General features: G+C 37.5%; 2 protein-coding genes across 3 annotated transcripts; both read left to right on the top strand.

The window, feature by feature from the left end:
* The first annotated feature begins 39,737 nt into the window (after positions 1-39,737).
* Positions 39,738-47,111, top strand: LOC141634001 (AMSH-like ubiquitin thioesterase 3). Of its 2 annotated transcripts, XM_074446338.1 has the most exons (15): positions 39,807-39,857; positions 39,912-40,087; positions 41,763-41,827; positions 41,934-42,009; positions 42,112-42,300; positions 43,058-43,161; positions 43,686-43,791; positions 43,873-43,919; positions 44,083-44,362; positions 44,484-44,573; positions 44,674-44,736; positions 45,436-45,510; positions 45,669-45,731; positions 46,253-46,305; positions 46,476-47,111. In XM_074446338.1, the coding sequence occupies exons 2-15, from the start codon at positions 39,962-39,964 to the stop codon at positions 46,648-46,650; spliced, it is 1,512 nt and encodes a 503-aa protein (XP_074302439.1). In that variant the 5' UTR covers positions 39,807-39,857; positions 39,912-39,961; the 3' UTR covers positions 46,651-47,111. The 2 variants fall into 2 exon arrangements, with proteins under 2 accessions (XP_074302438.1, XP_074302439.1); XM_074446337.1 differs by having other exon boundaries at positions 39,738-40,087.
* A 13,299-nt stretch (positions 47,112-60,410) lies between these two features.
* On the top strand, positions 60,411-63,652 carry LOC141634021 (uncharacterized). The gene is made up of 3 exons (XM_074446349.1): positions 60,411-60,700; positions 60,790-61,064; positions 63,070-63,652. The coding sequence occupies exons 1-3, from the start codon at positions 60,536-60,538 to the stop codon at positions 63,455-63,457; spliced, it is 828 nt and encodes a 275-aa protein (XP_074302450.1). The 5' UTR covers positions 60,411-60,535; the 3' UTR covers positions 63,458-63,652.
* The last annotated feature ends 8,437 nt before the right edge of the window (positions 63,653-72,089 follow it).

Here is a 72,089-nt window from a genome sequence, read left to right as displayed (position 1 = left end):
TTCTTTTCAGCGTAGCAGTTAACCAAAAAATGGAAAGTTCCAAGGTAAGGACTAGAGCATACCTCGAGAATCAATTTCTTCAGTCGTTCCTCTAATGGCAGGGGGAGCAGAGATAAGGGAACAACTCACTATGAAAACTAGTGGAATGATTTAATTATTTTATAACCAATTAGCTCAAATGGCAGAGCGTTGTGCAATGAACAAGGTGTGGGTTCGACTCCCATGTTGGTTATTGACTGTTACTGTTACTTCAAAGCCTAATTGGTATTTCTTTAGTGGACTTTTGGGTTTTGGCCTTTTCTGTTATGTCCAATTGCACCTAATTTATATAATTTCTAACATTGACTTTACAAAGGACTCAAAATTGTAATCCTTTGCTCCTTTAGTGGCTCTGCACGACGTTTTGGCTTATGCACGCCGTTTGTGCACATCTAAGTTTGAGCTTCTTCTACTCATCCTCAATTTTGCACATCTGAGTACGGATTTGGCTAACTCATCCTCAATGTTATTGTATTTAAGTTTAATACACTAGATTCTTAAATTAACTAGGCTATATGAGATTCGAACTCATACCTTTGTGCAAGATTTGCACATTGCTCTCCCATTTGAGCTAATAGCTGTTAAGATATACGAGTACATAACAAAGATTAAATAAGGGACACCTTAAGCTAATAGCCTTTAGATATGCAACAATGAAAAGTCTTTGCCAAGCTTAACATCCTGATTTAAGGAGTTTCTTACAAGAATGATGAAAACACCGCCACTTTTATAGTATGCAAGAAGTTAAGTGTCCATGATAGCAAAACATTTCTGGTAGAGACAGTATGTAATCTGGTAAATGACAGAAAGTGTCCAATTTTGCAGAGCTGGTAATAAAATGGCTTCTAAGACTTGACCGTATACACAGTGGAGTAGAGATAGTATGTATTCTAAACCAGTTTGGTAGGAAGAAGCTGAAAATGGTGAAATGACAATAATTGGAGAGTAGTAGCTAAAAATGAGACACGTATAAAAGTATAAAAGACTCAAGTTGAGTGGATTTCACTTATTCGCTACAAGTATCCATTAAAACTAAGATGATATCATGACTTGCAAATCAAGCAAATGCTTCTGAAAATCACCAGGAACCACAAAATCATAAAACTAACTAAAGAATGCAATGACTGAGACGTGAACTCAAGGACAATCCTCTTTTCTTATTTTGTGAATCTGATATATTGTTTTGTGAATCTTAGAGCTTGTTTTGTGAAACTAGAACGTAATATTGTGAAACTTGGTCATAAGTGGTTGTAATCACCTATATTCCCTTTTTCTTATTTTGTGAATCTTAGACCTTGTTTTGTGAATCTTAGAGCTTATATTGTGAAACTAAAAGGTAATATTGTGAAACGTGGTCATAAACTAGGTAGCACCAAAACGGACACGGACACGGGACACGGACACGACACGGACACGTGACACGACATCCCATGAAATTTAGGACACGGGACACGTTATTTAAATTTAATAAAATATATATAGTTTAGTTATAAGCGTTTAATTTTATTTTTGTAAAAGTATTTGATATTAAATTTAAATATATAAAGGTAAAATTTGGCCTTGATTATAACTCATTTTCACTTTCAACCAAACCCATAATCTAATCAATCTCTTTTGACATCTTATATTTCGTCTAAAGAACATCATTCACCCCAAATAATGTCAAAAAACCAAGGACACGCGTTGGACACGTGCCCAAATACCATGGACACGCATCGGACACGTGCCCAAATAAAAGTAGGAAGTTAGACACGGCTTTATAGGTGTCCGACACGTTTAGGCGTGTGTCCGAGGAGTGTCGGTGTCCGACACGGTGTCCGACACGGGACGGCTGATTAAGTGAAGTGTCCGTGCAACCTAGGTCATAAATGGTTGAAATTATCTATTTTGCTCTTGTTCTTATTTTGTAAAGCCTAGACCTTGTTTTGTGAATCTTAGAGCTTATATTGTGAAACTAAAAGACAATATTGTGAAACGTGGTCATAAATGGTTGAAATTATCTATTTTGCTCTTGTTCTTATTTTGTGAAGCCTAAACCTTGTTTTGTGAATATTACGGTTTGTTTTGTGAAATTAGAAGGTAATATTGTGAAACTTGGTCATAATTGGTTGAAATCACCTATTTTGCTCTTGTTCTTATTTTGTGAATCCTAGAGCATGTTTTGTGAAATCTTACAATGAGGAAAGACAATGCCATATTTGTTACGCCTTCATTAGTCCAAACTTGTGGAAACTTCTGAAATTCTACTTGTCTACTTACTTTAGGTTTGGGCTAACGAACTTGTGAATACTTTAAATCAATCATATGCTGTGCCTATCAGGCTATCAGCTAAAAGAAAGTCAACCAAGTAAAAGGCTGAATAAAATAGGATAGGCATACCATCAGTAGTAGTCCCAACATTCTTCTCGCCAACCGCAGTTGATGTCGGCTCTTTATTTTTGAGTTGGACCTGTCTCTCCTTATGTTAACCTGGTAGGCTGGTACCATAGAGAAATATTAGTAGGTAACATAAGCGAACATATAAGCATGGTGAAGACATACCAAAAAGGCTATGTTTCAAAGAAGATACCTTCGGCATTATGGGGCACACATTTGGGCATGTTCTACAAAAAAATCTGGCAAGGATACGCATTTCATATTGCAGCAAATTCCCACATGTTGGGCAAATTTCCATTGTTTAAACAACACCTAACTTTCACAATGAAAACACCTGCATAATCATACAGAAATAAATTCAGCAAGCCAAATTGCATTTAGCACTAGGACTGTTCATCAATCGCACCAGAACAGGTTTGGACCTGAACCGGAATGGTGATTTTTTATGAACCGACGACCGATCCTGAATCTAGAAACTCATGACTCCGGACCTGAAAAATACTTTATTTTTCCCATTAAAGTTGAAGTAAATCTAACAAGCTGCAAATACTTGCTCAAACCAATTAATATTGTATTAAACTCGATTGCTTCCTGTAAGCGTGGAAACTACATGATGATATGATACTGATGAATCTGTTTTATGCATAAGCTTCCAGTCAAGTGCTTCAAGTAACTGTATAGATCAATTAATAATGGAAGGTCAATCCTAATAATCATTTAAGTTATATAGCTTAGAAAGTTCATAGTCAATCAATAACACCTTATTCTGCAATGCTGAAATCTGTTCGTTCATTTCTTCTCTTTCATCGTCTTCATAGAAAGATTTTAATCTGCAAATGTAGAGAAATATACAAATAAACATCAAATGTAGAGCTTTTGAAATACTTTCTAAATAATGTAGTTATTCCCTCCAATTCTTTGAAATTGCTCCATATTTTCAGGATACCTTTCACAAATTTCTATGAATTAGCGGGAGTAGTACTCTGTAATAGGTAGGGGTGAGCAAAACCAGATATCCAATCCGGATTTCAAAACCGGATCGGATATCCGAATTTAAAATTATCTTTTTTCGTGATCCAGATCCGATCCAAATAATTCGGATATCCGAAAATCTGGAATCCGAAAATTCGGAAATCCAGATTTCGGAAACCGGTTTCTATCCTAATTCAAAAGTATAGAAAAAGTTCCACCAAGTCTGGTATCCCTGTATCAGTGATATTGGGCATCACTTGATGTCATCTGCATAAAATGAAGAAAGAAAGAAAAAGAAATTTAGACGACTTACAAAATAAATTAGCTCGAAACTTATAGACAACATACGATAAAATGTATGTATATAACTTTATAAAAAAATAATGACCCGAATCAAACCCAATCTAATGTGTCCATCTCGATTCTGAGATTACCTAACATGAACTTGACTCATTTGAAAGGATAATTTTTGACTTGCTGAAATGGGTATTACACCTGACTCATTGTAAATTTGTAACCCAATCCAAAATAATAGATTTGTGTAATCCAAGCACGACATGTATGAATGAATCATAGAGATGATCATTAATTCATTGACCACTATTCCTTATCTGGGATTGATCTCAATTATTAAATACAATTGAGATTGATTACTGTTTCCGTCTGATATTGAAGACGATATTGAATAGAAAATCAAATATCTAATCATGATGATTATTTATCAAAACCGTCTGATTTCAATTAAGTAATTAATAGAATAGGGTACATAAATTTCAGATTAAACACAATAGAAAAACAAGAGGATATAGATGGTAGATGGAGGTCTTACTTTGGTTTTTAGGGTTTGTACTTTTGTAGAAATGTGATTGACTGAGTGTATGAGTGATTGTTTTTACTCTTTTCATTTTTTACGTTTTTCCTTTTTTTTATTAAAAAAAAATCCGGATCGGATCCGGATATCCAGTTTTAAGAAAATCACAATCCACATCCGATCCATTTTATTCGGAAAAAACCGGATCGGATATCCACTTTAAACGGTATCCATATATTCGGATTTTTTTTCCGGATTTCGGATCGGATTCGTAAAAAAAACCGGATCGGATACTTTTTGCTCAGCCCTAGTAATAGGTCTTATAGGGCAAGGTACACCTAGTGTCTTGACTACACAAGCTGTGTTATAACAGGAACACACACACATCATATTTTTGTTAGTATCTTTGACCTTGAGTTATGACTTGTGAATAACAAAATAGCCCTCAGCATTGATATCACAACTTCACAAGAAAAATAGCTCCATGAAATCAAGCATTTAAGATCATACGAGAAACATAGACTGCCAACATACCGTCTAAGTTCTTCTGTCAAACGCAGGTTTTCCATGGCAAATCTTGTCACTTCCTGATTCCTATCGACTTGAGCACGCAAAACTTCTATTTCTTTCAAGTGCTCCTCTTTCTCCTTCAGTAAGTGTGCCTCAGCAGATATTTTTCCAGGAGCAACAGCTTCTAACCTCTTAATTCCTGCTTCCCTAAACCTGAGCCTCATTTTCAAACCTTGAATTTCGTCTTCCCTTTGTTTCGCCTGCATTAGCAACAGTATGCCAAGTTGTCAATAAGCCATTAAATGGGGAGTTCACTAGCTTAAAATTGTTAGACTAAGTCAGACATTGCTTCTTCTAGATGCAACTGCTAAACACCACAGACATTAATTTTTCCCTTTGAAAGGAACTTTGAAAGAAATAAAACTAACGAATTAGAGTTGAATAAACTTCAAATTCTAATACGACAGCAGTTTATGGAAACACACCATTCATAGTCATCTTATTTTCAAATTTATTAGTATGGGAGTGCAGGAATCAGTGTAGGGCTGAGGGTTTAGTTAAAAGACCTGAAAATGTGATTAAGATTCTGCAAAGGGTTATTGTAGCTCGTGTTAGGGGGCTGCTGGGGCATAAAGTCAGTACTAGAGAGATGGATTGGGTCAATAGGACTGTTTTGTGCCACTAATCTGGTTGGATGTATCTTTCATTAGAATTATTGTATGTATGGTGATCGAATAAGATGTATAATGTTCTTTGAAGATTATAAACTAATTTGTTAACAAGCAAATAAAGACAAGACCAACATATTTGAAAAGCACTAAGAGCTGACACTCATTCACCAATAACCGAGTTCACCAATTACTTCCTGTAAAACTTCTTCAAAAAAACATTTATCAATAAAACAGGCAGAAAAGAGGGCTTGTCAATTCAAATACCGACTCACATGCTAAGCAAAGAGGATAAAGCCTGGAACGGGTCAGGCAGTTGTACATTAAGGCGGCTGTCATTCAGCTTTCTGTAAAGCATAACTTTCTAATGGTTCAACAACGAACCAAGACAAAGTGGCAGTGTGGCACTTTAAAGAGAAAACATACACCAAACGACAGAAGATGAAAGCTTACAATGTGAGATTGATGCTATCAAGGATATTTCCAGTTAAAATGTCATCTAAAAGCAAACTGATTATAAACACTCAATGACTTAAAACTTTGGACATCCCGGAAAACAGATGTTTCTACAATTCTACTCACATTATGCAATATTTATGTGTAACTTACAAGATGTTCAATGAAACTTGTAAATTTGATAGAAGGCTCCCACTGATATGGGCTTAAATCACTTTATAAAAATGGTTAATACAATATGGCCAACTCATGTAAGGGCACATTCTCGTTCGGAGTACACAAACTATCTTAAAAAGACATTGGCATTAAGGCACAATGTATATGACAAAGCTAACACATTTAGGCTTCAGAAATTTATGTGAATTCTACTTTTGCAGCTAAAGCATGTTAAACAGTCACAAACTTGGTAGTTAGAAGCGAAGGGAGGTCAAAGTAAGATCTATTATATCAAACATGAAGTACAAAAAAAACATCCTTGCAACTCATGCTCGAATTAAATTCGGTAAAATCATTCAAATCCTTAACATGCTTTAGAAGTACAGTGATAATGGCGAGAACGAGACATCTCAGAGATAAAGACGGAATGAAAGTACAGATGAATTGAAATGATAACTATTGAATCAACTGAAATCGGTCATAACTAACAGTGAACAATAAGAATGAAACTTCAACTGCGAGCATAATCGAGCAGAAAAGGAACGCATAGAAATCAATCGAAATCGAGTGATTAAACTAATTAGGTAAGTTTATAACTAAAAATTTAACTAAATAAGCAACAAAATCAAAATCTATAAAGAAACGGAGAGGAACATACGAAGAAGAGGAGAAATCGACTTCAATAGATTGTATGCGTTGCTACTAAGCTCGATTATGCTCAGACAACGATCAAAAACTGCAGAAGAACAACAATATTTTAACGGATTAAATAAGTCGATTGAAAATTAGGGTGAAAAATAAGGAATGAAAGTAAGATGAATCGAAATTTAAATTAGTATTCGAGAATACCTAATTTGCGTATGATAATGGAAGTAGACAACTCACTGATAATGGCGGTCGAAAGCTCAATGAAAATGGCGGTCGAAAAGCTCGGTAATAATGGCGAAGACGTAGTGGTTCAAGATGGTGAGAGTAAGAACAAGTTGAAGATAGAGAAACAGGACGAGTAAATGAAGAGTTATTGAGGGGAAATGTTGAGGTGGTTGGGGTTATATAAGGGGACACGTGGCCTCATCCGGTGAGTCTACAATTTATAGATCGACGGTTTAAAATGAGTCTAGCCGCCTCACCCTAAGAAGGGTGCCTCACATGATTCAATTTATATATATATATATATATATATATATATATATATATATATATATATATATATATATATATATATATATATATATATATATATATATATATATAGGGGCGAGTTCGAGTACGAATCGCCTTAACGTATTTAAACCGTTTAACTAGCTTAATTAGGCGCTTTTTTTTTTTTTTTTTTTTTTTTTTCATTTTCGGATACACTTTATCTACTTACCATATACACCTCTCATTCAGATACATCTTATAACATATCCAGATACACTTTTTCTACACTACAATTCTAGATGCACTTTTACACTTTTTTTAACACTATTTTTTTTTGGAAGGTTTAAGAAGAACTCCTAGATACATTTTGTACTATTTCTGGATACATTTTATATTATTAGCGGATACACTTTGTGTAAATTGTTACAAGTTTTAACACTAACTCTCGGATACGTTTTATATTTTTTGCGGATACACATGACATTAATGCCTGATACGCATCTTATTAACCCCAGATACGCATGTCATTAAAGTCAGGTACGCATGTCGTTAAAGTTAGATACGCATCTTATTAACCCCAGATACGCATGTCATAAAATTCAGATACGCATTTCCAGATACATTAGCTAGTACCTCCGGATACACATGGTATTAATACGGGATACACATGTATCCCGTATCAATACCATGTGTATCTGGGGTGGTATTTTGTGTATCCACTTCCACCACCGTCATCACCGCCCCCACCACCGCTGCCCCACCCACCGCCGCCACCACCACTTGCCCCCCACCACTGCCACAACCACGCTAACCCGACTAACACCACACCACTACCACCACTATCAGACAAACAACATCGGCTGCATCACCCCACCAATTCATTCCTCAAAATTACAATCACCATAAACCGTCTACAACTAACATAACAACCTCACCAACAACCTACACTTTCATCATCTTCAACAAAACCCAACAATGGTGAAATCCAAACCAAGAATCCCTGACAGAGCAGCAAGAAAACGACATCGTTTCCTCAACAAACTACGTGCCCACCATCGCCATCTTCTCAAGCTTGCTTCTTTCTCCTCCTCCTCACCTTCATCCTCCATTGAACAACCACCTCTCCCAATTTCCACAAACACAACTACTTCTTCAACAACAACACAGAAATCTCCTGCAACTCCATCATTACTGTCAATAAGGAGCAGGATTCGTAACTTCATGAAAAGATCGAAACCGAGAACAAGATCAACATCAATATCACCATCTTCACCTTTCTACTCACCATTATCACACTCACAATCTCAGTCGCCTTCACTTTCTCCATCACTCTCTTGTTCCTCGTCTTCGCCTCCCAAGATTTCACTATCTCCATTAGAACCCAGAACTAACTCTATCAAATCCGACCACCACGCCACCATGGCTCAGTCAAGCGCCTGCACGACCACCTCAAACCTCATTTTAAATCGCCTTTTTTTCAAAAACTAAGTGATTCAAATCATAGATCTAGGAAAAAAGAAGATGAATTTCAGAAAATTAACCAAACCACTGCCACCACCACGCCCCACCATAACTAACCAAACCACTATGAATCCGCTGACTAACACTACACCTACTTCCACCGCCACCTCCAGGCACCCCTGACCACCGCCACACACCATCACCACCACCATAACCACAAATAAACCAATTCTTCAATCAAAACTACCTGTTCCTTCCATCGGCCACCTCATCCCCTGCCGCATCTGCCTCCGCGTCCACCTCCGCCACTTCTACTTTCTCCTTCTCCGATCCTCCTCCTCCTCTTCTTTTACTTTCACTTCCACCTCGCTTACCTCCTTCGCCAAAACCGTCTCCTCCACCATCTTTCCTCCATTAATTTCTCTCCTTCATAAATGAAGTAATATAATTTGCTGAGTTTTGTTTTATAAATGAAGTAATTGAAGTAATTGAACAAGTGATTGAACAAGTGAATTTAAAACTTGTTTTATAAATGAAGTGGTATAATTTGCTGGGTTTTGTTTGGATGATGGGAAAGTATGGAAAGAAGAACAAGTATCTTAAGAAGTGGTGGTATTGAATTGATGAACCACAACTAAAGTTTTAAAAATACCAACTGGTTGCTCGGTGACGCTCCAACATAACCACCATAAATCTCATTTTTTTGAAAAATGGTGTGATTTAATTCATAGATCTATAAAAAATGAAGAAGAATTACAAAAATCTGACCAAACTATTGACATTGTTGCAGGATTTCGAGTTAAATACAACTTATTTGAGCTAAAAATCACATTAATGGCGGATTTAAGGTGATCGACGGCCAGATCAGAAGAATGAAGATGGGAATTGAGAAGTTTGGTTTATTAGGTTAGGTGAGATTTGAGTGTGGTAGGTAGGAGTAATGTTTTGGGTTGAGTTTTGTGAGAGGCAAAGGATGTCACGTGGGTAGTTGAGTTCTTTAATTTGAGAGTTTTTATTCAGTTCGCACGGTTCGCACCGTAATTTTAGTTAAATGCAGACAGGATCACGATTACTATATATATATATATATATATATATATATATATATATATATATATATATATATATATATATAATTAGGATCCATTGAGTCTACCTACTTAGGGTGAGTCCGTCCTATCAATCTGAGCCGTTAGATGAAGGAGATCCAACGGCTACAGTAGCGCGCGTGGCAATAAGGGTAAGATTGTCAAATTGCCCGTCAATACATAAACTTATCCAACGGACAACATCTCATATTTTAGTCATTAATTTTCTCTCTCTACCCTCTCAGAACTCCTCAACTCTCCGTATTAACAAAAATTCGCAATTAAACAAACACCAAAAACTATAAACCTTAATTCCGATCCCTCTATCTATGGTGAAGTTCTTCAGTAATGGAGATTCGAGGAGACTTCAAGCTAGAAATGGTGATCATCGTGTCACGATCTTGCGGATTTCTGAATGAAGGACATAATGCACATATTATGTTTTCCCTAATCTACCGCATCTTCGGCGACAAATAAATCGACGGCAGTGCGTAATCGGCTACATTGCTATCAGGTTTAAGATATTTTTCTCATTCTAATCTGTCTTATTTCTATTAATTAGCTTATAGTTGTTTTTAAACATGCTACATGTAATTTTGTCATATATTGATTGATATCGTTTTATTGATTTGTTGCTGAAGTGACAAAACTATATTTAGATCGTTCTGTTTCTTAATTTGTGATCTCAATTGATTTGCTTTGATATAGAGTATTTGAAACGAACTGAGCAACTTTCATATTGTTTGATTGTTGCTGAGGATATTGATGGCTGCTAATTTGAATAACGTGATGGACCTTGATCTATGCTTCCCGGTTGCGGATTACACTGACTATTATTACTCTAATAAATACTTCAATAGCTACTATCAATTTCTTCTTTTAGTATCATTGAGAATGTTAATTTAATTTATTTGACTTTTTATGCTCATTGGAATGCTCATTGATTCAATGTATGATCTGATTGCTTTATTGTGGATGTAGGTGTTCAAGTTTTGGTGTTATTGAATCAATGATTTTAATCGTAGTGAAAGGATGAACAGTGTTTGCTGGAACTCAGCTAAGTTTTTGTGTTAAACCATATTTTAACCGGTTATGATAATGGTTTAACTCTGTTACAATAATGCTTTCGTTGTGTTACGGTAATGATTTTTACGTGTAAAGTAAATGCTAATAATGTATGCAACTATTGTTACAATAATGGTTGATTATGTTACTATGATTGTCCAAGTGTGTTACAATGACGATGTTATTCTGTTACAACAATGGATATCAGTTTAAGATTAATCTGTTGCGATAACTGGTATGGGTGATAACTGGTAACGGTTTAGTCATGTTACAATAACGGTTTACTTTGTTACAATGACGGTTTAGTCATGTTACAATAACGGTTATACTTTGTTACAATAATGCTTTACTCGTGTTACAATAACGGTTATACTTTGTTACAATAATGGTTTACTCGTGTTACAATAATGGTTTTACTCGTGTTACAATAACGGTTATACTTTATTACAATAACAGTTTAGTCATGTTACAATAACGGTTACACTTTGTTACAATAATGGTTTACTCGTGTTACAATAACGGTTATACTTTATTACAATAATGGTTTACTCGTGTTACATTAACGGTTGAACTGTGTTACGGTTATAATTTAACTATGTTACTATAATCATTTAATTGGATTACATATTCTATCATTGTCTTAACATTAACTCATAATTTCCCTCTTTCTTACTCTCCCTTGACTGATACAGTGATACCCACCAAATGAAACTTGTGTGAGAGTGGAGTAATGTTTACTTATCCGTGATAAGTAAAAGACGGTGAGTGATGAGGAGTCTGATGAGAAGACTGAGGAATTTGGGAATACAAATGATGTTGCTGTGATTTCTTTTGTTTGATTGCTTAGGCTTATGTCATTCTTCCGTATGTCATTTGGTCTAATTTGAGGATTAGATCCTATCACTTGTTTCTTCCTATTTATAGTATCAACCCCGTAATAGCTACTGGAATATATTTTGTGATATATATATATGTATGTGCTACTCATAATTTTGCCTAGCTATTTTCCTAAAGTTGCTTGTCGTGACAAATCCTGTGTCAAATTTATGGCCTATATTTAGATAATTGAACTTCATCAAGTTCCAGTGTCATCGATCGATTTTCGTAAATTTATCATCGATCTTAAATTTTAGCCTGAGAGTTTTTCCTAGAGAAATGAATATTTTCTATTATGCTTGTGATTAGTTATGGTGAGTCAGTCATTTCATATTTTTTGGCATTTACTCTGTAGCTTCAAGTCTACCTCATTTCATCTTTTTTTGGCATATTTGAAAGGCTATTAGCTCAAAATGGGAGAGCAATGTGCAAATTTTGCACAAAGATATGGGTTCGGCTCCCATATAGCCTAATTTCTTTAAGAATCAAGTGACAATAACTTGTCATGACATGAGCATTAAGGATTAACAAGTCATAATAATCATATTCATGCCTGCATAATTAAGGAGGGGAAGGTCATGATAAGAGCAACAATGACGTTCATGAGCTATAGTATCATAGAACTACAGCAATCCAAGGTTTAGTGGCAGGCATAACATCAAACTCGAGACTTAATTATATGAACAAAGCACAACTAGACACAACACAAATGACCATTTATCTTTTAGAAACACCAGTTTATTCTTAGAGTAACAATTATATTTAATAACCAACATGGGAGTCGAACCCACATCTTGTGCATTGCACAATGCTCTATCTTTTGAGCTAATTGGCTTTTAAAACGGTTAACAATGCAAATACTTTACATGTAAAAGTATTATACAAGTTTCGCTCAAATACTTTTCATCCTCATCCTGGAAGTGAACTACATAAAATGAATATGCCAACTAGGCATAAAGACAGAGAGTGAGCATGATCAGTAAATTCGGAGACATAAAAGTGATAAAACATACTAGGATGAATATGCCTCTCAAACAAAGAAGCAATTCTAATCTGCTTTAACATTAACAAAGCGTCAATTCAAGTACCACACAACTCTCTTCAGAATGACTGTGGCTAATTCAGCTTATCGCAAAAACATAACAGGGTATCTTGTTCATCTCAACATTCAAGCAGTAAACCATGGTTTAGAACAGGCTCCCTTCAGCGTCGACAATTCAATAACGTGTTACAATAATTATAATTATGCATTTCTAAAAATTAACTCATATTCGTATGTCTTAAGATGACATATTGACAACCTTTGAATCCTATTACTCCTTTAAATTATGTGAGATAAAGATAATGATAAATATGTTATAATAACCACAAATATATGTTACAATAATAAGAAATGTGTGTTACACAAACAAATATATGTTACAATATGTTGGATTTGATGCCTTGAGAAAAGGCAATTCCACTTTTTACTTTGTTTTGTATCCCACATCGGTGGTGAACAACAAAGTTGTGGGATTTATATATCCCTTTGTCCTTTGTATGGATAAGAGAATGGACCAAGGTGGGTTTTGTTGTGTTTGTTGGGCCTGTGGGTTTGGGTCCAACACACACGCGCGCGCCGGCCCGGCCCGAGCTCGGGCTCGGGTAGAGCCCCTGCGGGGCGGGCCATAGGCCCTCTTTTACCTTTTTGGTCCTGTGTGTGTGTCTTTGTCCAGGTTCATCTGGACTTGTGTAATATCCCACCGTAGTGGGAGAGAGTCTTACTCCCACTATTCCGGTTGAAGGCCGTGTGTTTTAGGAGATCGTTTTCCTCCTAAAACCGTCTCGTATTTTCCTATAAATACAAAGACTACCCCCCTATGAGATAAACACACAATTACACACACTTCCTCTTTTCTTTCTCTTTCTCTCTTCAAAATTTAAGTACATTCGATCGATTCCAGTCCGTCGGTTTCGAGTGGGCGATTCAAGGGCGCAGAGTGTAATCCTTGGGAACTACCGGTCATTGCCGATCGCCACCACGGTCGTACCGGAATAATAGTTTTCAAGGCAGTGGTTCCGCACCGCGTCACTACCTTTCATATTCGGTATTTCTGGTCCTTCTCTAGTTACTGCTTCTATTTTTCCAACAATTTGAAAACTATTATTGTTGCAGTAGCTATGTCTGTTATCTCGAAAATTGTTCCTGAATTAGCGAAACTAGAGTCGTTGGATGGTCACAACTATAAGCGTTGGTCCCAGAAATTATTGATGTATTTTGAGCAGTTAGAAATTGATTATGTGTTATTTGCTGACCCGCCTAAACCTATCACCCCTACTGATGTTGAGACGACCCCTCCTGCTGCTAAGGATGTTAAGTCTAATGAAGAGGACATTGCAAAATTTGTTAAAGACAACAAAACTGCTAGGTGGCACATACTGAATAATATGACAAACACCTTGTTCGACTTATTTGCTGTGAATAAGTCTGCTAAGTTTATTTGGGAGTCTTTAGAAACTAAATATGGGGCTGATGATGCGGGGAAAAAGAAGTATGTTGTGGGAAAATGGTTGGGATTTCAAATGGCTGACGGGAAACCTATCATGGATCAAGTCCATGTTTATGAAAACTTATGTGCTGATGTCGTTAATGAGGGCATGAAACTTGATGATATTTTCGTAGCTAATGTTCTGCTAGAGAAATTCCCTCCCTCCCCGGTCCGATTACAAAACCAACTTAAGCATAAAAAGAAAGACCTATCCCTTAAAGAACTTATAGGACATATGAGGACCGAGGAGGCTAATCGCCTTAAATACCTTCCTGCTAGTCAATCTGTGACTATTCCTGCTGTTGCTGCTGTTAAAGCTAATTTGGTTGAGTCTGGTGGTCCGTCTAATGCTGAGAAATATAAGGGTAAGGGTAAGGCCAAGGTTGGTCAGGGTAAGAACCAGGGTCCTGCTAAGAAGAATGGTCCAGGGAAGCATACCAAACCGGTTCCTAAGATTCAGAAAGCTGCTAAGGGCCCTATTGTCCTATGCTATGTGTGCGGAAAAGTCGGTCACAAAGCCTACCAATGTTCTCGAGAAGAAATCTGCTTTGAGGCCAATGTTGATGTTCTTTGTGATGATGATGTTATTGCAAATTTGGGTTGTGGAAGCTAATCTGGTGGGTAATGTTCTTGAATGGGTCTTGAATCTGGAGCTTCGAGACACCTATGTCTTTGATAGGGTTTATTTGCTTTGAGTTCGAGGAAGTTCTTTGATGGGGAATGCGTCTGCATGGGTAATTCTTCATCCGCAAAGATCACGAGCAAAGGCAAGATCTTTCTCAAACTCACCTCGGGAAAACACTTGCTCTCGCAATGTTTTATTTGTACCCTCATTGCGTCGAAACCTTGTGTGCCCGTGCCTTGCTAAACAAAGCTGGTTTGAAACTTGTTTTTGAGGCCGACAAGGTGGTAATGTCGCGTAATGGGGAATTTGTGGGCAAGGGTTATCTTTCCGGGGTCTTTTTGTATTGAACTCGATTCTCGCTATTAATAATATTGCATCTTCTTCTGCTTATATCGCTGAGTCAATTGATGTTTGGCATGGTAGATTAGGTCATGTGAATGTGGATTACATTAAAAAACTTAGAACTATGAGCCTAATTCCGAGTTTGACGAGTCAAGAATTCTCTAAATGTGCTAGTTGTGTTGAGGCTAAGTTTACAAAGAAGCCTAGTAAACCTGTGACTACTAGGAACACGAGTCTTCTTGAGTTAATTCACACCGACCTAGCCGACTTCAAAAATGTTGCAAGTAGAGGTGGCAAGAATTATTATGTCACGTTTATAGATGATTGTTCTAGATACACCCGTGTCTATTTGCTTAAGACTAAAGATGAAGTTGAACACTCTTTTATAAACTTTAAGAATGAAGTTGAGAACCAACTTGACAGAAAAATTAAAAGGGTAAGGTCTGATAGAGGTGGTGAGTATTAATCCAGTTATCTAGCCGACTTTTGTACCGCAAACGGTTTAATACATGAGACTAGTCCACCTTACTTACCCCAATCCAATGGTGTAGCTGAACGTAAAAATAGAACCTTAAAAGAAATGATGAATGCTATGCTTTTAAGTTCTGGCCTATCTGACGATATGTGGGGGGAAGCAATTCTTTCAGCTTGTCACATTCTTAACCGTGTACCTCATAAGAAAATTGACAAGACACCCTACGAGATTTGGAAGGGCTATCCTCCTAACCTGAGCTTCCTTAGGGTATGGGGGTGTTTAGCTAAAGTGGGCTTACCTGATTTTAGGAGACCTACCGTTGGACCTAAGACCTATGATTGTGTGTTTATAGGTTATGCTCAAAATAGCTCTGCTTATAGATTCATGTCTTTGAGTGACCGTTCTATATCTGAGGCTAGAGATGCCGAATTCTTTGAGCATGTTTTTCCTTTTCGTAAAAACTTTTGTACCATCTCCTAGTTTATCTGTTGCATCTCCTGATTTGTCTTCACATGCTAGTGGTAGTAGCGCTTCTATTGATGTTCCTGTTGAACCTAGAAGAAGTAAAAGACCTAGATGCCCAAAGAACTTTGGTGATGATTATGATACAACTATGTTGTCTCGAACTAGGATACACTTTATCTGTGCTAGTGATGAGTTTGTTTCAACCTTTTTAATAGAAGATGACCCAAAAACCTATAGTGAGGCAATGAAATCCATTGATGCTAATTTTTGGAAAGATGCTATTAAAAGTGAACTTGACTCTATTGTGTCAAATCAGACTTGGGAGTTGACTGATTTACCTAAAGGTAGTAAACCCATTACAAGTAAATGGATCTTTAAAAAGAAAATGAGACCTGACGGTACAATAGAGAGGTTCAAAGCTAGACTTGTAGTTAGAGGCTTTACACAAAAGAAGGGTATTGATTACTTTGATACTTACTCTCCTGTGACCAAAATTTCGACTATTAGGACTCTTGTCGCCTTAGCTGCTATTCATAACCTTGTTATACATCAGATGGATGTTAAAACTGCCTTTTTGAATGGTGAACTAAGGGAAGAGATCTACATGTCTCAACCTGAAGGTTTTGTGATTGAGGGTCAAGAGAGTAAAGTGTGTAAACTGAACAAGTCACTCTATGAACTGAAACAAGCACCTAAATAGTGGTATGAGAAAATTAACAACACTTTGATAAGTAATGGCTATGTGGTTAACAATTCTGATTCATGTGTTTATTCAAAAGTAATAGAATCTGATTGTGTGCTTATATGCCTTTATGTTGATGACATGTTAATACTTGGTAATAATTTAGAGGTGATAATTAGAACCAAAGAATTTCATCATCACATTTTGAGATGAAGGACTTAGGAGAAGTTGATGTTATCCTAGGAGTTAAGGTCATCCGAAACCCCAATGGAATCTGTCTAAGTCAATCTCATTATGTTGAAAAAGTGTTGAAAAAGTTTAACTTGCTTTGATGATGTGCCTGCTAGAACACCCTATGATCCTAGTGTAGCATTATGTAAAAACTTGGGCAAGAGTGTTTCCCAAGAAGAGTATGCTAAAATCCTAGGTAGTGTGATGTTTTTAATGAACTCAGTACTCGACCGATATTGCTTATGCGAGTTAGTAGATCGAGTCGTTATACACATAACCCTAGCAATGAACACTGGAATGCTCTTCGTCGTTTACTAAAATACCTAAAAGGAACAAATGACTTATGTTTGCATTATAGTAAATTTCTGCTTTGTGTTAGAGGGATATTGTGATGCGAATCAAGGGTTGCGGATAACGATGAGATCTGTTCTACTAGTGGTTATGTCTTTACCATGGGTGGAGGTGCTATATCGTGGAAGTCTTCAAAACAGACTTGTATTGCACGCTCTACCATGGAATCGAGTTCATAGCTCTTGAGTTGGCGGGACAAGAGGCCAATGGTTGAAAAACCTTTTAGCCGATATACCGGTGTGGGGCGGACGGCTAACACCGGTCTCCCGCACTGTGACTCGCAGGCTGCTATTGGTGTTGCAAAGAATAGTGTCTATAATGCGAAAAAGAGACACATGCGAATAAGGCACGCTGCAGTTAAACAACTCCTTGAGAACGGAGTGATTACTGTGGACTATGTGAAGTCCGAAAGTAATCTTGCCGATCCCTTTACTAAGGGGCTGACTAAGAGATTAGTCGTTGACACGTCGAGGGGAATGGGGCTTAGGTCCTTAAGTCAAGATTGATATCTGACTAGGTCCAAAGTTTCTATTCCTATGGCGTAGTATGATTCATAGCCTTTATGGTGGTGCTTTTGAGACGCACTTGATGAATTATACACCAGGTTGGACTTATATCCTTAATGGCTCGTGTGAGAAGTGCTGCTCTTGGGAAGCACTTGAGCCACCTACGTAGTTGTGATGATCCCAAGACCATGAGAAGTCTTGTGAACACATCTATTAGTACCAAGGTAACGCATAAGCTCTAAAGAGCGCGTTGCACTCTGAAATCGCGGAACGATCAAATTTGAAGGTATGATATGTGTTGTGGGGGTATCGATCAAGCTCGATTAGGAATTCAAATCGCAAGATATTCTCTCGCTGTAAGTAAGTCGTTTCCTCACTTCACTAAAGTGTCAATTCAAATAGAAAGATATTGATACCTAAGTATCCAATCCTTCCTTTACTCAGAAATTTCTTTCCTTTTCTCTTAGCCATCTGTGGGGGATTGTTGGATTTGATGCCTTGAGAAAAGGCAATTCCACTTTTTACTTTGTTTTGTATCCCACATCGGTGGTGAACAACAAAGTTGTGGGATTTATATATCCCTTTGTCCTTTGTATGGATAAGAGAATGGACCAAGGTGGGTTTTGTTGTGTTTGTTGGGCCTGTGGGTTTGGGTCCAACACACACGCGCGCGCGCGCCGGCCCGGCCCGGCTCGGGCTCGGGCTCGGGTTTGGATAGAGCCCCTGCGGGGTGGGCCAAAGGCCCTCTTTTACCTTTTTGGTCCTGTGTGTGTGTCTTTGTCCAGGTTCATCGGACTTGTGTAAGATCCGATCAACAACCATCCGGTAGTGGGAGAGAGTCTTACTCCCACTATTCCGGTTGAAGGTCATGTTTTTAGGAGATCGTTTTCCTCCTAAAACCGTCTCGTATTTTCCTATAAATACAAAGACACCGGTCCCTAGAATAAACACACAATTACACACACTTCCTCTTTTCTTTCTCTTTCTCTCTTCAAAATTTCTGGTACATTCGATCGGTTCCAGTCCGCGCCGAGTGGGCGATTCGAAGGGCGCAGAGAGTGTAATCCTTGGGGAACTACCGGTCATTGCTGATCGCCACCACGGTCGTACCGGAATAATAGTTTTCAAGGCAGTGGTTCCGCACCGCGTCACTACCTTTCATATTCGGTATTTCTGGTCCTTCTCTAGTTACTGCTTCTATTTTTCCAACACAATAAGCTTTGAATTGTGTTACTGTAACGATGAACATGTATTACAATAACATGTATTACAAAAGAAATCTCAATATTAATTACTTCATAATAATCATACATACTATACCTTTAAGCTACACGAGTTTTATGATCAGCTCATTTAAATCTCCCAAAATTAAACCCAAATTAGTCAAAAGTTATTCCAATTACATACAATCTATTCGATTAGAGTTGCCTATCACCCCAACTAATATTTAAGAAACCATTTATCGATGGATAAATTACCAATTTTCACCTCAACAAATTACAAAACATTATCTATAAGCTTTTAATTTCAATTGAATTTAACTAATAGTAAGAACATGAAGTAATAGAAAGAAATATCTTACCTTGATGCCGTCGTTGTGGCTATATAAATTGAGATTTCATGTTCAATTGAAATTTTTTTATTTAGCATTTGCAATTTTTTTGTAATTTATGCAGATTTTGAGGGTAGTGTGTTTTTACTAGAAAATGAAATAGAGATAAACAGGGCTGAAGAGAGAGATTGTAATTTTGTAAATGTGAGCGAGAATCAGAAAACAAACTTCAGCGCTTTTTTTTTTTTCGATTTTAGATCAATCGTGGCCCTTGATTTCGCCAGATCGTACGGTCCTAATTAGTAGGACAGACTCATTTAAAACCCTGGACTCACCGGATCTTATATATATAGGTGAGTCCACCTATATATTTGAGTCCATGAGTCCATAACACAATATCACGCACTATACAAAACAATATCACGAATTTTTTTTTCCGAAATTTTTTTTTTCAAATTTTTTTTTTCAATTTTTTTTTTCAAACTTTTTTCCGTAAATTTTTTTTTCAATTTTTTTTTTCGATTTTTTTTTTCAATTTTTTTTTTCGAATTTTTTTTTTCGAAATTTTTTTTTTCAATTTTTTTTTTTTTTTTTTAAGCTGTGATATTGTTTAGTATAACGTGTGATATTGTATTTCAAAATAATATCGCGATTTTTTTTTTCAAATTTTTTTTTTTTTCGAAAAAGTGTTTTTTTTTTTTAAAAAAAAAAAAAATTAATGTATGCTGTGATATTGTTTAGTATAACGTGTGATATTGTATTACAAAACAATATCACGATTTTTTTTTTTGTATTTTTTTTTCAAAAACTTTTTTTTTTCATTGTGATATTGTTTAGTATAACGTGTGAAACCGTAAGTTTGTGATATTGTGTAGTATAACGTGTGATATTGTATCATGGACTCACGGACTCAAAAAGATAGGGTGGACTCATGTGATAATAATTCTATATATATATATATATATATATATATATATATATATATATATATATATATATATATATATATATATATATATATATATATAGAGAGAGAGAGAGAGAGAGAGAGAGAGAGAGAGAGAGAGAGAGAGAGAGAGAGAGAGAGAGAGAGAGAGAGAGAGAGAGAGAGAGAGAGAGAGATGAGTTCTAATGAGTCCTCCTTCCCAATTGAGTCCATAAGTCCTTCTAATGGCCATTGGATGGACTCATTGGATGGTTGAGATGAATTTGATTAAGGGCTATTAAAAAGAAAAGGAAAAAAATGTGGATGGTTGGCTTGATATGGGTGGTTGAGATTGAAAATTACCAAAAAAAAATTACCACTAATCAAATTTCTATACTCTAATTAATTTTTCTTTCTCTCTCTAGCCCCTAATTAATCAGTTTTGAGTTTCAGATTTCAGAAGTGTAAATGTAATGTTGTATGAGTTTTACAAGTGTAAATGTGATGTTCTACGAGTGTAAATGTAACATTTTAAGAGTGTAAATTTGATTTTTTGTGACGGAAATTTTGAATTTACATAATTTTAACATTTTACAAGTGTAAATGTGATGTTTTACGAGTGTAAATGTAACATTTTAAGAGTGTAAATTTGATTTTTTGTGACGGAAATTTTGAATTTATATAATTTTAACATTTTACAAGTGTAAATGTGATATTTTGCGACTGTAAATGTAACATTTTAAGAGTGTAAATTTGATTTTTTTGTGACGAAAATTTTGAATTTATATAATTTTAACATTTTACAAGTGTAAATGTGATGTTTTACGAGTGTAAATGTAACATTTTAAGAGTGTAAATTTGATTTTTTGTGACGGAAATTTTGAATTTACATAATTTTAACATTTTACAAGTGTAAATGTGATGTTTTACGAGTGTAAATGTAACATTTTAAGAGTGTAAATTTGATTTTTTTGTGACGAAAATTTTGAATTTATATAATTTTAACATTTTACAAGTGTAAATGTGGTGTTTTACGAGTGTAAATGTAACATTTTAAGAGTGTAAATTTGATTTTTTGTGACGGAAATTTTGAATTTACATAATTTTAACATTTTACAAGTGCAAATGTGATGTTTTACGAGTGTAAATGTAACATTTTAAGAGTGTAAATTTGATTTTTTGTGACGCAAATTTTGAATTTATATAATTTTAACATTTTACAAGTGTAAATGTGATGTTTTACGAGTAAAACTTTAGTCCTTTACGAGTGTAACTTTAGTCCTTTATAAGTGTAACTTTGTCCTTTATGAGTAAAACTTTAGTCCGACTACCAAAAAAACACCACCACCGTCATCCTCCGCCACCAACTCATATCCACACAAAATATGAGTGCAAATCTATATAATTTTAACGAGTGTAAATGTACAGATATACAAGTGTAAATGTAAGGAAATATGAGTGTAAGTGTACAAAATATGAGTGTAAATGTAAAGAAATACGAGTGTAACTGTAAGAAGTACAAGTGTAAATCTGAAAAATGCGTGTAAATGTAAAGAAATATGAGTGTAAATGTAACAAAATATGAGTGTAAATGTAAAAAAGTACGATTGTAAATGTAAAAAAATATGAGTAAAATAAATATATTTATTAGATCTACGAATAAGATCAACAATTTATTATACTTCATAAGAGTGTAAATGTAAAGAAATGCGAATGTAAATGTGAGGAAATACAAGTGTAAATTTAAAGAAAAACGAGTGTAACTTTAAAATAACACAAAAAAATAAATAGATCTGAAATCACCCGAGTGTAACTTTATAGATCTAAAAAAGAAAAACAAAAAAAGACGAGATACGCAAGTAAAAATTAACCACTCACAATAACAAATGAAAATAATAATTAAAAAAATTACGTAACAACAACAACATCAAGACTAAGCTATTTTCGAAAAAAAAAATATCTGAAATAGAAAAGATAAAAAAAAAAAAAAAGAAGTGAAAACACAGTATTTAAAAAACCCAATAAAGATAAAAGAAAAAGACCAAAGATTTCTTAGTTTTCGTACACTACACATACACCTCAAGTTTTATTTTTTCAAAAAGCAAACACCATACATCAGCATACATGACATAAGGTGTTGCTAAATTCAAATCGACATCTTTCTGATCGTACACTACACATTTTTCGTACACTACACATACATCTTTCTGATCGACAACAACACCATTAATATTTCTAAATTCAGATCTGGTGTTGCTGTGGGTGGTGGTTGAAGGAGGCGGTGGTGGTGGTGGTGCGTGGTGGGTCAGATCTGGCGTGGTGGACGTCAGAGGTGAGTGAGGGTGGCGCGATGGTGGACGGAGGTGTTGAGATGAGATTTTTTTTGGGTTTTTGAATGTTTTTGATTTAATTGGTTTTAATTGGTGGGGAGTGGTGTTGGTTTTGCGTGGTGGGTGGGAGGCAGATGTGGAAGTCGGGGTGAGTGAATGAGGTTTTTGTGGGGGATGTGTGGTGGGCGTGGGGTGGGTGTCGGTGTGGGTGATGGCGGGCGGGGTGAGGGTGGTGGGTCGGTGGTGGTGAGGATGAGAGGAGGGTAGTGGATCGGTGGTGGTGCGGTTGGTGAGCGTGGGTAGGTGGCGGTGGAGGTGGTCGTGGGGTCGGGTAGGTGAGGAAGAGGAAGATGGGGGAATTTTTTTTTTTGAATTATTTGGTTTTTGAATTTTGTTGGATTTTTGAGAGGAATTGAGTTTTTTTGGTTTTTAGAGAGATGAGGGGGAGGATAATTGTGAGATGAGAGAGAAGTGAGTGGAAAAAGAAGGGTTTTATAGTGAAATTAGGGCTTGATTAGGGATAGTAGTGAGGGAAAGTGATTAATTAGGATTGATCCCCTAATTTTAGCACTAATCCTCCCTTTTTCCCTTTCAATCTCAGCCCTCCATCCTATCTTTTTAAGGGTCCTAAAGAGGATTTATGGACCCAAGGATTTTTGGTGGACTCACTTGATCCTTCTTCTATATATATATATATATATATATATATATATATATATATAGAGATTGAATCATGTGAGGCACCCTTCTTAGGGTGAGGCGGCTGGACACCTTCTAAACCGTCAGATTAAAAAACTTCAAATGATTTAGATGTTGACACGTGTTCCTTGTATAAACAAACATCCTGCACATTTCCAATCATACTCCATCGTTTACTCCGTCATATTCTTAGTTCACTTTCTCTCTCTTCATCTCACGACTCCGTCTTCACCATTTTCTCGTTGAACCAAATACCGTTGTCCCGAACCTTGGTCCGTTCGGTTTCACCCCAAGTTCCCAAACTTTGGCCATTGGCCCGCATGTCCTCGTCTTCACCATGAACGGAATTTGGAATTCAATCAATCAATTATCAATGTATGTCAATTTCTTCTCCTCCACTACTTGTTCTTTATTTCCTATCTTTTGTTTTATGCTTCAAATTTGCTGATTTATTTGATATTGTGATTCTCATGTAACACCGTTTTACCTAAGCATTGTCTCGGTTTACGATTTATTGGTTCATAGGTGGTAGTTAAGGCACAGACATCCGACCCCCTTACCCCGCAATTTGCTAGAGCCCATGAGGCACTTGGGTAATGTTGTTATTGTTCTATAGTAAAATTAAACTAGGGTTGTTCACATAAGTGATTATTATAAGATAATTGCTCACATAAGTGATTGTTTAGGTGATTGTTTGCTAATTTCGCTATTATTTGAAAGATGTTACTTGATGTCCCTTCCTCATATGTTTATATAATTATATTTGGGTTATTCAAGTATTCAACAACGTTAGCAAGTTTGAATTTGTTTAGAGAAGTAGTGAAAGTTTTAGTTTTGGTGTATAATTTACGAGAATGAGAGCGTTTGGTTGACATAAAAGGAATAAGCAATTGCAGCTTTAAGATGAACCAATGTGTTAGGTATTGTGTAGTGAATTACTAGAAGCTTTGATTTTTAATCAATATTGTATGAGAATAGGTGTTTGAGTGACACTGCGTTTCATATAATTGAGGCGATGAATTAGGTTTGCTTGTTTAACTCCGGAGATGGTGTAGCTTATCGGTATGCTCAATTCTTGGACAAGTTACCTCATAATGAGATGTAGGAAATATGGAAACTAGTCTGCAATTTGTGATACTCTTGTCGTAGAGCCCGAACAGTTGGACTCATTATTGTTGTGTGTACCCCATGAGATTAGCGTAGGTGTAGCCAAGAGGCCGCGGTGAAAGAGGAGTGATGCTTTTACTTGGTACAATTTTATAGGTGCTCATAAGCTTAAACAGGCAAAGAAGTATTCTTTGTGTGCCCTCAACAGGCCCATGGGATCTTACAGTGTGATGGTATTTTAGTCTTAAAATCAATTTTGATGGTCTTAGCTAGGGGGTGACTCTTTTGCGCTTATATTATCACGTGTTCAGGTTGATCTGTTCTAAAATATTGGGAAGAACACATATAGGGACTTTGAAATTATGGAAAAGCACGCACCGGCCTCTCGGTATGATTATCTCTTTCCTTCTTCCAATGATTTTAACACAAATAGCAATGTTAGAATTGTGATATATGCTAAACCATCTGCTTCACTGTAGGTGAGGGTGCGAATTTTGGGGTGGATATTAACACTGGAGCAATTGCTGATTCATTCAACAACTTTGTTTGGGAGCCAAAGAGTAGTTAAAGTATGTATCATTTTCTGAACGCACTTGATTATTTACGAAGGGTCACCATCAGTGGATTGTACAACAAACTCCCCGCCCCAGATTTCACAAAATTGGGTCCTAGATTCACAAAATTAAGTCCAAAGATTCACAAGATAATCCCCAAGTCTCAAAATCAAGTCCAAGATTCACAAGATTAGGTCTAGTGTGACTTATAATTGTCTACTTTCATATCGGATTTGGCCATTGTCGTCTATTAGCTCAAAAGGTAGAGCAATGTGTTATTGCACATGGTGTGGGTTCGAGCCCCACATAGACGAACATATATAAAGCACTAGTTACACTTTGTAGTAACATTAGTTGTTCTATGTGGTAACAATAATTATCGAACAAAGTGATGCTAGCTAAGAATAACACTAGTTATTTGATAATGTAACATTGTTTCGTATATATAATAACACTTTTTTATTTGATAAAGTAACACTTATGTTACATATATTGATAATAGAAGCTCATGTAGGAATTGAACCTACATCCTTTGTGCAATTGCACAAATGCTCTACCAATTGAGCTAATGAGCTAGTTTAGTAGAAACTGAATATTCCACCAACACACTACAGTTGATGTAATGGCCACAATATAAGTTTATAAGTCACCACTTCACCCGAGTATTCGAGTCATATGTTTCTCATGTTATTCCAAAGAGCATGTAGTGTTATTCCAAAGAACTTGTCATGTTATCACATAGAGTAACCGTGTTATTCTATTAACTTGTTACGTTATTCCATAGAGCCAAATAATATTATGTGACACAAAAGCCAGGTATTATAACACAATATCCTATTATGATAACATAGTTATAGTTACGGATTATAAAGCGCGAAAAACCAATTCTAATGATCTCAAGACAAACTAGTTAAAGTCGATGACCGTATAAGGCACATTATATGCATTTAAAATCTGAATAAGGTATGAGATTCACAAAATAAGGTCTGAGATTCACCAAATAAGGAAAAGAGCAAAAAAGGTGATTTTAAGACCAAGTTTCACAAAACAAGCTCTAAGATTCATCGAACAAGATCCGAGATTCACAAAACAAAGTCCGAGATTCACCGAATAAAGAAAAGAGCAAAAAGGTGATTTTAACCACTTATGATGACCAAGTTTCACAAAACAAGCCCTAAGATTCACTAAATAAAGTATGAGATTCACAAAATAAGGTCCGAGATTCACCAAATAAGGAAAAGAGCAAAAAACGTGATTTTAACCACTTATGATGACCAAGTTTCACAAAACAACCTCTAAGATTCATCGAACAAGGTCTGGGATTCACAAAACAAAGTCTGAGATTCACCTAATAAAGAAAAGAGCAAAATAGGTTATTTTAACCACTTATGATGATCAAGTTTCACAAAACAAGCCTTAAGATTCACTGAATAAGGTATGAGATTCACAAAATAAGGCTTGAGATTCACCAAATAAGGAAAAGAGCAAAAAACGTGATTTTAACCACTTATGATGACCAAGTTTCACAAAATAAGCTCTAAGATTCACTGAACAAGGTCTGAGATTCACAAAACAAAGTCTGAGATTCACCTAATAAAGAAAAGAGCAAAATAGGTTATTTTAACCACTTATGATGATCAAGTTTCACAAAATAAGCCTTAAGATTCACTGAATAAGGTATGAGATTCACAAAATAAGGTATGAGATTCACCAAATAAGGAAAAGAACAAAATAGGTGATTTTAACCACTTATGATGACCAAGTTTCACAAAACAACCTCTAAGATTCACTGAACAAGGTCTGAGATTCACAAAACAAAGTCTGAGATTCACCTAATAAAGAAAAGAGCAAAATAGGTGATTTTAACCACTTATGATGATCAAGTTTCACAAAACAAGCCTTAAGATTCACTGAATAAGGTATGAGATTCACAAAATAAGGAAAAGAGGAAAAAACGTGATTTTAACCACTTATGATGACCAAGTTTCACAAAACAAGTTCTAAGATTCACTGAACAAGGTCTGAGATTCACAAAACAAAGTCTGAGATTCACCTAATAAAGAAAAGAGCGAAATAGGTGATTTTAACAAATTATGATGATCAAGTTTCACAAAACAAGCCTTAAAGATTCACCAATAAGGTATGAGATTCACAAAATAGGTATGAGATTCACAAAAAAAAAAAAAAAAAAAAAAAAAAAAAAAAATTTAAAAAATTTTGGAAAAAAAAATTTGAAAAAAAAATTGAAAAAAAAAAAAAAAAAATTGAAAAAAAAATTTCGAAAAAAAAAATTTGAAAAAAAAAAATTTGAAAAAAAAAAAAAATTCGTGATATGGTATTGTATAGTGCGTGATATTGTTTTATGGACTCATGGACTCAAATATATAGGTGGACTCACCGGATCTTGCCTCACCATAATGAGGAATTTGGTGAGACCGGCCGCCTCGCCATAATGAGGTGCCTCACCGGATCCGGCCTCTATATATATATATATATATATATATATATATATATATATATATATATATATATATATATAAATAGATTTGGGATCCGGTGAGAACCACTACATAGTGAGAACCGTGAGAACTCCACCATAAGGATTATTTTTGTAAAAAATAACAACATATTTGGATTCGGCATAGAATGTTATGGCTAGAAAACATATTTTTGGTTCAAAAGGTATAAATTATTGACCGGAATCGAGACGAGAAACATTTTATTAATTTTCATGCACCTACTACTCATTTTTCATGTATCTAACAATTTTCACACACCTAGAACTCGTTTTCATGCACCTAGAGTCTGATATTTTCATACACCTAGTAATCGTTTTCATGCATGTAACAATTTTCACGCACCTATTATTCGTTTTCATGCATCTATAGCCATTTTAGTATACCTGATTGTATATTTGTACATTAAGTTTATATTTTGTTAATGAAATTAATTTTTTTTGTTTAGCTTAGCAAATATGTGTTGGAATAAACTAAACTAACGGTAAATGATCCATCAAAACTTTCGGAACAAGATTTGATGATGATTTAGTAAGGGTTCTCACGGTTCTCATTATATTAGTGGTTCTCACCGGATCCCGACCCTATATATATATATATATATATATATATATATATATATATATATATATATATATATATATATATATATATATATATATATATAGATTTAGGATCCGGTGAGAACGATCACTCGGTGAGAACGCACCACTATATACATTAGAAATATATACAAGGAACACTTGTTTTTTTTTTTTTTTTTTTTTTTTACCAAATCTCGGATACACTTTTGACTATCGTAGGTACACTTTTTACCAGAATTCTATATACACTTTTTAATAATGTAGATACGACTTTTTTTTTTTCTTTTTTTTTTTTTTACCAAATCTCAGATACACTTTTGACTATCGTAGATACACTTTTTACCGGAATTCTATATACACTTTTTAATAATAATGTTTTTAAATTTTTTTTTTTAAATTTTTTTACCAAATCTCAGATACACTTTTGACTATCGTAGGTACACTTTTTATCAGAATTCTATATACACTTTTTAATAATGTAGATACATTTTTTTTTTTTACCAAATCTCAGATACACTTTTGAGTAACGTAGGTACACTTTTTACCAGATTTTTTTTTTACCAAATCTTAAATACACTTTTGACTATCGTAGCAACACTTTTTATTAAACATATCCTAGAGACGTAGATACACTTTTTTCACAATTCTAGATACATTTTTTGAAACTGTAGATACACTTTTTTAACAAAATCTCAGATACAATAAAATGTATCGTGGATGCACATTAGACTTGAATAGATGTTTATACATAAGGAATATTTTTTTTTTTGGCCAAATCTCAGATACACAAATTTGTAGTTACATTTTTTACTTGAGGTTTCTATATACACTTTTTAAGAATATAGATACACTTTTTTCAATTCTAGGTACATTTTTACTCTAATCGATTAATAGCTCATTTTACTATTTAGTTATAAATAATTAATATTATTGCGAATAATTGCTATTATTGAAGAATTTGTCACTTTCTTTTTATTATTTCAATTTTTGTAGGAATAAAGACGGAAAATCGAGAGGTAAACAAATGAAGACGGGTCAAAACTAACTACAAGACAAAACAAAGGGGAATGAAGGTCAACCTTTGACCTTCTTTTTTTACAAAGGTAACCTTTGACCTTCAATTATTCAAAAGTCTGCATTTCGTTCCATCGTCTCATCATATTCACCATCATCATCAATTCAACCTCCATTAACAAACCACTCGCACCACTGATCAGTTCACCATTACACTCAACTTCCGCAACTCCTTTACCCATTTGCGTGACTCAAATCTCCATCACCATTTCACCCTCCGACATCACCATCATTCAATTGACCCAAAACCACCAGCCACCACCATTTCATGTCACCAACTTCAGCCACATTCGAGCACCATCACCAACCCGAATCCAACATCAAGCACCACCATCCTCTACCCACACCATCTCCCCTGTCCACCCGCGTCATTCATCCCCATTCTCATTCACAATCACCAACCCATTACCCCGACAACTCGCCTACCACCATTTAACCACCATCACCACCATTAATCCTCAGTTCAATCACAATAACCCAGTCCATCAATCAACTCCGCCATTCACACCAATGAGACCACCATTCTCATCATACCAAAGAAGAAGAACAACCCCCAATTCTTAGGCATCAACACATAAAACCAGCAAATTAAGTTATTAATATCCAATCTTCATTTTCAATAGTGCGTGGTTGTTTACCGGGGATGCGTCATCGCTTGTGATAGTCGCCGGTGATGTGTCGTCATCTTTGAATTGGAACTCGTCGACGACAATACAACGAATATGAGTAATGGTATTGAAATGATAAACAGGAAAGTTGGGGTAGGATAAAAATCCTAATTGGTCGCCGGAGTTAGTGCCGACATTAGGGACGATCGGTGATGACGGACGGCTTGCTTGGCTTCTCGTGCGTGGGGTCTTGAGTAGTTGTGCGAATCGGGAAGTAGGGAGTTTGACGGAGTTGTTGATCTTTCTCGTCGGCGATGACGGGAGTAGTAGAAGGCGACGGTAGGGTGGTAGGTGATGATGGGGGGAATTTGAAGGGTAGTGATGTGAATAAGATTGGGACAGATCTAGTTTGGTTGTGTGACTTTGTGAGCAAAAGTGACGCGCGTGAAATTTAGTTATGAAGGTCGTTCTCACCGTTCTCACCGAGTGATCGTTCTCACCGGATTCCACCTCTATATATATATATATATATATATATATATATATATATATATATATATATATATATAAACTGCATCCGGTGAGTCTAGGTATCTTAGGTGAGTCCGTCCCGTGAATCTCAACCATTAGATCTAACACAAATCAATGGCTGAGTTTAATCCTCACAAAATCATAACCTACCTATATAAACTTAAATACTCGCCCCCCCTCCTCATAATTCACAATCAGTTTATCTCTCTAAACCAGATCTCTTCTATCTCACCTTTTTCCTCTTTTTACGATTTCACATAATTTCATCAGCAAATCAACAATCGCGAATCAAACAACGCAAATTCAATCTAACATCCACAATCGATTTTGCTAGAAACCTTCAATGATATTACACGAATTGTTTGCGCATTTAATGAACACGCTCAATTGAATCAATTGAATTCAATTAATTATATGTAATCAGATATGTAATCCATTGCTCCTTTACTTTTGAGATTTTTTTTATCGTTTAACGATTTTATGTTTCCTAGTCCTGCGATGTTAATATCTTCAATTGATTTCAGATCTTCCAATTTGTAGTCGCATCTTGCAGTTTATTAGTCGTGTGATGTTAATTAATTGTATTATTATGCGATTCCTTTGCGATCTTTTTTTGCGCTGTAATTTTGTCTCTTATTTGCATTAAGCAGTACAAATCACATGGACTTGTTTGTTATTATTTACTGCGTATTATATGTGTTCTTAGTGTTTGTCAAAAAATTAGGGTTATGATATTGTGAAATTCATACCTGGACTTTATTTCATGAAAATTGGGGTAATTAATTTGTGACGATTGAATTAGCGTTCGCAAAATACTCGACACATAGCGTTATCGAACGACTTTATCAGAATAAGAAACATCAGAACACTATTACGAGAATAGGAAACTGTAATAGTGTTACAATATTGAGGTTTAACAGTAATGTTCATGTTATAATTGTGAGAATATATTACTCGTATGTTATTTGAATGATTAATTGTGTCATAGAGACCGTTTAATTTGGTGATCTTATTATTGTTGATAACCGAGCATTCTTCTATTTCAAATTGTGAGTATATTTTGTTTTCCTTTCATAGACTTTATTTTGCTATGAATAATTTTGATTTGATTTTTTGAGTTGCTTATTAGCAAGTTATATTTCTATATGCTGGTCACATGAAGCTTCTTAGAAAGTTGCCCCCTAGGAAGCTACTCTAGGAAGATGTTCTTTCATGACGCTACCCATCCACGAATCTACTCAGGTGTGCCTTTTTGGCTATTTGAGGACATCAACCTGTGTATCATCCATGCTATGTGTTTCACCGTCATGTCTGACAAAGCTTTTCATGGTGAAATCAAGGGATAACAAAGCAAGCCTTCTAATGTAGCTACAGGTGTCAATATGAACATGAATTTTAAAGGCCAACTTTTATTATAACTTGAAAGTTGATCTCTCGGTTTGTAGTCTCAACTTTTAAACCTTACTTCAAGTACTTTTCAGCTAAATAAACAATTAAAGAAGTGTAACATTCTAGCTTTATTGTGGAAGAAATAAAGACACAATGATTCTGGTGTGTCAAACATGTAATATTTTTTTGTAATTATTAAAGGCTATTAGCTCAAATGGGAGAGCAATGTTGCAAATTTGCACGTAGGTATGAGTTCGAATCCCATATAGCCTTGTTAATGTAAAAATCGAATGACCAGAATTTGTTGACACAAGAAATACCGAAGCATTGATGATAAGCAATGGCCAATTAAGGACGAACAGATCATCTTGAGACTCGAGTGTGCCACTGCGACATATATAAGCATGTATCACAACACTGCAGCAATTGAGATTCAAAGGCGAGCAGTGTATAACAACTATTAGGGCATGTCGTTGTCATAGTAGGATTACAACTTTGACTCTTTTGTAACCTTAAAATCATGTATTATCTGAATTTGTATTATCTGAATTTAATGCAAACTAAAAAAAAGTCATCAATCATGTTCTTTAACGTAACACTAGTATATAATAACAAACATGGGAGTCAAACCCACATCTTGTGCATTGCACAATGCTCTACCATTTGAGCTAATTGACTTTCAAAAAAAGAGAAAATCATGAATATTCATGGCACTAGTATCCTTATCTTCTTTTGTGACACTAAATAACAACTCATATACACAAATCTAATACTTATCCATACCTTGCGGTATACCAACAAACTGAGTATCAAAAAAGAACCGGAGTCATGTAATGACTCCATTCACAATAGTTAGCACCCTTACAAGACCAAAACATTTTCGCAAAAGAGAAACTCTTCATGATCTAAGATGCAAAGAAGGATTAGACCGTCAAATATCATATTATTGATTTATTGGGAATCGGGTAATATATGTTACAGTAACACTCAATATGTGTTACAGTAACACTCAACATATGTTACAGTAATAGTAACCAAATATGTATTACAATAACATATGTTACAGTAACACTCAATATATGTTACGATAACACTCAATATATGTTACAATGACAGTAACCAAATATGTATTACAATAGTAGGTAGTTTGTGCTAATACAAGCAAATATTTGTTACAATAATACAATAACAAATAATTATGTGTTACAACAAGAAAAATATGTGTCGGAATTACAACATTCATCTAAGCTGCGATAAAAGTGTAACAATAACAACAAATCGGAGTTACAATAACAACGAATCTGCGTAACAATAACAACAAATTTGTGCTAAAATAACAGCTTATAATGTGTTACAATAACAAATAAATTACGGAAGTGCTTCAATAACGATAACATTGAAACTAATTCAAAGCTCAAAGCTCAAAATCAAGAAAAACACTTAGTGCTTGATAGACGAGATAAGGAAATGAAATTGAAACCAATTCAAAGCTCAAAATCAAGCAAGATTAAATTTTAGCAACAATGCACAAAAACTCAGAAATTGAAGTACCACAAATAATCAATAACTACGATATTCATTATACTAATAAATATGTGTTAGTCATTGAATTAGCACCAAAGGTACTTCGTATCATCTAAATAGATTAATTTAGTACTATAAAACAACAACACTGATTATTACCTAAATAAGTTTGAAATCCGACCAAAAGTAAAAATTCCGTTGATTTGTGCTTATAATCTAACCAATACACTACTACAAATCCAGGCAACTACAACGCCCCTTTAACAACGATTATTCACGAAAATCACAATAGACGTTGTAGAATGTATGGCGCGAATTTTACTAAAATAAATTACAACGGGTATGGTTATAAAAACCGTTGTTATTCGTTTTAACAACGGGTCACACATGAACAACCGTTGTTAATAATTTGGCGCAAAGTTAGTGAAAAGTAATCACAACGGTTATTTTTGAAACCCGTTGTTAAAACTTATTTAACAACGGGTGTTTTTTACAACCGTTGTTAAAACATATTTCATAACGGTTGTTGTTTAATAACCGTTGTCAATACCTTCCATACTCTAAACCACACAAACACAAGTCTGCTGCAGCCACAAAACACAAACCTTAATACATACACAAACACAAACCCAAAGAAGAAACCAAACACAAACACAAAACACACACTTTCTCATCGTCTCTTTCTCTCTTTCTCATCGTCGCTTTATCTTCTCGCCGTCACTGTTGATTTCATCGTCTCTTTACGTACGTTCTGTAATTATCAGGTTTGTTTCATCGTCATTATTTTATTTTTCTAATTATTTCATTTCCATGTATGTGTTTTTATCGACCATTAGGTTCCGTTCAGCATCTGCTAATTATTTCATTTCCATCTTCTTTGGCGTCCTTCAGTACGGATCGAGCATAGTAAGAGTCTTAAGGATGATATCATTCATTTTGTTGGAGTTTGGAGTTTGTTTTGAAAGATTAAGGAGAGGGTTAATTTATTTGGAGTTTGTTTTAGCAGTTAGGGTTTGGAGAATATATTGAGATAATGGAAATGCATGTTAGTTGAGATAATGCAATGTATTTATACTAAGCAATGTGTGGGTTGAGTTGTTTTTTAATTAATATATATGTTAGGAAGTTGTGCCATAATCATCATCATATCTCTCAATACTCGCTTCAAATCTTATTGGGCAAGAATGGCAAAAATAATAATCTGGGATCTTGATGATGACTGATCTATGGAGTTGAAAAAATGAAAGCAAATCAAACAAGCATAACTCAACACTTTCAAAATGATCATTTCATTTAATTTTAAACCAAATACATTACAACAATTATCAGAAATCAAAAGATGTATAATAAGCCGGAACAACCCCGGTTAAGCGTAAAAAGCGCTTCTCAACCTGCCACCAATCACGCCACTCTGGTATACCGCTAACTTCCGGGTCATTGGCTTCATATTTTGCAATAACAGATTGAATATATGCAAGGACACGACTTGCATGTGGAGATAAGGTTGGAAGAGTACAACTCAACATATCTCCGGGCCGCAGCCAAGTTGCGAGTAACAGTAGACGAGGGTATGAAGATGATGATGATGATGAGGCTTTGTTGACAAGCCGGACTGCTTCACGCCTCTTAATCCAATAATTCCGTTGATGTTCAAGGGATGCTTTGATTAATTGGTGTTGATCGGCGGGAAGCCCGGCGAGAACCTTCCCATCATCTTCAATCGTTTGTGTAAGCCATTCTTCGTTGTTGATAAAATTAGGGTTCATTGCCATGTTGTTTCAATTAATGAATGTTAGATACTAAAGGATGCTTTAATATTTATAGCTAGTCACATTTATAAGTTTTTTCAAAACCGTTGGTAATTAATTTAAGGGATATTCTCGCATGCATCGAATTCTAACGGGCCGTAATTATACATGCATCTAGTAATATTTAATTTTTTTTTTTTTTTTAAGAACAAACAACAACGGTTATTTTAAAACAACCCGTTGTCTTTAGTTATAACAACGGTTTTGTATATTAAAACCCGTTGTTATAACTTTCCCCCCAAAATTGAGTCACACTTTCCACAACGGGTTTTTATACATAAAACCGTTGTTAATAGTTTTAACAACGGTTTCCTTAAGAAAACAAACCGTTGTTAAAACCTTCTACAACGGACGCTTTAACAACGTCCGCTTTTTTATATAACAACGGTTTTTGACCGTTGTTATAGCCTGTATCTGTAGTAGTGATACATCATTTTTCCTAAATTATTTAAACATTTTGTTTGATTTTCGAGTCGATTGATAAGATTTACTAGAAATTTGAGAAAGGAATTAGCAAGAACATACCTAATTTGAGCGAAAAATCGGATGGCTTGTAATCATTGAATCAAAATTGGAGAAGATGAAGAATCGCGATGGTGATTTTTCTCAGCAATCTTCTTCGTTATTTTGTTTAGTTGATTTGGGGATTATTTTTAGGGATTGGAGACAGAGAAAGAAAGAAAAGGACGATTTGAGGATTTTTGTACACAACTATTCAGCATGACGTGGCGCAATCTGGTGCGTCGATTAACATTAGATATGATGGTGTATAATGATAGGACGGACTCATTTAAAACCCCGGACTCATCGGATCCCGCCTCTCTCTCTCTCTCTCTCTCTCTCTATATATATATATATATATATATATATATATATATATATATATATATATAGTGTAAAGATCATTTGAGTCCACCTCTTACATTTGAGTCCATAAGTTCCCTTTAGAGCCATTGGATGAGGAAGATGGAGGGTTGAGATTGAAAGCAAAAAAGGAGGGATTAAAGCTCATTAAACCCACTCTCTCACTACCTATACTAATTAATCACTAACTCTTCCTAATTAACTACTAATTTAATATATATACTTTTCCAAAACACCACTTCTCTCTCATATCTCATAATTTCACCCATTTTTTATCTCTCAAAAACCTCTCCTCTCTAAAAACCAAACAAATTCAAAAACAAAAAAATCCCAAAATTCCCCCCTTTTTCTCCCACCCCACGCCACCGTGCCGCGTCCACCCCACCACCACCACCCCACGCACCACCTACGCCCACCCACCACCATCCGCTCTCACCTCCACCGTCGTCCGACCCCGACACCTTATCTCCCACCACCACAACCCACCACCACGACCTCCAACCGACCGGATCCGAGCCGTGATGGTACCACCACATCCTCCACCGCGCCTTCTTCTCACCTCCTCCAAAACCGCCACCTACAACCACCACACCAACAATGCCAAAATAAAAATTTCAAATCTCCCTCCCTCACTCACCACCAACCCGCCACCATCATTACCACGGCCACCACCACCAACGCCATCACCGCCATCTTCTTCGCTTCCTTTTTTTTTTCCATCTTTGTCTCGTCACTACCACCACGCCACTTGCGGCCGTCACCTCATTATCGGATCTCGCCACCACTTCTCCTCTCGGATCCGGAGCTATTAGTGTCGTGGTGGTGGTCGTGTGGTGGTCATGCAGTTGGTGGGTGTTTGTAGTGCTTGATTTTTTAAACAAAATTTTAAAAGTGGGTTTGTTTGTAGTGTTTATTTTTGGTTTTGTTTTACAGGAAACAAAGAAGGTGGAGTGTGGTGGGTTTGTTTGTATTGTGTATTTTTGGTTTTGTTTTACAGGAAACAAAGAAGGTGGAGTGTGGTGAGGAAGGTGGTTGGGTAATGGTACTAATATGTTTTTGTTTTAACTGTACTACTATTACTAACATCTACTCCGTATGTTTTTTTAAAAAAAGTGTCAGATTTGTTTTTTTTTTAAATTTATTTCTTTTGTGTGATGGTGGAGATTTATCTCCTAGGAAATGGACATTTTTAAATCGAGATTTTTAGATCTCCATTAAAATCACACTTTTATCCGTTAGAATTACACCTTTTTCAGTTAAAATTACACTTTTCTTCAATAAAATTACACTTTTTTCTGTTAAAATTACACTTTTTTTCAGTTAAAATTACACTTTTTTTCAGTTAAAATAGTCGTGTTTGTCTTGTTATCTCTTTCGAGTAAAAGTCGTGTTTGTCTTGTTATCTCTTTTTTTTGGTTAAAAAATAGTCGGAGTTATTGTTGGTTTTTTTTTCAGATTTGGTATTTAAAATTACGTTGTTATCTTATGTTTTTTTTCAGATTTACTTTGTGAGAATAGTGGTTGATATGAGATCTATTAAAATTACACTTTTCTATATTAAAATTATACTTTTTCCTTTATTTTTTCTATTAAAGTTACATTTCCTCCATTAAAATTACACTTTTTTTGGCTAAAATTACACTTTTTGTTATTAGAACTACACTTTTTTAGCTTAAAATTATACATTTTTCGGCTAAAATTACACTTTTTCTCCTAAAATTATACTTTTTGTTGTTAGAATTACACTTTTTTCTGTTAAAATTACACTTTCCTTCATTAAAATTACACTTTTTTCTATTAAAATTATACTTTTTTTCTGCTAGAATAACACTTTTTTCGGCTAAAATTACACTTTTTCCGCTAAAATTTAACTTTTTTTTTTTTGTTGAAATTAAACTTTTTTCTGTTAAAATTACACTTTTTGTTGTTAGAATTACACTTTTTGTTGTTAGAATTACACTTTTTTCTGTTAGAATTACATTTACCTCTATTGGACTAATGTTACACTCTTAATGGACTTGGTCATATTCTCATATTCTCATTGGACTAATGTTACACTCTCAATGGACTATGGACTGTGGACCGAAATTATACTTTTCTGGACTAAAATTACACTTTTCTCGACTAAAATTACATTCTCCTTGACTAAAAATAACAATCTCATTGACTGAAATTACACTTAATCGACTAAAATAACACTTTTTGTCATTAAAATAACACTCGTAAAATGTTAAATTACAATAACTTGTGATAAAATGACAAAAATTCAAAATATTATTCGTTAAAATCACTCGGAAAAGATTGAAGTTAAACTTGTAAAACGCTAAATTCTCGAAAATATTTCTTAAAATTACACTTTTTTTCATTAGAATTACACTCGTAAAATTACACTTGTCTCGAAAAAAAACGAAAAAACGAAACAAATAAAAACTTGTCTCGAAAAAAAAAAAAAACGAAAAAAACCGAAACAGGAAAAATGTTAATTTTCATAAACTTTGAAGTATAAGACAAAATATGGTGTTAATTGTGTATGATAATGAATTAGTGAATGTATTATTAAAACTAGAGAGAGAAGTGAATTCATTAGTGTTAAGTGTTTTTTTTGCTTTCAATCTCAACCTTCCACCATGCATGATCCAAGGGTTGTGGGAGGGACTTATGGACTAAAAAAAAAGGGACTTAGAAGAACTTTGCTCTCTCTCTCTCTCTCTCTCTCTCTCTATATATATATATATATATATATATATATATATATATATATATATATATATATATATATATATATATATATATATATATCTCTCTCTATATATATTCTCTCCAACTCCTCTCTACAATTCTCTTATATTTATTTCACAACACTATTAGGTTAGTGATAAGAAATATTCACTAAAACAGTTGGAAAAATTTATAAAATGAAATCTGTTGTTTTATGGTAAAAAGAAGTATTTTCATAAAAATACACATTTCTTAACTTTACTCAATTCTCTTTGATTAGTTTTACATTTTAGTTTTTTTTTATGTTTCATATCAAAATACAATTGAGGGAAATATTAAATATTAATGAGGTGCCGATTTAAAATGTATAAGTAATACCTTAAAAAACAAAAAACTCTATATACCGCGCATGCGCGGGATCTATACTAGTTAACATATTATGACAATTAGATTGTTTTCATATATAAAATGAATATCTAGTTAATAACAACATATTCAGGATCAAGAATAGTAGATTCCGACCTATTGTTTACCAAACACACTAAATTAGTACTCTGTATATTAATTGGTCAATCAAGCACCTACATATTAATTGATCCGAAATCTACTAATTTCAGCTAAAGGTGGCAATCGGGTCACTCGGGTCGGTTACGGATCGGGTCAATGCGGGTTGGGTCAAATCGGGTTTGGGTTGTGTCGGGTCGGTGACGAGTTAGGTCGGTTACAGTTCATGTCGGGTCATCGTCGGGTCGGGTCATCAGTGGGTGGCAAATCGGGTCGGGTCAGTATCGGGTCAGGTAATCAGCGTATATTTTATTTTATGTATTTAGTTTTTGATGGTTAAATTTATGTTCTAAACAATACATCAGTATATATCTATTGTAGTTTTAAGTGAAAACAATTAAAATAAATGTCAATTTGGTCTTGTTTACACCATTATTAAGCTAATTCCTTGTCGGGTCATCCATCGGGTTGAGTCAATATCGGGTCACGGGTCGGGTCGGTTCGGTTCAGGTCGGGTTCGGGTTGGAAAAATAAGGCTGCTATCGGTTATCGGGTTCAGATTGGGTCGATTCGGTTTCGGTAAACCCAATTTTCGGATTCTATCGAGTTGAATTCGGGAGGGTCGGGTCGGATTAGCTTTCGTGAGCTCTAATTTCAACCCAATATGTTATTTACGGAAGCTACTTTAGAAAAGAAACGAAGTCTACATTGTGATCCCTTTGCAAGTCTTGAGATTTTCTTGAAGCTAATGTCGACATATGAATGTTAGTTAGTTAGTCTTCAGAATTTGTTCCTAAGAAATTGAAATTTGCTTGAACTGTATCCCCAGTTGCTTGTACAAGAAAACCATGAGTCCCCAATTTTCGCCGCCGTCGCAGCCGATCAACATAGATGCAATTCACCGGAAAATTGAAGTCGATCGTCGGATTTCTTTATCTTATTATTATCGAATCGCCGAAACGCTTCTCAAAAGGGTTTGCTTTTTAATCCTCCTCTTTTTTTTCTAGGGTTTTACATTTACCAAATTTCGCATTTTTTAATGTTGCGTTTTGATATAGAATTGTGTGATTAAGGTTGAAGGTTATTGATTAGGAGGAAAATTTGATGAACCCTTACTAATGTGTAGTTATGTTAGCAATGATCAAATTAGGGTGAATAAATTGGTGGTATCGACGTATCGTCGTATCGAATTGAAGGTTGATATTGGTAGTGAAATGTAAAGAGTGATTGATGACTTTGTGAAGTTGCTTGAATGTAATTCGGTTATTGCTACTTTGTTTGATGGATTGGATGTTAAATTACAAGTTGCGCATGTAAGAGATCGTTTCACACTGTTCCGATTATTGGAAATCCCCCTCCTTTACATTAGTGTAAAGGTGCGTAGAATGTGAGAAGAAGAAAATTCAAGAGAAGTTGCGTTATTATGGTGTGTTCAAGTGCAGATTACTGCAAAAACACTGTTGTAGATCACGTAGGTGCACTGGGTACTTATTGAGGTCGGAGTTCGCAACTTTAACCCCGTGTTTTGATACAAAAGGAGGAGGACAAGGGAGGGGAGGGAAAGAGCGGTAGGTGGAGGGAGTAAAGGGATTCTCCCTTCAATTTTTTCCTATGTTGGAGAGATTTTGATTTGCCGTGGGATAATGGGTCCCTCTATTGTCCTCAAACCCTATTTGCTAACCAAACAAGGAAAATTGCATCCTTTCATTTGTACAAACATTAACGGTTAATGGTCTTGGTGGGTAGTTTGTGGCAAAGGGGTTGGTCGGCTCCCTGATGAAGACTTGGTCCCAAATTTCGCGAACTTTCGTAATGTGGGCTAACAGAAACGGATATGGGTGTATGATGACTTACTTGGTTCAGTATTACCGATTGCTGCAATATATTTCCATTTGTGCAGCACTGGTTGTGAGGTTGTGCGGTTGTGCCAATTGCTGAATGCAAACCTTTTTTCTGTGATAATTTTATCAACAATTCATATTCAGAGTAGTTGACTAAGAAAGCACGTATCATTAGATATCACATCAAAGCTTCGTGAAACCTGCCCTATGGTAGTGTCTCGAGTGGATTTTTAACTGTACTACATATCTCATGTCCTAACTGATTCTAAAGTGACCGAGTTATCTGGACCATTCATTTAAAACCAAAAACACGAAATTTCGTCATGGCAGTATTTTGATCCGAGTCTGATTAGCATAGCTGGATGCGTTGGACAGTCAGGAAGTATACCTGGCTCCTTGCTATACTTTTTGTGTTTTCTGGTTCTTTGATTCCTCATCTCAGTTTCGTAACTTGCCTGTTAGAAACTGGCCGCACCCACAAAGAAATGGTTTTGGGGTTTTAAAGTTCGCTTGGCTAAATCGAACCGTATCCCACGTTCTAGTACGGTGTTCGATCGGGAAAGCTAGTTTGTACCTAAATATGAACGCATGGTTCGAGTTAGCTCACGATGATTTGTTATATGTAAACAAGTCAACAGGACCTAAGTAGACAGTATAATTAATTTTGACTGCCACCCACACCTATGAGATAGAAATCAAGTGTATATTTCCTTTCTTCAGGAACTTTTATTTAAAATTATATTTGATACCTGATGGTGAATCTTGTGCTTATCTGTAATCTATGTGACATGACACAGTTTTTTTCCAGGCTGATGTATATAGACGAGAGAGGAATATAGTCGACTTATATGTAATGCTGATCAGGTTTTCCAGGTAGATGTTGCACTATATGCCTTCCTATTTCACATTGTTAATTCACAAGAGATCCTTAACTTGACTAGCAACTTATCTTTTTTTTTTTTTAATTTCCTTTTTTTAGTTTGGTGTCTGAAACGATACCCTTCCATCAGGACTACCAGTCTTCGGATCCTAGAAAAAGGGCGCATTTTAAAAAGGTTCGTTGTTTAGTGCATTTATTTCATCTGTTTCAGAAGTGCTGTCTGTTTTCTATATATGTTGAGTTGTTGACTGGTCTCGTTTTGTTCCTACTACACTAGATATTGTTGGATGTTATTGACGAACTGGAAGCTTTGAAGCCTGAGTTTCATTATCGAATTAGTGAATTAAACAAGACACATGCAGATGCTCAACAGAATCAATCTAATGGTCAAGGGATGACATCGTATGGCTCGCATACATCTTTGGCATGGCCAGCTGTCAATATTCATAGTTCCGAAGGGAAGCAGGTATTCATAGTTATTGCACACCGAGTTTATGGCTGACTTGAATTCATTTGCATTCCATAAACGACTTCCAATTACAAAAATTAGTAATGCTACGTATATGTCATATATATATGTTTTGCATATTGTGTGTTTGCTGATTGGTAACTCCATGACTAGTTTGTGGGCCTGGTGTTGTTGAAGTCTTATTAGCTTCATTTAGACCTTCCTTTACTGTTCCATCGAGAGGATTTGTATGTTTTTTGTCTTATAAGTTTTAAATAGTTTCCAATTTCATCTTTTTCCAGATTGTAATATTCTGCACTTAGAATTAGAAGTGTGAAGTAAAGAGTTAGTAAGTATGGAATTACGTTGAAGGGATTCATGAGGAATTGAGAGCTGTTTCATGATTGATAATGTTTGGTAAGGCCACTAACAATCAGTCAGGTGAGTGGCAACTATACATTAGTTGTCATACACTACTAGCACTGGTACGATTGTCTTTGGTTGGGAAATATACCCTGACTAAGTTTGTTATTCTGTTCAATTTCGGCTTGTAGTATGTCTTTAGGTGGCCAGTGCTCAATATTTTGTCTAGAGTTTGCTTTTATCATTTTATTCTATCAATAGCTTTGAAATGTTTTGACTGCATACAACTGACCCTACCTTTTCTGCCCTGGCTGGAGCCTTTTCTGAGGTATTGGAGGAAAATGTCCATTTAATGTATTTAGCACTGTCTATAATTTTGGTTTGTAGGACTTACAATATGCTTTTTGTGCAGCTACAACCAGCAAGTAACACATTAACGCCCTCATGGACTCAAAACAACGAATTTCAAACTGTTTCATCAACTAATATGCCCTTTGAGAAACAATTTTCAAAGCTGTAAGTGTAATTTTCAACAAATTAAGTACATCTAGACATTAATGAAAGACAGCTTTTGCTCTTTGTTAGTGTATGTAGGCATTATTAGCCTTGTCCTAATAAGTGAGGTCCACCTCGACTGTTGTCTATTTCAAGTTAGTGATTGAACATTAAGAATCGTATATCGTCTCGTAGATAGGCAATTCTTTACCCGTGTAACCGACATGATCAATATCTAGTTCTTTTTGTTTGTCATATATCCGTCTCGCATATTCTGTGCCATATCTGCCAGAAAGTTGTTGGCTATCTATATTTATTTACAGGCAATACAGCGCTGATGCAGTTTCCCTTTCTTTGTTTTAGACCTTTTGAAATCAGTACAAGTTGTACAGCACTTTCATGCTACCCATTAAAAGTAGTGTACTGGGACTAGCAACTTCTTTTAGATTTCCCAATCTGTTTGTTTTCTATTTGCTGCTCCATTTTATATTGGTTTATTTGCTGGCTGTTCGATGCCTCATCTTTTGTTAAAATTCATTTTACAGGTCCCTTTCTGTGCCACTTCCAAAGCAGGAAACTTTGTCGCGACACTCGCTTTTAGGTCCTAGCGGACTCCGGAGTCAGTGGCAGGGGCCAAGTGCAAATTTTAAGGTGAATAGTTGTGCGATATTTTCCTTGTAACAAAATTATTTATTTTCTACTCTTTTTTTTAGTCCTTGCATGTTTTTTCAGGTACTTTATCCTAGCCATGCTGACATAAGTTCATCTGAAGATTTAAGGTTAGAATGTTAGATACAGATGTTGTCTTCTCGAATTGGTCTTTTCTATGATACATTTTCAGCATGGGTATTGAAGTGGGGTGGTGTTCAAAATTGATCCTTCGGAAAAATAAAAAGGCCACAAAATATTTAAAGTTCTTACAATGATATCTCATGGTTACAGACTCATTCAAGATAGGCCTAGTGAAGTCCAAGTTCAAAAGGGTGAAATTATGGGACAAGAAATGGAAGCTATTCTTTCATTGGACGATGGTAGGTGGCCACTTCGTGAAGAGTACATGCCGGAAATTATAAGGCAGCCGGTGCCGCCTCCTGTACTTGCTCAAGTGCAACCTGCAGTTCGTCCTATTTCCCCATCCCGGGTCGCTGACCCAAGACCTGGACAAGCTAAATCTTCGGAGGACGGTGTACGGAGTCCTAATTCGTTTCAAGATTTGCACATTGTAAGTATTAATTTATTAGGATATTTTTTGTGGTTGAGTCCATCATCAGTCGTTTGTGGTGCTTTCACCTTTTTTTGTTACTCTAGTTTAATATGGATGCTGATAATTACTGACATTGCAGCCAGTTAAGATGATGGAAGATTTCTTAAGACTGGCACAAAAGAACACAGTAAAAAATTTGGAGACATGTGGAGTTTTAGCAGGTTCACTGGTAGGGTTTCTTCAATAACAAGAGTTATATTGCAATTCTTTTATCAGTTTTATACTCATTTGTTGATCGTCAATATTATGTTGTTGGTATTTTGTTTCAGAAAAACCGGGTGTTTCACATTACATCTCTGATTATTCCTAAACAGGAATCAACTTCTGATTCGGTGAGTTGGTATCTGTTTTCGTTGTCCGCTTACTTTCTTGACTGGTTAGTTTCAGATTGATTTGGTGGTATATATTTGATTATGTAACCAGGGAGCTAGTTGGAAAGTCTTCATTATCATTTGGTTGCTGAAAGGGCAAATAATAAGTGGCAAATTGGATCTGATTCCAGAATTTATAGCTCTTTTGCTATATATGAATTGTCGTTGTGGGCTTCCTTGGATTGTGGACTTTTGGGTAACTAGTACGGGAACCATGGAGGAAAAATAAAGGAAAGGAGGAGGCGAGGGTGGTGGTGGTGGATAGAGGAAGGGGATCAAGTGGGGATGGTAATCTAGGTGGAGTAAACTATGTTGTTCTTTAGGGTTTGCATGGTCTGTTCCGTTTGTATTAGGTAGAAATGCAGTATCACACCTCATATTGCGATTATGAACCAATGTGAGCCAGGACACATACTGGCATTACTCTAAACACTGTTTTCTGTTTTATTTTGTTTACAAGCTCTCAAAAAACAAAAGAGAGGATCAACCTGTAGAAGCAGACTCGATTTCAGTTTCACAAACTTTTCATGAAGAGTACTCCGTATTAGACAATAAGATAATGCTTATTTATTGCCTGTACTACTTGTTTTGCCTTCTAGATTTTATGTTACATTATCTTCTGTTTTAATTGGAGCAAAACTGTTTACGACTTTTTTACAGTGCCAGACACTAAACGAGGAAGAGATCTTTGAGGTCCAGGACAGATTATCACTATTTCCTCTTGGATGGATCCACGTATGTTACTCAAAATCCATCACTGTTGGGATATATATGTTTGAACTAGATGCCTCTTTTTAGCAATAAAATATGCCATTGTGAAAGAAAATGATTGACAAATTTTCACTAGGGTATGGTTCTTTGTCTAATACTCTGTGTTGTCTTACTGGTTACAGACACACCCTACACAAACATGTTTCATGTCATCAGTTGACCTGCACACTCATTACTCATATCAGGTAAAGAAAATTATAGTTTCTTATTATATACTCATGTTTTTTGTGACCTGTGTTTTTTTTTTTTTTTTTTGAGTCAGCGACCTGTGTTCTGGTTTGATGTCTAAGCATATAGTAAAACTCTGTTGCGATTTGATATTTGTCATTTGTGGCCCCTGTTGGCGACTTGGCGTTATAGCCGTCAATGATGTACTAATCCAGTACACATTTGGATTTTGGACCTACGAGTTTTCTAATCCAGTTTTGCTGGTAGACTTGTGGCCCTTAATTATGAATTTAAAGTTGGTTTAGGTCTCTTCCATTTCCAAATGAGCCAAAGACTTGCGTGTACTAAACTTTGGCTTTTGGAAGATGATGGTCTTAAGGATAAAGACTCCCTTAACTGCTTTAACTTTATGAACTGTGAAGTAGTAATCTGTCAATTTAATACTTGGGATAAACACTCTTTTGTACTTGGGAGTCTTGGACCATCATCAATATTGTATATTCGTATTGAATATTTCTTGTTAAATGTGCCATGGTAGATCATGTTACCAGAAGCAATTGCAATCGTCATGGCACCTACAGATTCATCCAGGTATGCATCATTTTTATCATCAGCCTATTTTGCATTCCTATTATCAAATCATTTATAGAAATGACGACACAGTTTTAGGGGTAAATATACAACATGAGAGTAAATCCCCAAACTATTTCTAATTTTTAATTCAGAAGGACTAATGTGTTTTCTTTGATGTGCCACTGCAGTAAACATGGGATATTTCACCTGTCGGATCCTGGTGGCATTTCTGTCATCCGAAACTGTGACCAGCGAGGCTTTCATCCTCATGAGGAACCATCAGATGGCAGCTCTCTTTATGAGCATTGTTCCCATGTTTATATGAACCCTAAATTGAAGTTTGATGTGGTCGATCTCCGATAACTTCGAAATTTCACTTGTAGTTTGTGTCGTGTGTATCATATTCCTATACGACACAATACTTTGACACTCCATTATAAGCCAAGAGCGTGAAACTTTTTAGAAAAGAAGTCATGTTGTATTCACCCCCTGACGCCTTACTGTGTCCCCTGTACTTGAAGCCGAGCAAGTACTACCTTACTATTGTACATGAAATGAAATTAATGGTGAGGTTGATTTTGGTACATCTGCTGTGTGAAGAACCAACCATATATATTTTTCTTTTCTTCGAGTATTTATATTGCTATCCACCTATCGTAGATGGATAACCAATACTTGAGTCTGGATGCTTCGGTCAATTTTATTTCATCACAATATCATGCTCAAATTTTCTAGCAAATATGTATATTGAGATGCCTGATAATTTGTACAGAATACTACGAGTACTTTTTTCTCGTGATTTTTTGTGCACATTTATTTGCTCATCTTCTTTTTCTTTTTTTTTTGCTCGACCTATAATTCCATTGTTTTGCTTCAAATTGACAGTTCTATATCACATGTTTGCAAGGAAATAAAAGGTAAAATGTTGTGATTATACAAGGCGAAATAAAAGGCAAAAGACAGCCAATACCGGGCATCAAAATGTAACACGAAAAATAATGCTGTGTTTTTTTTCCTTTTTCTAGTGATCATAACTACCTCTATCTAATACTATACACATTTTAGATTAACTTAATGATGCAACCTAATGGATACAAAATCTACATCTCAAGCTTACAAATTCCTTGAATTAATACTTCAATACAACAAATGTTGAATAATTAGTTATGCCAATATAATAAAGGGCAATATAATTAAAATTCTACATGCAACTAATTAGTAACCATGAACCATTTTTAAACATTTGTTTTTAACCCAACGAGCCCCATTTTTGAACGAATTTTTCACCTTGCCTTCCATGGTGTATGTCTTATACGTAGCAATCCTCTTTTTTCTCTTTAGCTCATCTTCGTCGATATCAATGGACCAACTACGACTACGATCACGACGACCATTATAAGGCACTGTTTTTACGTAGGGTGTTATTTTCTTTGCATACCTATTTGGTGGTGGTGACATTGTAGAAATATACTTAGAAGTCGGGCTGCTATTAGCTGTCGAAAATCGAGATGCATTGTCAAAACTTGCTTGATCCAACTTGAGATGGTTGATGATTTCAATCTTGAGTTGCTCATATTTGTCATATTCAACAATGGATAAATTGTTTGATGTTTTTGTACCTTCCATCTTTCTGATCGGTTAGTCTTAATTCCACCCAACCTTCTTCCTTTACCTAGACGACGAAGGAAGAAAGTTGGGATAGAATTAAGGAATGACAACAGAGACAAAAAGAATGAAGAATGGCCAATTTTATCGCTAAAAAAAATGTTAAATTTTATGGAGTATATATGAAAAATGTTACCTAAAACAGTGATTTGATAACCAAATTTAGGTGGTGTTTGTGATATGCCCTAAATTTAGGGGAACATATAATCATAAACTTTATACATCGTCCAACGTATTAAGTATTAGTCAATATGTACATGTTTTGCAGCTTTCACGCCATTATTTATTTCTTGTATACATACGCGATATTTTTAATATTGGTCAATACATATTACTACTGATATCGCAATTTAATTCCATGTAAAAGTCGGACGTGACAAAAACCGACTACATTTGAGTGTCTCAATTTTACTAAAATTTCCCTGAAGCAGGCCAAATTAAATAAACCAGCAATCCTTCTGGTAAGGTGAGCTATAGCTTTCTCAAAGTCAAAATTGGCTCTTTCTAATTGTTTAGCTAAGCTTTTTTGGCTTGCTAATTATAGCAGGTTGGTATAACACGGAATACTTTTCCTTAATACTATATGATGAGTAGTTTATTAGTCTATAGACTAATTTTTCCATTAAGCAAAAGCCGGTGTTTGGACCGCGAATTTGTAACATTATTGGTAGATTCATGTACTCTTAGACTTGTTAATGATGTTATAATTGATCACGGAGAACAAAATCACAAAAAGTTGTTAGATACTTTGTATTAGTTTTTGTATTGATGATCTTAATGATTTGATCTCTGACCCTTTTGCTATACCAACTCTTAACAGAGTTAGTTCCCTTATTTCGTACCGAATATATTTTAGTAAAGTTTGGCCTTTTGAATTTTGCATGACACCATGTCACAACAATCTTATACGAGTGACCCATATTTACTGACGGTTTAATTTACCGACTGATATTTGTAGTCGTTGCAATTGGTCGGTAAGAATAGTTACCCACCGATTCTTGTGTTTACTGACCATCTTTTTCGACGGTTTTTTACATAATTGTTTTATCATGTACTTCTTATTCATGTACGGTAAGAAATTGAGCTCATTAATTAAGTACTTAAGGCTCTAAGTCATAAGCAACTTTGATTAACATGAATACGGAGGCGCTTTTAGTCTTTGTTTAGATGATGCGTGGACTGTAATACTGTATCAACAAGTTGTGCAGACTATTTTAAATTAGTGGCTCGAATCATATTAATTGTAGTTTGAGATTCTATGTTATAATCTTACCTGCCAATTTGATTGGGGTTGCACATTTGCGATTGCGACAATGTCTAATCCCCATGGGGTGTTATAAATTATGTTCTTTTGGACAAGCCTTTATAAACTGAATTGAAATGAAAGATCCCGGATTGAAGTGAAGAAACTTTAACTAAAATAAATTTATAAGATGTGAACTGAACTATAATAACTAAAATAAAGTCCAAATGAATGAGGTTGTCCACTTCTTCCACATAATCTATAAATCTTTTTTTGAGCGTGTTTTTCTATGTAGTTTCTATTACTCATTTTAGTTTTTATTAGAGTATAAAATAGATCTTGTGACTCCAACCATTACCTTAAAACTTTGGTTGAGATGATTTCTTCACCTGATTAAAAGGTCGTAGGTTCAAATCTAACTGCCCCTATTTCTAAAATAGAATAATAAGCACAAGTCGCAGGTTCAAATCTCACCACCCCTATTGCTAAACTAGAATATTAAGCACCAGGTATGGGAAGGTCTGCTGTTACATCCACTACACTTCAAGGTTTTGGTTGAGTTTGACCACTAGTTGGACTTACTTGCCAAACTTAGGAATCTCACCCGATGATTGGTCCATGAGAGCCGGTTGCCTTAGACTGCCACGTGAGAAGCTTTACTTGTACAACTACATCCAGCCACGTGAGAAACTTTACTTGTACAAGTACATCCTATAAATACCTTACACTATTTATCAAGGATAGGTATCTCTACAATCGGTTGGCATGAATAACCCCTCACGAGGAATTCAATTGGTCAAAGAAAAACACAATTTGACTTAGGCATCGGAAGAAGTTTTCCTCAGAAACCCCCCAAAGCCATGTTTCCCGTAACACTCCGGCCTAACATGGTGATGATTCATAATTATATACATATTTATGCCCCCCCTTAATTACTTTTGATACGGTTTTCGTGCTAGTTTATATCATTTACATGCCTTTTATGTTAGAATGTTGATACTTCCGCCTTTTGATGTTTAATGCAGGAATGATGCATTTGAGGAGAAAAGTAATGAAATGGGCATCACGGAGTGAGCATGAAGGGATACACAAAGCATGGCACGAGAATCCATAAGAATGAAGGAAGAGAAGTTAAGAAGAAAACACGAAGAAAAGAGCTTCTTATTACAAGGGCCTACTTTGAAGAGCCATATATCTAGTTCTACAACAGATTTTCAAGTAATTCCAATTGGAGGTGAAATATTATCTTCTTAGCTTTCCAACGCCGCAAAAATAGCTTATTTCTGACAAGTAACGAAGAAATGACGGCCGTTTGAAGTTCAGTGCGCGAAGCAGGAAATTGGTGCCTCGATCGAGTCAACCTTGGCTCGATCGAGGAACTTCATGCTCGATCGAGTCACCTTTCGACTCGATCGAGGAACCAACCTAATCAATAAACTTTGCAATGTCGAGAGTTGGGGTATCTGGGAATTGGCGCCTCGATCGAGTGCACCTTGGCTCGATCGAGGAACCACTAGTTTCCGCAATATTCCGCAAATTTCCTTAAGTCGGTTATGACTACTATAAATACCAAAACTCGTACTCTAGGTTATATTATGCTTTATTTTACATAGGTTTAGTATAGCTACCTTAGAAAACTCTCTCAAATACTTAGTTTAGTTTAATTATTGTTCGGATCTATTGCCTTTAATTACGGTATTGTTCTAATCTTTCTTCAATTATTATTTCAATTACTTGTTTATCTTTATTATTGTTCATCATGTTTTCCATTACTATTATTGTTATTATTTCTATTATGCGTAGCTAATTTCCTCATCTAGGATGAAGGGGATCTAGGTTAATTAAAAGGGGAAAATTGATTAATTGCTAGGGAAATCATATAAGTTGTCGTTTGATTATTGTTCTTATTCTAGTTAATTAACTTAAGCATGAGTTGTTAATTAGTGTAGCGAATTAATCCTTTCACCGACCGGGTTAGAATTAATATAGGCTGCGATAATCAAATAGATTGTATCTAATTATAGCGACCGCATGTTAGAATCGATCTAAAGGGCATAATAGAGTCGACCGATCTTATGACCTTAGACAGCTTGACAGATCTAGCAATTGATTAATAGACCCCATATAATTGACCTAGTGAACCGGAAATCCTAGACCTTTAATATTATTGTTATTTGCCCTTTAAATTACTTGCAATTAGTTGGTTAGCATACAAACAAAACAAACCCCCACAATTGGTTACTTTAAAACAGATTTAAATATAAACAAACTAGATAATCACCGCCTCCCTGTGGATTCGACCCTGACTCACCGCTAGCTATTTTGTTGGTAGTAGTTTAGGTTTATTTTGATTAAGGTGATACGACTTTAGCCTTATAAAATTTGGCGCCGTTGCCGGGGAGGCAACAATTGTTCTGTTTGTTTCTGTTTATTTTTGTCTTTTGTTTCAGGGAACTTCAGTTCCTTGAGGCAGTTTTATCTTTTCTTGTTGTTTTCGTGTATGCTCAGGTCTAACAGGTTAGAGATTATACTTTTTGATCCCGAGCCAGAAAAAACTTTTCGCTACAGACGAAAATTTCAAAGCGAAGTAAGTCAAGTGGAAGACTTGAGTATACTTGACTACGAGCGGTATACTTTTGCAGAAGATTCATCCTTAGAAGAGGATATACTTATTTATGCAGTTGTGACTTCTACAATACCAAAGATGCCTACATTAGCAAGTCACTCCGAACCCACGGTTGATTCTATTCTTAAAGTCTTCAAGCTCCCTACCGCTGATAAGGGAACTTTTGAGATCAAGCCTTCTTACATAAGTTTGATAGAGAGGAATTTATTTGGAGGAAAAGCAGGAGAGGACCCCGCAAAGCATATGGAGAAATTCGTTACTTATTGTTGTTTAATTCCTTTAATAGCTGGGGTGTCTCAAGATCAGGTCAAGCAAACTCCTACCCTTTCTCTTTGAGAGATGATGCAGCTGAGTGGTTAAGGGACTTAGACATGGAGACCGACGCAATTACCAACTGGACTTCTCTAACTCTTGCATTCTACAAGAGGTATTTTCCGCCACAGAAAACCAATGCTCTTAGAAGTCAAATTACAAGTTTTAAACAGGGTCCTACTGAGGATTTTAATGAAGCTTGGATACGGTTCAAAAGACTAGTGCGGTCCGTCCCTCACCATGGTTTTGAGATTTGGTTCCTTTGCAACCAGTTTTACAACGGGTTGTATGATGATCATAGAGCTTTACTTGATTCTGTTGCTAATGAGAGATTCCAAGATAACACTAATGATAGTAATGCTTGGAAGTTTATTGATCAGATTGCTACTCACACAGCAGCTGAGTATGGTAACCCCAGAGGAAGTAAGAGAGGCAGTGGCTCAGATAGTGCGGTCGCGGCATAGTTGGAGACTATATTGGTTCAAATAGCTGAATTGAAGACTACCCAATCCTTGGGTCAGCAAGAGATGGTTCATATGGTTCAACAAGAAGTGTCCTGCGAGAGATGTGGTATAGATGGCCACACTGCGGCCAAATGTATGAGTACTATTGAGCAAGTTCAGGCCTTCCAATATTTCAAGCAAGGTACACCATATTCTAATTTCTTTCAAGCTCCTCAACAAGGTACCTATATTATTCCTCCAAATCGTGGTAATCAGCCATAAGGAGGTTATCAAAGGCCAAATCAAGGAGGTTTTCAACAATTTCAACCTCCTCCTCAAGTTCCAAGTAATGAAGTATCGGAGTTAAAAGCTCTATTGCAACAAACTTTGATGATGCAGCAAAAGCAAACGGCTCAAATCTCCAAACTTATGGCTCATAATAAGATATTGGATACTCAAGTTGCTCAAATGGCGGCTCAAAATCCATCAAAACACTCCGGTCTTCCTCCTCAAGGTAAACAAGCTCATGAGCAAGTTAATGCAATTTCTTTAAGGAGCGGCACTTCTTATAACGGTCCGGACATGCCCATTAAAGATGATGAAGCTCCAAACATGTATCCTAAGGGGTTGGTAAATTTGGAGCTAAGTGACGATGAAAAAGAAACTTTCAAAGATGAAACACGAGATTTGACGAAAAGAAAAAAGACGGAGCAAAGCCAGGTTCCTCGATCGAGTAGACACGGGCTCGATCGAGGATCTTCATTACTCGATCGAGTGCACCCTGGGCTCGATCGACGCACCTCTGTAACTGAAGTTTATGTTTCCAAACGTACTCCTAATGCAAAAGAAGTCGAGCCAATTAAAATTCAACTACCTTTTCCTCAAAGATTGCAGAAATCCAAACTTAAGCAACAGTTTGGAAGGTTTATGGAGGTAGTAAAAAATCTTCAAGTGACAGTGCCATTTACTGAATTGGTAACTCAAGTGCCGGCGTATGCTAAATTTTTAAGAGAAATCTTATCAAAGAAGCGGTCTTTTGATGAAGTGGAGACAGTAGCATTTACTCAGGAGTGCGCGGCCGCATTACAAGCTAACTCACCACCAAAGCTTAAGGATCCAGAGAGTTTTTCTATTCCTTGTCATATTGGTAGTATAGCTATTGATAGAGCCCTTTGTGATTTAGGGGCTAGTGTTAGTGTCATGCCGTATTCAATTTGCAAAAAGTTAAATATAGGTCAACTCTGTATTACTAATATGACCTTACAAATGGCCGACAGATCTTTAAAGAAACCTATGGGTGTCTTAGAGGATGTGCCCGTTAGAGTAGGGAAGTATTTCATTCCAGTTGACTTTATTGTTATGGATATGGCTGAGGACTCTCAAGTACCCATCATTCTTGGTAGACCATTCATTCACACTGCAGGAGCGCTCATAGATGTTAGGGATGGTAGTCTGACACTAAGAGTTGGGGATGACACTATTATATTTATTCTTGATAATGCTTTAAAACGTCCTCCTGATTTAAAAGCTTCTTGTCATATGATTAATGCTCTTGATCCTACTTTTGACGATTGCTTTGCTTTATGTTTTGACAGAAATCCACATGACGCCCCTGCTGCTGCGTCATATCCATGGAGCAAGGAAGTGGATGAGATAGAGAAGCTTATTTATGGAGAAGATCCTTCTCCTGAGATGGTTTACAGCTGTGATGAGAATGTTGATATAAAAGCTGAGTTGGAGGCTTTGGAAGCTGAAATTTTCAGAGAGGAGCCAGTTAGAGTTTTTGATGAAGCTTCTATAACAGACGAAGTGCCTTATCTCCTTCCTCAAGAGGATGACCTGAAGAACAATGACCCTTGCTCTTATTTTACATTAGATTTTGAGTTTGATGAGCCAGGACATTTTACATTGTTTTTATTCTTTGCTTGGACTTTTTATTGGTGCTACTTATGTTTGTGTGTAGCACATGCGCTACTTTTTGATTTCTCACTTGTTCGAGCTTTAACTTGTATTGATTATGACTTGTGTGCGCATTTATTTTAAATGCAGGAAATCTGCTCGACAGGTAGGTTCCTCGATCGAGTGTCATGGGGCTCGATCGAGTCACCTCGTCTTTTGGGTCAATAACGTAGCCAAACGATGATAGGATTTGCGAGGATGATTATTTACCCCTGTTTTGCAGCTGGTTTGGGGGAACCATAAGCTCTTATCCAGTATTCTCTTCCCTTGTACCTTCTTTTATTGTATTATCTAGTTATTTCCCATTCTTTTTGTTAGTTGTGTCCTTTAGGTTGCTGGATTTGTGTGTGATTGCTATGTTGTAGGCGTCACAATGAAGACACTGTGACATTTAGGTTTGGGGGGGGGGGGGGTGTCTTTTATTATGTTGTGTGCTTTTTATTTATGTTGTGTGCTATTATATCAAAAATACATAAAAATTAAAAAATTTTCAAAACACAAAAACAGGTTTTTCCTTTGTTTTGGGTCGAGTCTTGGTGAATTTTAATAACTATGATGTTAAATTTCATTGTTTTTGCATTTGAATCCTATATAGTTGTCCATGTACATTGTTTTGACTCGTTATCCATGAAAACAAAGCTCGTAATTCAAGTCTTAACCATATTGACATGCCTTATATTGATTAGATTTGACACAATTACGTTGGTAAACTACTTAAATTCTGAGGTCTATAGAGCTTCCTAGGCCAGGAACATCAATAAACTGGTCTCATTGTCAATTAGGCTTGAGTGTGGTTTCTCCTTGTGGAATGTGTAATATCAAACTGCATAAGTGTGACATTGATTTCTTGATACTTTTATTGCTTTCATTTGACTAAGTACATGTGGATAGGTGATTCTTATCGTTCAAATAAGCCTTACATTACCTTTTGTTAGCCCATTTGAACCCTTGTAGCCAATATTAAATTACATCTTATGAGGTACAATCTAAAATTTGCCTACCCTTATCGGGACAGTCGCAGTTGCTTGTTTATCATGTTTATTTTGCTATTATGGTTGGGTTGGGACTTATTGTTGTCATGTGGGTATAGCAAAATACTTTTAGCGATTGTGCTGTATCCTTGTGTTAGAAAAAGAAAAATATGAAGCAAAAGAAAAAAAAGAAAAGAAAAAAGAAAAAAATCAAAAAATAGAAAAAGAGGAAAGAAAAGAAAAGAGATTGCTTCATTTGGTTTTGTCAAGGATCAAAAAGATGGTTTTTAGAGTCTAATGTATAATTGGAGAGTAGTTTGTTAGCTCTCATATGTTGTAAAGTTGAGATCATTTCTCTAAGTTGGGTTCATTTGTTATTTTAAGATTTAGATTTGGTTTGGGTTAGCACTGCGACTACCGTCTTAGCTCCACATATCCATAACGTGCTTTGGCACAAACCACTTCTATTCCTTTAACCCATTTGCCACCCTTATTGTCCTTGATACATGTACTTTTGTCTACATATGATGATTGCATATTAGTTGGGGAAATCTCTATCACATTAGATTGCATGCATGTTTCATAAGTTGAGTGAGTGTTTCTACTTCTTTCTATCTTCACATATAACTCACCCTATATACTTATGAGTGCATGAGTGAATTCGCGAGAATCCGACTAATTTGTCTTGCAAGATCGAAAGGTATTTGGCATTTGTATCTAGTATGGTGACTTGAGACTTGAGCTACGTTTTCTATTTTCCATACCTTTGAATTTGTTTTATTGGTACACTTTAGTCATTACTTTGTTACAAATATGGATAGCTTGGGATTTGTATGTGCATTAAACATTAGCTCTGAGTCGTTTATTCGCCATTTGTATGATTGCCTTTTGTATTGTGTGTTGCTTTGCTTGAGGACAAGCAAAGAGATGGTTTGGGGGAGTTTGATGAGTCATAATTATATACATATTTATGCCTCCCCTTAATTACTTTTGATACGGTTTTCGTGCTAGTTTATATCATTTACATGCCTTTTATGTTAGTATGTTGATACTTCCGCCTTTTGATGTTTAATCCAGGAATGATGCATTTGAGGAGAAAAGGAATGAAATGGGCATCGCGGAGTGAGCATGAAGGGATACACGAAACATGGCACGAGAATCCATAAGAATGAAGGAAGAGAAGTTAAGAAGAAAACACGGAGAAAAGAACTTCTTATTACAAGGGCCTACTTTGAAGAGCCATATATCTAGTTATACAACAGATTTTCAAGTGATTCCAATTGGAGGTGAAATCTTATCTTCTTAGTTTTCCAACGCCGCAAAAATAGCTTGTTTCTGACAAGTAACGAAGAAATGGCGGCCGTTTGAAGTTCAGTCTTGTGCGCGCGAAATTGGTGCCTCGATCGAGTCAACCTTGGCTCGATCGAGGAACTTCATGCTCGATCGAGTCACCTCTCGACTCGATCGAGGAAACAAACTAATCAATAAAATTTGCAATGTCGAGAGTTGGGGTATCTGGGAATTGGTGCCTCGATCGAGTGCACCTTGGCTCGATCGAGGAACCACTAGTTTCCGCAATATTCCGCAAATTTCCTTAAGTCGGTTATGACTACTATAAATACCAAAACTCGTACTCTAGGTTATATTATGCTTTATTTTACATAGGTTTAGTATAGCTACCTTAGAAAACTCTCTCAAATACTTAGTTTAGTTTAATTATTGTTCGGATCTATTGCCTTTAATTACGGTATTGTTCTAATCTTTCTTCAATTATTATTTCAATTACTTGTTTATCTTTATTATTGTTCATCATGTTTTCCATTACTATTATTGTTATTATTTCTATTATGCGTAGCTAATTTCCTCATCTAGGATGAAGGGGATCTAGGTTAATTAAAAGGGGAAAATTGATTAATTGCTAGGGAAATCATATAAATTGTCGTTTGATTATTGTTCTTATTCTAGTTAATTAACTTAGGCCCGAGTTGTTAATTAGTGTAGCGAATTAATCCTTTCACCGACCGGGTTAGAAATAATATAGGCTGCGATAATCAAATAGATTGTATCTAATTATATTGACCGCATGTTAGAATCGATCTAAAGGGCATAATAGAGTCGACCGATCTTATGATCTTAGACAGCTTGACAGATCTAGCAATTGATTAATAGACCCCATATAATTGACCTAGTGAACCGGAAATCCTAGACCTTTAATATTATTGTTATTTGCCCTTTAAATTACTTGCAATTAGTTGGTTAGCATACAAACAAAACAAACCCCCACAATTGGTTACTTTAAGACAGATTTAAATATAAACAAACTAGATAATCACCGCCTCCCTGTGGATTCGACCCTGACTTACCGCTATCTATTTTGTTAGTAGTAGTTTAGGTTTATTTTGATTAAGGTGATACGACTTTAGCCTTATCACATGGACCGGAAGTGGTTACTTATAGTAACTTGCTAGGCTGTGTACTTGGCCTCAGATCAACACGCATCATTTCGAACATATTTTGGCTTCACTCATGCGCATCCTAATAACCTTCCTGGAAGGTCACCCATACTAAAATTACTGCTCAGTAAGCACGCTTAACTGTGAATTTCTTATCATGAGCTTCCAATAAAGAAAGTAGAGTTTGTTACTATGAGTAGTACTTTCAGTCATGTTAATCATTAGTCATTTAAGTTTATCAATAAAGACCTTTTTTAGTGGGGTACCTTGCCTAAATAACATTTTCAGTTAACAAGGAGTATTACACACTCCCAATTGAAATACGCAACGTCCTCGTTGTGCCTAACAGCATAACCGTTAAAACCCAATATCCTCCCCCGCTAGGTGCATAACCACATGTTAGCAAGTTGCTTTGATACCATTAGTAACATCTCGGCCCAACTGAGAGATGTTACTCACAGTAGCTCGTGAGGCTGTGTACTTGGCTCACAAAATCAACACGAGTCATAACCAGCACATTTTGGCATCACTCATCACGCGCATGGAAACCTCTTTAGGAGGTCACTCATCCTAAGACTATTCCCCCGACGTAGAATTCTTATCATTAGTTTCAAAAAAAAATTGTATATTTTGGTGATATGAGTAGTACTTTCAATATCATTAACACTACTCATTTAAGTTCATCAATGAATCTTTGCAGTGAATTACCATATCTGGATAACGTCTTTAGTTAACATGGAGTATCACATGTACGACACAGAGACGAAAGCAACATAAGGACATCACGTCTCAAACGAGTCAAGCGTCTTAGTCATAAAGTTATTTTCTTATTATAGTCTCATATATTTATATCTTAAACACAATATATATTTTCATTCATGTAATACATATAATGCATCCTATGGAAAAATATACCAGTATTGAATAAAACGCTAGGGAATATTTGTCTTTTCTCCATTCCCTTACTACTAAGAGAATAAAACTTCTCAATAGTTTTTCTTCCAAAAGGAATATAGCTAAATAAGAAAGCCAAACTTTATTTTATTAAATTATTATCATTAATTTAAGATATACTCTTTAATCATTATAATATTTTTTAACTAAATTATAATCTTTTAATTAAAATAAAATAAAACTGGTATAAATCTAAAATTTCGTATATTAAAAACCGATAAATTGATATTATTAGTTTCATATAAAAATTTTTACCAAGTACTTAATTCGTATAAAATATTATGAACTAATATTATTAATTTTGCGACAAAAAGAAATCGGTAAAATTATTTGAGAAAATTTGTAAATTTAAATAATTAGTTTTGAGGTAAATTTTTTTATTAAAAGACACATTTCATGACTTTATTCAATTTCTTTTATTTCTCCATTTCAATTTTTAATCCTCATATTAAAATATGAAAAATTAATAATATGTCAATTTTAAATCTATAAATAATACATTATAAACTAAGAAAATCTATAAATATCGCACATGCATACGCGGCATCCGTACTAGTTTGAAACCCAATGACTTAATCATACTCATCTCATATTTTCTCGCTATTTTATAATATATGGTATAAATGATAATTAAGAAATTGATGCACCCATAATTAACTTGATCAAGAGTCCTTCAATCATTTGTCACATAAGTCTAATGAAATGGCTCCACAAAGGACGGTCCATGGTCTTTTCATCTTAAATTCCTTCTTAAGTTTGGACCAAACTAATAGCACCACCAACAGTATTTAATCTCACATGCAACATATTTGACCCGACTACAACTTTAAATAAATAGTATCTGTCTAAAGTGAGATTTTGTGCACATACAAATAATTGGCTAAATCAATATAATCAATATACTTGTCAAAAAAAAAATATAATCAATATGAAACTCATGACCACCAAAAAAAAATCGTTTTATATTACTCCATCTAATTCGAAATAATTAAACTAAATCAAATAATAAAAATTAATAGTAAGATTAATATATAACAATAACAACCATCAATAACGGTCCCATTAATAAACACGAAAAGCAAAATAGTGAGAAAAATGCCCCCACAATTTTAATACACTCACCTTCTCAATTATGAAGCTAGACTTCTAATTACTTCAAATTTGGTAATGACAAATACACCCTCAAAAATTGTATTTAATTAATGCCTTTTAAATTTGGTATTAACGTAGGGGTCGATGACTGAATTATACAAAAATCAATGTAATAAATACTTGTGTTAAAAATTTATTTCCTCTTTTAGTTTATTAAATACTGCCGCCCCTATGATCTAAAATTCTATATTTATCATTTCCCTTAAAAATAATCGAGAAGTTAAGTCATCTAAAAAGCATATGTCCGAGAACAAACACACATCTAACTTGTAAGATCATACGATTAAAGGTCCCTCCCCTTGAAGGCCTCCAAATAAAGAATCTACTCTTCCTAAAGCAACCTTTTCTCCAAGCAATTCTAAATTCCTCCTTTCACTTTTCTCACCTTCCTAAAACCTTGAATAAAACTATACATCTCCATCATCATCTTCTATACCTCTCTATTCCATACCCATAACATCAACAACAACATGCCTACACCAACACCGCGACCTATAACACACGCGGACCTTGCACCTAAGCCTCGTGGGCTTGACTTAGGGAGCAAAGCCGGAGCCCTTCTCACAATCCTTTGCATTCTTTGCGGACTCCTTTGTTTCATTCTGTCTCTCTTTGCAGAGGCTACTCGCTCAGAGGTAATAATATGTCAAGATTCAGTCATATGTCGCTTTCACTTCTTACAGTCCTATAATATGTAACGTTTAATTAGTATATGTTTTTACAGGTGACGTGGGTGGTAACGAATAATAATGATCATAGTAATAAAGGTGATAAAGGGAGGGATTATGAATGTGTGTATAGTGGAAATGGGAAGGTGCCCTTAATATGTGCGTCGGTAGCATTTGTGGCCTTAGCAATAGCAATGTTAGTACAACATTCGTTTATGTTGATTGCGATGGGAAAGACTTCTCCTACAACGTTTGTTAGTTGGGACCCTGAATCGTCTAGGCCTATGAAGTCTCTTACTTGGCAAGCTGCCTTTTTCTTCATCTCTACTTGGTATGTTTATTTTCTCCTTTATTTCTACCACCATTTTATAATCATGCTCTCTAATTACATAACATATTGATCACTATAACGGTTTTGTCTATAATAGTACTATCTTATCTTATGTTAGCAACATATTCTGTAATTATGTTGTGCACGACAACGGGCTTATATAGGACCAATTGTAAACAATGAATTTAGTCATTTGTTTTGTTTCTAACTTTAGTCTAACTTGGCATTAAGATTTTATTGTGCATTTCACTATTTACCCTATGACAATTCAAATGTTCTCTATTAGACTATGACTCATGGTATATAAATGCAAGGTATGAACATACAATACGAACTTTATGCAATTATCATATAAAATACCGGTATGACTGATAAAGGCATCTCATTAAGAAGGTAGTCTTGACCAGCACAAAAAAAAAACATCTATACAATACACATTAGTTAGCCGTAATCAGTGGGTTGAGCGAATTCAATAACCCGTAAGTAAATATTAGAATACATATACTTTTCGATGTTGGCAAGAATTGTCTATGTGCAAAAATTATGATCCTTGATGAAGGATAAGTTGATGTAGCTAATAATGTTGAGTGGCTAATTTAATTAGGTACATTTCTAGGTGATTTTTAAGTTAAGGCTATTCCTACACAACTCTCATACCTACCCAAATGAAAGATAGCTTAATAGATATTGATAACAATACTAGTGGATGGGTTTTGTTAATTAGAGCATTAGTTTTTATGTCAAATTTAGAATATTACTCGTAGTTTGGTCATCAAGAGCTTGTTATGTAAGCGCATTAATCTATACCCACGATTCAAATCACCTTTCATTCCCTTATTGTTGGTACATATAACATATGCTTTGTACCATTATAAAGTTTTTTTTTCTTTTCTTTTTTGGTGTCAAATGAACCGCAGCTGATGTCAAACAATATGAGGGATTGGGGAAGTTAGACCTGAAACTTATTGTCTACGCTAAGTCCATCATAACCATTAGATTAAGACCTCTTCGATACAAGTACAAAAAATTCTAATTGGTGCATCTACTCGATTGAGGATGTTGGTATTGTAATTGGTTTAATATTTAAACAACAATCAATTATTTCTTACCATCTTTTAGATCCATTATGATATATCGTATTTCTATTTGTTTGTTTTTTTAGATTTACGTGTTAAATTTTTAATTGAAACACAATTATATTTTTAATCAGTAAAAGTAATGCATAAACTTGAAAATTTCTCATTAAAATGTCGTCTTTGAGACTAACAAAAACCAAAAGAGATCATACTAGAAATAAAGGAGTATATGGATAATCATACAACTCGAATAATGTTTTATCATATGCTCACTATTAAGTTTTTTTTTTTTTTAAAAAACTTTGATTATGTACTTTTTGTGAGCTTTTAAGCTTCAAGAAGGATATATGACCTTTTTATTTTATTTCTAGTGGATATCTTATAATTACATCTCCTTTTACTGCTAAATGCTCACTTAGATTATGTGGTGCATTATTAGCCGTAATATAGGGGTCCAAAGGCGTACGTAGGCCTAACAAATGCTTTTCACGGTCACGAATATACTTAAACCCTTTGTATTTTCCCAATTAATTTAACTGTTAAATTTAACAACGGGCATGTGCCACACCCGAACGGAAGAGAAAGAGTCCACATACAACAGGCCTAAGAGGGTTCCACTCTAAAACCAATTGGCAATAGAGGGAGTAGCCCCTTGCCTTATAAATGTGGGACAACCCTCACATGTGGAACTTTGGGTTTCTTCACATTAACAAAAGGAATATTTCATTAAGAGTGCTACTCGAGTCAATTAAACAATATAAACTTGTTAGATTGTTAAATGTGGACTTAGACCATTTGCCGAGCCTATATGAATTTTCTGCAATTGAACAAATAAGCTAGCGGGTTTGGTACGAGTTAGAAAGCTTGACGTTCAGCATCCAATGAATCGTCATGCCGTAATGCTAATCCATACGTACATGATTTTGCAGGGTATGTTTCGCAGTAGGGGAGATAATGCTACTAATAGGACTAAGTGTTGAATCAGGCCATCTAAGGGACTGGTCAAGCCCAAAGTCAAACTGCCTTATCGTCCGAGAAGGTGTGTTCACGGCAGCCGGAATATTTTCCCTGCTTACCGTCTTCTTAGCCGCTGGTTTATATGCCACTGCTTTACGAGTTCAATGGCTTTGCCAAGAGCAAGAGACCATCCAACGTGAGGTGTTTGAGGCGTCCACGCTCTATGCATCCCCACCTCGATCACCCCAACATAGTCGGACTAATTCTAATCTTGACATTAGACAAAATCACACCGTCCAAACCACGGCAATTTCTCAGTCTCAAACCGTCGTTAATAACAAGCAAAGTAGTGTAGTTTAAGGAAGTACGTACATTATTAGTTACTTGACATTGTTATACTGAAATTACATGAGAAATGATGTATAGAGAGAGATACCAGCAATTGTACATGATTTTGTGAAGGTGTAAATGTAAATTCCCGTTGTACGTAAAAACGTAGGGAGCTTTCCATGTTCCACTTGTGCGTTATGGCTATAGTGATTGACGAGTTGAAAATATAGATAAAATTCACAAATTTTTATTTGAGACGATTGTAAGACGTTTTTTATATCTGATTAAAATAAAAGCGAAAATAGAATTAAAACTGTGTTAATGAAGAGTTAAAAACGATAAACACCTAAGAGGGGGAGGGGGTGAATTAGGTGTACCTTTTGATGGGGCATATTCTGCACCCGCTGACCAGTCAACATATTGAGCAAGGTCAAAGATATCCACAGCAAGTCAACGGCTTAGGCAGCCTAACCGACGAGGCCTGTCGGCCTGTCAGATGGGTCTCGGCCGGCAACCAGACCAGCCACACACATCCGCGAACTCATATCCAAGACCCCTCGGCGGTGAGTCAACAGGGCCCGCCGCCTGCCATAGGTCCCTCGGCCGAGGGGTAGATCCGTCTTTCCACCTGCTAGCCACTTGGCCACTACGTGACAAAAGGTGAAAGTCTATAAATACTCCTCAACTCTCATTGAGTAAAGGATCCACAATTGAACCTAAGAATCACTATTCATCTGGTAATATCTTCCTTATCTCTCTACAATACATACTTCACCAAGTAACAACAACTTATCTTTCTAAGTTTACTGACTTGAGCGTTGGAGTGAGTTCGCTCGGCCCAAAGCCGAGCCCTCAGTTTGCTCATTGTTTCAGGAGACCGCAAGGGGGAGTCAACCAAAGACGTCATTCTACAAGCACGGGTGGTAACAAATAACTGCTCTGGAATTACACCCGAACAATTGGCGCCGTCTGTGGGAAAAGATACTAGAAGCTAGTCACATTCATTCCCAAACAAAAAAAAACAAAACAAAAACCCACCCACAAAGCTAAGAAGATGTCAAAACAACAAGAGGTATTCGTAACTGACGAAACCGAGTTCTGCCAAGATGATACCGTCCACCACTCTGGAGTTGCGCACCCTCCACCGGCCGGTAATTCACCGAGTACGGGATGCCAATAATACCGATACGCCACGCCGCCAACCAGGTCACCATCATGGGACATGTGGTTGATGTAGCGAAACCGCTACTCCCCGGACCTCATTAGTAGTACGTCGGCTCACACCGTCACACCGACAAGAGCGGCGGAACCCGTCCCAGAGACCAGGGCCTTAACGTGACTCCAAGAGACTTGAATGGAGCACTGGAAGAAGCGGCCCACAAGACGCCGGAGGAGCCCAACGTGCCGGTGGTGGACCTAAGTCCTTCCCGCACCCGCGAAGGACGAGCGTCGCCACGGCACCGACGAGGCCTGCCTCAGAGGAGTGAAAGAAGTCCGACTCGTCAGAGTCGGAAGAGAAGCCCGACTTACCATAGTCGGAGGAGAAGCCCCACCCAGTACGAGGAGAGGAGCCGGACTAGGAACGCGAGGAGCCGATCGCCGCGTGTCATTCGACACGTGGTCAGACAGCCCCTCAGTGCCTATGTCCTCGACACCGCCGTGCCAACCAAACTAAAATTGCCGGCGTTCACATACAAAGGGGATAGCGACCCCACCGACCATGCCGAGGCCTTTGAGTCGTACATGTCGGTGTGGGAACAACCCGATGAAGTCTGGTGCCGAGTCTTCCCAACGACCTTGCATGGGATGGCTCAGAGTTGGTACAAAGGGCTGCCCGACGGCTCGGTATACTGTTACGCCGACCTAAGGGACGCCTTCCTAGCCCAGTACTCTTGCAATAAGAGGAGGGCCGTGGAGACATCGGACCTCCTAACTATTAGGCAGGAGGGGGGCGAGTCTCTACGAAGCTATGTGAAGAGGTTCGATGCCAAGGTTCAGCAGATTCGAGAGATTAATCCCGAGCCGGGCACCTTGGCCGATGAAAGGCCTCCCAAGGAGACTTAAAAACGAGCTCATCAAGTCCGGAGGCCTAGGCTTAGACGCCGCCAGGAAGATGGCCGACCAAGCCATCAAGGTAGAGGACTATCACAAGACTGGTCGGCCACAGCGAGGTCGGGCACTCGAGAAGAAAAGCCACCGGGAGGACAACCCAGATGAAAGACGCCGTGACAATAATAGGTCACGGCCGATAGATCCGCCAGAGCGAACTCGGCGGGCGCCGAGGGGAGTTCGGGAACGTACCACCAAAGGCGGCATGCTGATCACACCCCCGGTTGTATCTCGCCGCCGAGGTCTTCGCCCGAGCAAGGGCGAGGGCCAGAAATGGGAAAGGCCCCCAAGCCGAAGGGAGACGGTGACGCGAGCGATCGTGAGTACCACGGCCACACCGGTCACCTTATCGACAACTCGCCGCATCCTCAAGAATGCCATTGAAGAGCTAATCCGGAAGGGGAGCCTCGGCAAGTATGTTGCCAAAGGCCAAAAGATCGAGGCCGGCGGATCAAATAAGAAATCCGTCTTTGAATGGATAGGAGTGATCCATGTTGTCATCGGGGCAACGAGAACGGTGGGTCCGCTCATGGGCACAAACGGCACTGAACGAGCCGTATCGTGCCATCAACTTTGTGCCCAAAACAGCGGTCCCCGCTTCCAACATCCCCGATATAACTATCGGAAAGAAGGACTATGAGGGGGTCATCGCCCCTCACAAATGACCCACTCATAGTCCACTTGGACATATCCAACCACCTGGTCAAGAGGTACCGATTGACACAGCGCCTACACGAACATCATGTTCAGGAATGCTTCCTCAACCTCGGCCGAAAGTCAAGGACCTAAGCCCTTGCATCACCACCGTCAGCCTTCTCCGGGGCCGGACTAGTACCCCCGGGTCAATCGATCACGGTGATGTTCGGCGAAGGGAATGCGGCTAAGAATGTCCTAGCCGAGTTCGTGGTCATTGACGGTTCGTCCGCCTAAACGTTCTTATGGACCGAGTCACTCGAGCGAGGCCGACGCAGTGATGTCCATACGGGCCCCGACACCGATGTATGTCTCGACCGGGAAGCGCATAAGCTCGTCTCCAAGGACGAGAAGGACGAGTTGGTCAACGCCCGGATATCCGCCGGAGGATGCAACATGCAATCCTCAAAGCGGCAAAGAAGTCGAGAAGGGGAAAGGCCCATCCTTACAACAGAGGGGGCGACCTCATGGATGCAAATCGACGGCTAACTAGGAAGGTGTGCCTTTAATAAGCCGTTAGAACACCGACGATCTCAAAGAGTACCTTGTAAAGTGCCGAGGTGCCCAAGACAACTGTGGGTACCCCGACACATGTTTATATCTAATGAGGAATCGTCCAAGTTCTCCATCAAAGTGTTCATTTCCCAAATAGTCACTATCGTAAACAGTGTACCGCTCACACTTTGTCATACCGACAAGAGCGGCATCATCAAGAAGCGTACGCCGTCACAAATCACCCCAAGTAGTAGACGCTACTAGCGATCACCCCAAGAGGTAGACGCCGCAGCAGATCCTCAAGTGGTAGACGCCACGGCGATCATCAAGAAGCAAAGGCGCCGTCGCGCCACCCCAAGTAGTAGACGCTACTACGAGTCACCCCAAGAGGTAGACGCCGCAGCGGCCACTCCAAGTGGTAGACGCCACGACGTCATCATCAAGAAGCAGTGCGCCGTCGCAGCACCCCAAGTAGTAGACGCTACGGCATCACCCCAAGAGGTAGACGCCGCAGTCAGCTCCAAGTGGTAGACGCCACTGCGAGCCATCATCAAGAAGCAGCGCCGTCGCAGTCACCCCAAGTAGTAGACGCTACGGCTAGATCACCCCAAGAGGTAGACGCCGCAGCCACACTCCAAGTGGTAGACGCCACGGCGCCATCATCAAGAAGCAGGCGCCGTCGCAGTCACCCCAAGTAGTAGACGCTACGGCAGTCGCCCCAAGAGGTAGATGCCGCAGCAGTCACTCCAAGTGGTAGACGCCACGGCAGCCATCATCAAGAAGCAGGCGCCGTCGTAGTCACCCCAAGAGGTAGACGCCACGGTAGTCACTACCAGCACAGCTGATACTCACAAGAGCGATCAACATTCCTTAGGAACGTTAAACAGTTGAGATACGCACTCTAGACTGCCTCGGCCAGGCCGAGGCGAAAATAAAAGAGGCGCTCAATTAATAACGTAAGAAGACAACCTGATTTAAGACGAGAAAAGACCTCGGCCGAGCCAGAGGCAAAGTGAAAACGTTTACAGTTAAGATGCTCAACTACTAGCGCAAGAAGACAACTCAGAAAAATGGGGTAAAAACCTCGGCCAAGCCGGAGGCAAAAGAAACGAGCTCTTATTAAAAATGTTCAACAAATTACAAGAAATGCGATTTACGTAGTCCCCATAAGGATAAGCCAAAAGACAACCTACCAAGGTTGTACAAAATACAAGGAAAAGAAAGGCAAAAGGTTACAGATATCAGTTAAGCGCCAAAAGATGGCAGGGAGGAAAGGATTAATAATTGGCCCCCGAACAGCTAAAACTATCCGAGACGCCGGGTGAGCTCGGTGACGACCGCCCGTCTCCCTATGCTCTGCTGCTGCTTGCCATCGCGCGTTAGCAAGATCGTCCTTAATGGGCGACCCGAGGTCTGTCTCGGCGCTCGGCCTTCTCGCGACCACGGCTCGGCGGCCTCGGCCTCTGCCTTCAACCTCTCGGCTTCCTCCTTGGCCGCCTTAGCCTCCTCGGAAGGGCCGCTCTCTCCGCGGCCACCTCTTCCTCCTTCTTCACCCTTAGCTCCTCCTTGGCCTTCTCCTTCGCGGCTTCCTCCTTAGCTTCGAGCTTGTCATCAAACACCACAAATTTGTCCCACGGAAAGGAGCCATCAAGAGGAAAGAGCTCCTCAATCACTTCCCCGGCGCTTCTTCGGCCAGTCCCTGTGATGGGCGCACATGTTAGGGAGGAGCACGGTTTGGAGTGTCTTAATGTCCTCCTCCTCTGCGGGCGATAATAGCGTCCTTGTTCCGGACCACCTTCCCCGGACCCGGAACAAGTCCCTAAATCGTTCCTCTACGTGAAGTAAAGGTCGGCGTGCTTCGAACGAGGTCACGCATCTCCCGCAGCTTAGCGGCCTTCGGCCGCCGCACCTCGGCCTTGGCCCTCTCAAGAAGGACCTCCTTTTCGCGTCCTCCCCGAGTTTCCTCTCAAAGACGGACGCCTCTTGACCTCGGCCTTGGCCCTCTTAGCCTCTCCTGTTCGCGCGTCGAGTTCCGGCCTTAGCCGCTCGAGTCATGGGGGGCGGCTTTTCGCCATGGTCTCCTCTTGCTCCATAATGTGGGAGCCGGCTAGGCCGAGTCCATTTCGCCACCTTTTTACTTATTTTCATCCCCTCTACCACAAGCTCGGTGGGGGAAACCTTCCGAAGTGGGGGATCGACGGTGACATTTCTATCACCCGCCTTCTCGTGCGGCTTCTCCAATTGCCGCACAGTGAGAACGGCGGCCGCCGACGGTTGATCTACAAAAAGTCAATTAAAACACCCGTGTCGATATATGGACGCATCGAGAACTGTCATCGGAACGCCTAATGAACCTGCTAAGTCCGGGCCACAGGGATATATCTCGTACCATGCTTGGCCTTCTTACTCGGAGGACGCATCTCCTCGCCGGCAGCAAGAGAGCAGGCGATCAGTATCGCAGGGGTGGGCTCTTTCCTTTACGGATAAGGGGAGATCCTCCGCATCGAGTCCCCCCATCGGTAATGTCAACGATCTCCACCGTCTCCTTCTGGACCGAAGGGACGGAAGGTGGAACGGATGTCGACGCCATCGCCGTCGAAGATTTTGTTTTCCGCGTTCGGCGCGATGTTACTAGCAACCCTTGCCTGGCCGCCTCCACATTCGGGCCTTTCGATTGCGATCCATCGATCATTCGGCGACATTCTCGGTCACGGGTGAAGCCTTAGGATGCAAATTAGCAACGGTCTTGTCCTTGTGCAAAATTCATCCTCTTAAGAATATCCTCGGACAGGTCCGCGCCAAAATGATCTGCAAAAGAAGCAAGGCAAGAGTTAAGCAAGGAATGAACCAAAATTCAAAACGGACAGAAACATTGAGAGCAACATGGGCCTCACACCGACCCCACTCACCCCGCACTGGGGCTTGTGGTATGAGGCGACATGGCAGAGCCTCATCCCGAAGGATGATCTCATGCGTCGGGGATCCATCTTTTCGACACCCCACTCTTGTCCGTCTCAAAGAGCCTCATCGCCAGCCTCTCATCCTCATTAAGAGGGACCTTGTCGGCGTCCATCTTAAGCTTTTTCCGTTTAACCCATCTGTCATGCTCCGCCTTAGTCTCGCACCGCAAATTAACTTGGTGCTGGAAGGACCGGGCAGTGGATAGTCGTCCGGCACCTCAATATACACCCACCGATCTTTCCGCCTTTGCAAGAAGACAGACTTATCAACGGAGACGTAACCCGCTCCATTTGCACGCTTGTACCATCCGACGCGACTTAAAATGACGGCCAAGATGGTGAAGCCGACGGAATAAATTAACCGTTGGGACCTCCCCTTAAAGAGACAGAGCTGCACAAAGCCGACTATGGTCCTAACGCCCAACGGGTGAAGCTGGGCCACAATGACGTTCATGGCCCTAATGATGGCCATAACGTAATCATTCAAATGGAAACCGGAGCCCGTACTCCAGGTGCCGCATATATACGCCGGTGCAACCCGGTGGAGGACAACAGATAGCTCGACCCCTCTCAGGGATAACAATTTTGTATCCCCTGCCAAAGTAGAAATGGCCCTCGAAAAATGTCTCGCCGGAACAACGGGCGAACTTATGGGTCCAAGTACGGTCAGGGCCGACCTTACAAGTTCGCCGTGATCCATGACGTCATCGCTTCCCCTCATTAGGATGAGCCCTTTCAAAGATCATCACCGAAATCGTCTCCGTCGTCATCAACATCATCATCATCCTCCCATTCCTCCAAAATTTGAGGATCAACTTCAGAGAAGGAGACCTCGGACCCCGACCTTAGTGGGACGGCGGCCGGTGCCTCCCCTTCATCCAGACGCGACAGGAACCCCCCCGGCGCAGGTTACTAGGTCCGGCCTCGAGAAGACATGTAGCAATAGTGATTCAACAAAATAAGAGATCGAGAAAAGTTTGTTTGTTTACCTTGAAGAAAAACACTAGCCAAAGTAACGACACTGAAGATTAGAAGAGAGAAAAACCCTTGGAAATTTGGAGGAAAGAAAATTTTAAGAGAACGAAATTGGTGCCCAATTTCAAAGACTAACTGCCCTATTTATAGGAAAAAGCCCATGAAGAAGGACCAATCAGGGCACAGCCCATGAAACGTCAGCCAATCAGCGATCAGACACGTGTCAGACATGCAGCCACGGAATGTCAATCGTTGCAACAGTTGAATGTCAATCAATGCAACAGTGACCAAGCGCCTTCAACACACCCCTTCATATCTCTCTGCCTGTTCATCTTCCTCAACAAATTCCTAAGTATCCGTTTCTCCACCGGCCACGTGATCAACCAAGCCAGAAAGCACCGGCCAGGGGGCAATCGAAACAACCGGACTCTCCACCCCGGTCTCGGCCAACAATCATTGCCTTTTCCACATCAGATGTCCATTACACAACCATGTGGAGGGGGGATATGGTACGGCCTAACCAGAGCCACGCCGAGGTAGAAGAAGCTGGGGCAGAAAATTTTGTCTTACGCAGAATATACGCTCAACGTACATCGGAGCCCATACTACGGCATAGACTACGCTGGGGGCAAATTGATGGGGCATATTTCGCACCCGCGACTACCAACATATTGAGCAAGGTCAAAGATATCCACAAAGAAGTCAACGGCTTAGGCGGAACCGACGAGGCTCTGCTTTACTGTCAGATGGGTCCCGGCCGGGGCAACCAGCCCGCCGGGGCACACATCCGCGAACTCATATCCAAGACCCCTCGGCGGTGAGTCAACAGGGCCCGCCGGCCTGCCATAGGTCCCTCGGCCGAGGGGTAGATCCGTCTTTCCACCTGCTAGCCATTTGGCCACTTGGCCACTACGTGACAAAAGGTGAAAGTCTATAAATACTCCTCAACTCTCATTGAGTAAAGGATCCACAATTGAACCTAAGAATCACTATTCATCTGGTAATATCTTCCTTATCTCTCTACAATACATACTTCACCAAGTAACAACAACTTATCTTTCTAAGTTTACTGACTTGAGCGTCGGAGTGAGTTCGCTCGGCCCAAAGCCGAGCCCTCAGTTTGCTCATTGTTTCAGGAGACCGCAAGGGGGAGTCAACCAAAGACGTCATTCTACAAGCACGGGTGGTAACAAATAACTGCTCTGGAATTACACCCGGAACACCTTTTAAAAAATTTCTCTTTTACTTGGTTAGAGGCTAACACAAGTAAGATCTATTAAGTACTAGTTTGAGAAACTTAATAGATAGTAAGTTCACAAACGGTACAACAGGTCTATGCAACAGTATGAGTGACGGTTGCACAGCACTGGCAGCGAGATTGTTGAATAAAAGAGGAATGATAAGAGAACGTAAAATTAAATAAACAAACA

Source organism: Silene latifolia, chromosome Y (assembly GCF_048544455.1).
Source record: "Silene latifolia isolate original U9 population chromosome Y, ASM4854445v1, whole genome shotgun sequence".
Classification (NCBI taxonomy): domain Eukaryota; kingdom Viridiplantae; phylum Streptophyta; class Magnoliopsida; order Caryophyllales; family Caryophyllaceae; genus Silene; species Silene latifolia.
The sequence above is the reverse complement of the archived record's forward strand: the minus strand, read 5'-3'. Positions and strand labels throughout refer to the sequence as shown.

Bases quoted from the DNA above. Each gene is read 5' to 3' on its own strand.
- LOC141634021 (XM_074446349.1), top strand. From the start codon at position 60,536: ATGCCTACACCAACACCGCGACCTATAACACACGCGGACCTTGCACCT. The intron at 60,701-60,789 runs GTAATAATATGT...ATGTTTTTACAG, and splicing joins CAGAGGCTACTCGCTCAGAG to GTGACGTGGGTGGTAACGAA. The intron at 61,065-63,069 runs GTATGTTTATTT...ATGATTTTGCAG, and splicing joins TTTTTCTTCATCTCTACTTG to GGTATGTTTCGCAGTAGGGG.
- LOC141634001 (XM_074446337.1), top strand. From the start codon at position 39,962: ATGAGTCCCCAATTTTCGCCGCCGTCGCAGCCGATCAACATAGATGCA. The intron at 43,792-43,872 runs GTGAATAGTTGT...ATGTTTTTTCAG, and splicing joins GGCCAAGTGCAAATTTTAAG to GTACTTTATCCTAGCCATGC. The intron at 44,363-44,483 runs GTAAGTATTAAT...CTGACATTGCAG, and splicing joins CGTTTCAAGATTTGCACATT to CCAGTTAAGATGATGGAAGA.